This window comes from Aquarana catesbeiana, linkage group LG03 (assembly GCF_042186555.1).
Source record: "Aquarana catesbeiana isolate 2022-GZ linkage group LG03, ASM4218655v1, whole genome shotgun sequence".
In the NCBI taxonomy this organism is placed as follows: domain Eukaryota; kingdom Metazoa; phylum Chordata; class Amphibia; order Anura; family Ranidae; genus Aquarana; species Aquarana catesbeiana.
The window spans coordinates 689,829,708-689,901,796 of record NC_133326.1 but is presented as its reverse complement, the minus strand read 5'-3'; the positions used below and the strand labels follow the sequence as shown (position 1 = coordinate 689,901,796).

Genomic DNA, 72,089 nt, shown 5'->3' with positions numbered 1-72,089 from the left:
TAAACCCATTTACTGTCCAGAGAAGTCTGGTCAGAAGTGGTCTTCATGGAAGAATATGCGGCCGAAAAAAACATAATTCCAACTAGGAAACAAGGCTAAGTGACTCAACATAGGAACTGGGTTGCAGAAAAATGGCAGCAGGTGCTCTGGACTGATGAGTCAAAATGTAAAATATTTGGCTGTATACAGGAGGTTGCTTTTTTGCCAAAGGGCTGGAGAGTGGTACAATGATGAATGTAAGGGGTGTGTGATTAGCCCCAAATGTATTCTGCAGTAGGACAATGACCCCAAACATACAGCCAATGACATTAAGAACTATCTTCAGCATAAAAAAGAAGAAGGAGTCCTGGAAGTGATAGTTTGGCCCCACACAGCCCTGATCTCAACATTATCGAGTCTGTTTGGGATTATATAACGAGACAGAAGTGTTTGAGGCAGCCTACATCCACAGAAGATCTGAGGTTAGTTCTCCAAAATTTTTGGAAAAATCTACCTGCCGAGTTCCTTCAAAAACTGTGTGCAAGTGTACCTAAAAGAATTGATGCTGGTTTGAAAGCAAAGGTGGTCATACCAAATATTGATTTGATTTTGATTTCTCTTCTGTCCATTTATTTTCCATTCTGTGAATTGATAAAAAAAAACTATTAACACTTCTATTTTTGACAGTATTCTTAATTTAACAGTATTTTTTACACCTGCCTAAGACTTTAGCACAATAGTGTACTGTATAAAGGTATAGCCAGGTGTCATGATTCTGCAGTAATGTTTTCATGCCCTGTCTGTCTCTTACCTGGCCTGTGTATCAGTCTTAGGGCTTGCACTCTCACACCTGCATGATTGAGTAATGATTGAGTTGATGATGAGTAATCTTCCCTTAGTATGGCTCCACCCTAGCCTCAACAGGAAGCACTATTTAACACCGTGTTCTCCAAGCCTGCCTTGCCAAGCAATATTGTGTATTTGGTTTCCTTTTTCCTGCTTGTCATGTGCTCTACGTCTGTCTCTGTTACTGATCTTGGCTTGTTCTTGACTATCCCTGCCTGCTTGTGACCCTGACCTTTTGGCGTGTTCTCTTTCTATCCTTGTCTGCTAGTCGCCCCGACCTTTGGCTTATCTCCTAACTATCCCTTGTTGTCCTGGGCTGCTGCTTCCTCTCTATCCTCCTGTAGCCTTCCGTGAGCATGAGGTGGGAGACCCTGGGGGCTGTGACCTGAAGTCAGTTGCGGCGCAGTCCATCCTCACCACTAGAGTCTCTGGTGAACACCTGCTGGCTCTTAGACTCCACGCCCTGGGGAATCTTATGCTCTAGCTCCCAGTGGGATCTGTGTTGGTGCTCCAGTGGACCTGCCTTCCTGAACCACCCAGAGTTCCATACACAGCAGTCAGCGTAGGGTCCACTACCTTAGCGGTGCACTCCTGATTCCAATGGTGTGCATCTGACTCCTGGACTCGGGTGACCTGACACCAGGAGCTGGCTAAATTGCCTGCAGTGTCAGGGGGTACTTGACAACATCTGCCACATTGGAGCTGTTTCCCCTAGTGCTCGGCATAGACTCTGCTTTGTCACATCCTGAATGCAGAGTGGGTGAGAACTTACAGAAGAGTGAAGGGTCTTGGGACACGTAGTCCAAGAAGCCCAGATTTACACTGGGCACTAATCGTCATGGACTACAAGTTCCAGCCGGCTGGAGAGAGAGAACAAAATGCTGGAAGAGGTGATAAATAGCCTGTGTTGGGGAGGAGTGAGTCTCTTGAGACCAAGGCCTTCATCTGGAAGCAGTGAACTGGATGGTTGGGAAAGATCGAGCCGGTGCTGCGGCCTAGGCAGCCAGGGAGAGCCTCCAGGGGTCAAGAGAAGACATATCCACCACCTGCAGTTTCTGGACGGTCTGGTGACAGTTGGGAGGTAACCCTCATTGCCTGCATCACAGATCCAACTGAGCTATGGCGCTGAGGGGTGTGCGACTGAGCACCATTTCTTGTGCACAGCATCAGCAGAAGCCTGCTTCAGGATCTTTATGACATTCTTTTAAGCCTGGTATCGCCTGGATTGGTGAGTGGGTGTAAGTCTACATTCTTTACACACCAAAAGACACTGCATGCAGACACCTTTACTTTGCCCTTTCTCTCTAAAGTTCTATAAGGAGACATTTACGACCATCATTGCAATTGGGCCCCTTTGTTTGAGCGAGCTAAAGATACAGGACACCTGCAATAAGAGTTTTTTGAAAGCACATAACATTTCTGTTTATTCTATCCTAGCCATCTTCTCTACATTAGCAGGAGCTGTCTTTCTCTTGCTGATTTTTGCATCTGCCCCAGTAATAATGATGTGTCTGAATCTTAAGCCTGAATTTCAGTTACATTGGTCCAGCTTGAAGTAATATATGTAAGTTTGTGCCATATCTGTGGGATCCTCGTGGAAGCTGTAAATCAAAGTAGCAGGCACTGTTACTACTGTGATCTGCACTAGCTTCTGGGTCTCATGTCAAGCAGCTGCCCTACTGCTTGCTTAACACTGGAGGTCACCGTTTAGCATGGGCATCATTCAGAGGACACTTTGCATTTTCTCAATAAATGCAAAGTGTTCTCTGATTGGATGAGGTAGAGATTGTGGCATCACCACCCCACTTTTCCACCTCATCCAATTAGAGAGTGTGTGATTAAATTGAGAAAATTCAAAGTGTTCATTGAGTGGTATATGTGCTGAGCAAGCAGCCTCCTGTGTTCACAATGCAGCAGGTCAGCCCCTCAGCATGAGACTCAGAAGCTGGTGGAGATCACTAGAGTAGTAGTGCCTGCTACTATGATTAACAGGGAAACCACAGGTACTGTACATACATACTAATCCAAGCTGGACCAATGTTACTACATTGTATCTGTAGCCCTTTTCTGCAGGGGTTATGAGAAAAGACCGTCCCCAAACAGGATATTGTGCTAAACCTGTAGGTAAATAAGAGAACCAGAATCTTTGTGAAGTGGAAGAGTGTGATTGATAATAAAGTTGGCAGAGCCTCCACCCTGGATAGGGTTTCTGTGAGCATAGGGGTTCCCTTCCTAGGAAATTAACCAGTAATCTAATAGAAGTAATTGAGAGAGAAGGGGAACTACATTAATTACAATAACACTACCCATAAGCATATACAGTAGATACACACCAGTATGGAATAATACAAGCACACGCACAATCAAGCAATATTAACAAAGGTATATATAATTATTAGAAGAAATACTTCCAGATGAATGTTGCACCAAAGTCCAAGTTGCCCCTGAGGACCATCCTAATGTAGCATCTGTCTTGGTGTCAGAGACCCGAAGACAAGATCTGTGATGATGGGAAGATCCTCTAACCAGCCTAGATTACAGTTTCTCACCAGCAGAAACTGTGGTGTGATACTGGATCTCAAAGTCAGCCTGTCTACTCTACACCTTATGCCCTGTACACACGGTCGGACATTGATCGGACATTTTGACAACAAAATCCATGGATTTTTTCCGACTAATGTTGGCTCAAACTTGTCTTGCATACACACGGTCACACAAAGTTGTCGGAAAATCCGATCGTTCTGAACGCGGTGACGTAAAACACGTACGTCAGGACTATAAATGGGGCAGTAGCCAATAGCTTTCATCTCTTAATTTACTCTGAGCATGCGTGGCACTTTGTGCGTCGGATTTGTGTACACATGATCGGAATTTCCGACAACGGATTTTGTTGTCGGAAAATTTTATAGCAAGCTCTCAAACTTTGTGTGTCGGAAATTCCGATGGAAAATGTGTGATGGAGCCTACACATGGTCGGAATTTCCAACAAGGTCCTATCACACATTTTCTGTCGGAAAATCCGACCGTGTGTACAGGGCATTAGTCTTTTGTAACTTCTAATTAGCCAGACCTTTAATTACCTGTAGGCCATCAGATGCCTAACATTGTTCTAGCCTATGCTGGTTTCTGAGCCCTCAGGTAAAACTAGCTATAGATTTCCAGAACAGAATGGACAGGGTTACCTAGAATAACAGGAGCTTCATATAAATTCTATTGCAATAAACAGGTTTACCTACTAATATGCTGGAAGGTAACCTCTACACACATACTGTAGCACAAACTTAGTTATTTGGCATTGTGAATGTGAGATAATAACAATAGGACAGAGATACTTTTGTCACCAGTCTATATATACTGTATATGCACTATATTGTTAAAAGTATTAGGACACCTGCCTTTACACACACAGGAACTTTAATGGCATCCCAGTCTTAGTCCATAGGGTTCAATATTGAGTTGGCCCAGTTGAGTGGGGAAGACTGTCCACAAGGTTTAGGAGTATGTCTATAGGAATGTTTGACCATTCTTCCAGTCTCCGCTCTTATTCATCCCAAAGGTGTTCTATCGGGTTGAGGTTAGGACTCTGTGCAGGCCAGTCAAGTTCCTCAACAGCAAACTTGCTCATCCATGTCTTTATGGACCTTGTTTTGTGCACTGGTGTGCAGTCATGTTGGAACAGGAAGGAGCCATCCCCACACTGTTCCCACAAAGTTGGGAGCATGAAATTGCCCAAAATGTCTTGGTATGCTGATGCTGATGCCTTAAGAGTTCCCTTCACTGGAACTAAGGAGCTAAGCCCAACCCCTGAAAAACAACCCCAATCCATAACCCCCCCTCCACCAAAGGACCTGTGCACAAAGCAAGGTCCATAAAAACATGGATGAGCGAGTTTGAGGTGGAGGAACTTGACTGCCCTGACCTCAACCCGATAGCTCGTTGGGATGAATTAGAGTTGAGATTGTGAGCCAAGCCTTCTCGTCCAAGGTCAGTGCCTGACCTCACAAATACGCTTCTGGAAGAATGGTCAAACATTCTCATAGACACGCTCCTAAACCTTGTGGACAGCCTTACCAGAAGAGTTGAAGCTGTTATAGCTTCAAAGTGTGGGCCAACTCAATATTGAACCCTACGGACCAAGACTGGGATGTCATTAAAGTTCATGTGCGTGTAAAGGCAAGCATCCCAATATATGTATCCAATAAGTAAGATGAAGTGTGCAATTAATCATAGTGCAGAACAATCAAGCCTTCCCATAGGCAATATATAGAAAAGAAAAAACAAAGAATTTATCAAAATGTGCTCCATATCATGACAGTTTTTAGGCTAGGTTGTTAGCACTCTTCCTCAGCTGAAGGATCTAATGGTCATGTGTACCTGTTATGAAAGTAGAGGAACAGCATTGAGGTATGATGGGGTCTCAGAGGTCCACACCTCGTGCTGATTTTTGAAGGTCTACCTCTCACAGCAAGACATTTCCAGGCTCTTTTTTATGTCATTTGGTATTTCCTTGGGGATTTGTGTGAATATTATTATCCTCACCCCAAGAGCTGCAAAAATTGTCAGGTGAGTACTTTAGTTCTAATTAGCGTGCCGAGAACAAAATAAATAACAGACTGTGTTTGTAATGTCTGTGGGGACTACTTGGCCTACTTGAAATTAAATTGAATTATTTTATTTATCATAATCCAATCTCATGATTAAAGAATCTTTACATTTTAAATGTAGATGGGTGCCATTAAATTGTTTTAACCTCTGCTGTCTTGTTCAATATTTTTTTGATTTTAGCAAATTCTCTTGGACTCTTGGAATACAAAGAGCAATGTCAGTTTAATATATATTTGTAATACTCTGGTATTTTGGTGCAGTTTGGGATTTCTCTGTGGTCAGGAGTGATGTAAATGTAATATAATACAATCATTTTTATTAAAATGCCTACATGGTATGGCTTACCCTGAAGAAGTCAAGTGGGTAAGTGATGCAACGTGTCGGGAAGAACTGGGTGGCTTTACTTCTGGTCAAGAGCCAAAGCCAGAAGTTGAGTATATTGTAAAGCTACAGTAGGTGAGAGTCTGTGACTCTGTTTTATATATGAGTGTGGTTTTACGGAATTGAGGATTACATAAAAATTTTCTACACTATAGAAAGTTTTCTCTTTTTGATTAACATTTTCAGTTATGGTAAGCAGGATACCTTTCAGGGACCTGTCTCTTGTCTCAACCTTTAAATATATATAGGTCTACCGGTGAGGTGAGCGAGCATTTTGTGTGGTGGTTGAGAAGTGTTTTTTGCGTTGATCACTGGCAAAAGCACGCATGTATATGGAGTGAGCATGAAAATGATTGACATCCGCAGCACAGAATGTCTGGCAGCATGGAACTAGTTCACAAATATTTGGGACTTTATTAAACCACTTCAGCCACAGAAGGTTATACCCCCTTAATGACCAGGCCATTTTTTGCGATAAGGCACTGCGTTACGTTAACTGACAATTGCACGGTCGTGTGACATTGCACCCAAATAAAATGTATGACTTTTCCCCCACAAATAGAGCTTTCTTTTGGTGGTATTTGATCACGTCTGAGGTTTTACTTTTTTTGTGCTAGAAACAAAAAAAGAGCGAAAATTTTGAAAAAAAAAAAAATATATATTTTTTACTTTCTGCTATAAAACATCCAATAAATTTTTTTTTTTTTAATCAAGTGTATTCTGCTACATATTTTTGGTAAAAAAAAAAAAAATCCAAATCAGTTTATATTGATTAGTTTGCGCAAACGTTATAGCGTCTACAAACTGTGGGATATTTTTATTGTATTTTTATTTATTTTTTCTTTTACTTGTAATGGCGGCGATCAGCAATTGTTAGCGGAACTGCGACATTGCGGTGGACAAATGGGACACCTGAGTAAATACAGCTGGATGAAACAAAAACTGCGTCTGTCTTCATAAAATGTGATTATTTTAAAGTAGGGTGATTCTTTTTTCTTGTCAAATTTGTTTATTGAATTTTAACAATTAGCATACATAAGTACATATGGTGGCAGCAAAAGAAAAGATCACATATATGGTAATAATATTGAGTTGTAGTTCCAACATAAACTAAAAGTAGTTTAACTAAAACTATTTTAGCATGGATCTAACTATTCAAAAGATTACGTCATACATTGTATAAGAAAGGATAAAACAAACTTAGACCGGGTTAATATAAGATGACCTCAGATTAAAAAAAAAAGGTCTTAATTATTATCAAGAGTATAGTTTTTAACCACTTACGGACTGCCTGCTGTCGTTTTACGTCGCTACTTTGAAGAGGAATATCGTTATTATGGTAGCAGCTAGCTACCATAACACCCAGTATCCTCTTCTTCAGCAGGTGGTCCGCTTTCAGATAAAAGTGGTCTCTGCTGCAGATTCGCTGCGAGATCACTTTTATCGGCGGTGGGAGAGGGTCCCCCCTCCCGCCGCGCTCCGTGCCCTCCGCCGCTTGCCAGAGCCGTCTGTAGCGGCGAAGTCGATCGCATCCTCTTGCTGGCTTGGTATGGTTACAAGTGAGGGGAAGATGGCCCCCACCCCTCTCCATATAATTGCAGGGCGGAAGCGAAGTCAAAATGTCACTTCCACCCATAGCTCTTAAAGGGACTTTTTTTTTTTTTTCAAATGACATTTTAGTGCATTTTAGTGTAAATATGAGATATGAAGTCTTTTTGACCCCAGATCTCATATTTAAGAGGTCCTGTCATGCTTTTTTTCTATTACACGGGATGTTTACATTCCTTGTGATAGGAATAAATGTGGCACAATTTAGTGTAAAAATAAAAAATAAAAGGTAAAATAAATAAGAACATTTTTTTTTTTAAATGCGCCCCGTCACGCCGAGCTCGGGTGCAGGAGCGAATGCATCCATGAGTAGCACCCTCATATGAAAACGGTGTTCAAACCACACATGTGAGGTATCGTCATGATCGGTAGAACGAGAGCAATAATTCTTGCCCGAGACCTCCTCTGTAACTCAAAACATGCAACCTGTAGACTTTTTAAAAAGTTGCCAATGGAGATTTTTAAGGGTAAAAGTTTGTCGCCATTCCACGAGTGGGCGCAATTTTGAAGCGTGACATGTTGGGTATCAATTTAGTCAGCGTGACATTATATTTCACAATATTAAAAAAAAATTGGGCTAACTTTACTGTTGTCTTATTTTTTAATTAAAAAATGTGTGATTTAAAAAAAAAAGTGCGCTTGTAAGACCGCTGCCCAAATACGGTGTGACAGAAAGTATTGCAACGACCGCCATTTTATCCTCTAGGGTGTTAGAAAAAAATCTATATATAATGTTTGGGGATTCTAAGTAATTTTCTAGCAAACAAAACTGTTTTTAACTTGCAAATACCAAATCTCAGAAAGAGGCTCGGTCCTTAAGTGGTTGAATAAAAAAAAAATAAAAAAAAATTATTATAGAATCTAAAATCTTATACTACATATTGGAACTATGTACAATTGGTATAATAATAACCAAGGAAATAAAAGTTCTGCTACCAGAACTACTATATATGAAGAGTAAAATGAAAGAGGAGAGAGAGAATAGGGGGAAAAAGTAGAAGAGAGAAAGAAGATAAAAGAAAAAGTAATCTTAGGTAGGAGAAAAAATAGATAGGGAAGAAAGAAATGAGGTAGTAGGGGTCCCCGGGGGATTTTTTTTCCTATACCAACTGTATATAAAAATTATTGTGGTAGTATTGCAAATTTTGTATTGATCACTTGTGTATATGATTTATTGAATTATAATCGCAAAGGTTTCATTTGTAGTTTTTTTTTTATTAATACAAGATCTGTAGGTCACTTTGGCAAGATGGGTATTTGTGAGTAGCGTGGCACTATTTAGTAACTTTATTTAGTTTTTTATGAGGGAACACATGATTAGTGTTTGCAGCTGGTCTATTTTTTGTGTTTATTTTGTTTAGCTTTATTTTGTGGCAGGGCACAATGGTCTTTTGTTGTCTATAAAACATGGTGCTTCTACAGTTTGAGGTGGGTTTGGCACACATATCAGACATTCGGGTGCTGAATATGAACCCCGTTGAAGTCAATAGGAGCAGAATGTTAAATATTAGTTCTCTCCATTTTCTAGGCTAATAGACAGGAGATCATCAAACAAATTGCATGGGGTCTGGGCAATGAGTTGGGCTGGAAGCAGCAATTTTTAAAATGTTTAAAGTGAAACATTAAAAATAAAAAATGTATTGAAATACCATACATAGGGGATACCCTTAACCTGCATTTCTTCAATGTATACAACCTACTACACCAAAACTGACATTTACAAACAAAAAAATTGCCATTAAAATTGCAGACAATTCACTGCTTCAGCTGCTTTCCATCTATTTCTAGATAAGGGTCTGGTATAGATGTTAATTGGGGAGCACATGAAAAAAGGACTTGCCAGAAACAATGTTTTTACTTTTTTTTTTTCCTTTGATGAGTAGGGGTACTATGTCTATATCTGGGTACCGCCGTATTGTTAAAAGGGGCTTCCAGATTCCAATAATCCCCCTGCCTGAGACCCCACAACCAGCAGGTCAGGTTCATGGTGAAGAGGCCCTTGTCATTATCCACATGGAGACAGGGTGCTTTGCTAGGATGGAACCCCCAATGTTTAGAGCATTTTGCCTGGTATGGTTCAGGGGGCAAAATGGAGGAGGGGGACAACATGCTCATTCCCCCCTTTTCTGGTCTGCCAGGCTGCATGCTCAGATAAGGGTCTGCGGTGAATTTGTTTTGGGGGTGCTTTTTTTCTTGATTTTTGCATGAGGTTTCCCCTTAAAACCCATACAAGACCCAAGGGATTCGAATCTGGAAGCTCTCCCGTTCTTGGGGATATTATACATATCCTGTACACTTGCCCTAGGGCTAGTTTGAAGTTATTGTTCCCTGGTTGAGCTCAGCACAATAACCACGTAACCCATAGGAAACCATGTTTAACGGACTGTAGTGTGTTTCTGCATAACTGAAAACTAAAAATGCTTATCTGTGAACCAGGCCTCAGAGAGTGCTGAGGCCACCTGTCAATAATTGTTTTGTGTTGCACCATGCTGCACTACAGTGCCGTGCAATATGCAATATAAAAGGAAAAAGTCAGGTGGGAGTAGCACCTCCTGTGAGTCTGCACCTGTGATAAAAGGAGATCAGAGTGAGAGAAAATCTCCTACCCTGCTCCACCCATTATTCACCTTCCCTTCTCATGACTTCACTGTACTTTGAGCTCCTACTGTATATGATTGAGAAAGGGTGAGTTTAGAGAGGGAGGTTTGGGGTTCTGTAGGAGGGGGAGATGGAGGGTACCTATACTGGAGAAGGGGGCAGGGATTTCTGTACTGAGGAGTCTGTCCCCGAGGGGGGATGTCTGTCTTGAGGGGTTTTGTACTAGTTGAAGGGGGTGTCTGCACTGAGGGCTCTTACTGGGGGGGGAATGGGTGTAGGAATGTTAGGAGGGTCCGTCTGTGCTTGGGGGCTTTTTCTGTACTAGGGGGTTTGTACTAGGGGTGGGGGCCCATCTGTGTTGGGGGGGGTCAGTCTGTGTTGAAGGAGGGTTGATCTGTGCTGGGGATCCCATTTGAACCAAAGGGTTTGTGCTGAGAGTCGATCTGTGCTAAAGGGCCTCTGCTGGGAGGGGGTCAGCCTGTGCTGATAGGTCTGTGCTGGGGAGTCAGTCTGTGCTGGGGGTCTGTCTGTACTGAGGGGTTTGTGATGGGATGTCTATCTATACTGAGTGATCTGTGTTTGGGAGTTAGTCTGTGCTGGGGTGTCTGTATTGAGGGGTTTGTTATGGGGGTCTGTACTGAGGGGTTTGTACTGCGGGGGTCCATCTGTACTGAAGGATCTGGGCTAGGGAGGTTTGTTTGTACTGGGGGGAGTCTGTACTGAGGGGTTTGTGCTGGGAGGGCTGTACTATGTGGTTTGTGCTGGGGGGAGTTTGTACTGAGGGGTTGGTGCTGGGGGGTCTGTTCTAGGGGGTTCTTTGCTGGGGAGAAGGAAAGTCTTTATTGAGGGGTTTGTGCTGTGGGGTGAGTCTGTGCTTATGGGAGGGGTCAGTCTGTGTGTAATGAAGTTACCTGGCACAGTGGTTACCTAGGGGTTAACAATAGTACAGAGTAATTGCAGTGATTGGTGCCAGACTGCCCTATTTAAGTGCTGCAGCAGCACTGTGTGTTTGCTGTCTGATCTGCAACTTGTACCCTGTGAAACCTGTTCCTAAGTTCCTGATCTGATTCCTGTGTTTGACCCGGCTTGTTTTGATCCATACTATTCGTTATCCTGTACCGGCTTGCCTTATTGACTCTTTATACCTCTTACCTGCCTGATATCCTGTTGCCGAACTTTGCCTGTATCCTAACCATTTTCTGCCTGTTGTTTAAATCTGCACCTGATCATCTGTTACCAAACCCGGCTTGTCTGACTACGCATTAAGTGTCTCCTCAGCTCTGCACCTACCAGCCCGCTTCCTGTTTCTGTTTCCCGCTGCATCAGCTGAACTAACAACACCTGCCGTTTAAACCTGCTGGTTTATCCTGGTGACACATCTTCTGCACGGAAGACGATCCAGGCATCCATATACCGCCAGGCTCTTGCTGCCACTGTTGCAACATCGATTGCCCATGAACCAGGGTTGTACGAGGAAGCCTTTCCACTACACATCAGGCTCATCCCTCAGGTACGTGACACTGTGCTGGGGGGTGAGTCTGTGCTGAGGGGAGGGGTGAGTCTGTGCTGGGGGGTGAGTCTGTGCTGAGGGGAGGGGTCTATGCTGGGGCATGAGTCTTTGCTGAATGATCTGTGTTGGAGAAGAGTCTGTACTGAGGAGTTTGTGATGGGGTGGTCCGAGGGGGCAGGCTAGGAGGAGGATTTGGGTATGTTAGGGAAGATCTGTACTGTAGGGCTGGGTAGGGAAGATTTCCACTGGGAAGAGGGGCTAGTTTTAGCTTTAGATTCTAAGGGCTTGTTTACACTAGCAATAATATCCCATGGTTGAGCCTCTCTACTGAGGTATCCAGAGGGGGTCTCTCTGAGGAAGACCTCCTCCAAAGTGATTCTCCAAGAATTATTTAATATGTACTCAGGAACTGGATTCCCTAAGGAAATTCTGATGGACCAAGGCAGGGCAGACCTATGCAAGCTGAGATCAAACAATTGCTTACGTCTGTCTATCACCCACAGACAGATGGGCTGGTCAAAAGATTCAACAAAACCTTCAAATCCATTCTCAAGATGGAGGTTGGCTCAGGTGTGAGTCAGGAGTGTCCTTTGAGGTCTCTGCTATATGTGTGGGTGTAACTTGGGCACCCGTGTGGGGAGACAAGTGGAACTGCACTCGCTATTGCCTGAACCTCAGGCTGGGAGCTACAGTAATGTGACAGTTAACATTAAAGAGCAAGTAAACCCCAATGGGTTTCACTTCCTCTTTTGCTCCCCGCAAGGCCTGTAAATGAAAAGCATAATGGGCTAGTATGCATCGCATACTAGCCCATTATATGACATTTACCTGCAAATGAAGCCCACGCTGTCCCCTGAGCAGGCCGCGTCTTTTTGGGAACCTAGCCGCGTACAGGACCCCAAAAACAAAGCACCACCTTCAGGCTTTCTAAAGGCATAAAATTGGGATTTTACTCCTCACTACCTATCACAGTTACGGAGGCCCTGAAATGTCCAGTTAGCACAACCCCCCCCCACAAATGACCCAATTTTTTACACAACGTTGTCACTAAATGATATATTGTTCAAATGTGGCATGGTTATATGTGTAATTACACCTCAAAATACATTCTGCTGCTTCTCCTAAGTATGGGGATACCACATGTGTGGGACTTTTTGGCAGTCTAATGCCACGTACACACGAAAATGTGTGATAGGACCTTGTTGTGGGAAATTCCGACCGTGTGTAGGCTCCATCACACATTTTCCATCAGATTTTCCGACACACAAAGTTTGAGAGTGGGCTATAAAATTTTCCGACAACAAAACCCGTTGTCGGAATTTCCGATCGTGTGTACACAAATCCGACGCACAAAGTGCCACGCATGCTCAGAATAAATAAAGAGATGAAAGCTATTGGCTACTGCCCCGTTCATAGTCCCGACGTACGTGTTTTACGTCACCGCGTTCAGAACGATCGGATTTTCCGACAACTTTGTGTGACCGTGTGTATGCAAGACAAGTTTGAGCCAACATCCGTCTGAAAAAATCCTAGGATTTTGTTGTCGGAATGTCCGATCAATGTCCGACCGTGTGTACGGGGCATAACCACGTACAGGACACCGAAAACTAATCACTGTCTTCGGGCTTTCTAATGCCGCGTACACACGGTCAGACTTGCCAACGTGCTAAGCTCTGTCGGCATTTCCGACGGAAAGATTTAGAACGAGTTCTATATCTAAGTCCATCGGAAACGCCAACAGAAAAAGTCCGATGAGGCATACACACGGTTGGAATGTTTGATGAAAAGCTCCCATCTGCCAGAAAGTCCGACTGTGTGTACACGGCATTAGGGCGTACATTTTTGATTTCAGTCCTCAATGCCTATCACAGTTTTGGAGGTCATGAAATGCCAAGATAGCACAAACCCCTCCAAAGTAGACACCCTAAAGTATTTGCTAAGAGGCATGGTGAGTATTATGCAGATCTCATTTATTTTTGAAAATGAAGTAAGAAAAGAAAATTTTTTTTTTAAATTTTCAACATTTGTGACAAAAAGAGAAATCTGCAAAATACTCAACATGCCTCTCGACAAATAGCTTGGGGTGTCTACTTTCCAAAATGGGGTCATTTGGAGGGGTTTGTGCTATCTGGGCATTTCATGGCCTCCGAAACTGTGATAGGTAGTGAGGAGTGAAATCAAAAATGTACGCCCTTAGAAAGCCTGAAGGAGGTGATTGGTTTTCGGGGTCCTGTACGCGGATAGACTGCCAAAAAGTCCCACACATGTGGTATCCCCATACTCAGGAGAAGCAGCAAAATGTATTTCGGGGTGTAATTCCACATATAACCATGCCATGTTTGAACAATATATCATTTAGTGACAACTTTGTGTAAAAAAAATAAAAAAATAAAATAGTAATTTTCCCGCAACTTGTGGCAAAATATAAAATAATCCATGGACTCAACATGCCTCTCAGCAAATAGCTTGAAGTGTCTTCTTTCCAAAATGGGGTCATTTGGGGGGGGTTTCTGCTATCTTGTCATTTCATGGCCTTCGAAACTGTGATAGGTAGTGAGGAAGGGAAATCACCATTTTACACCCTTAGAAATCCTGAAGGCGGAATACATTTTGGCCTAAATGTATGACTAAAATTTAGTTTATTTAATTTTTTTATAACAAATAGTAGAAATTTTCATTTTTTTCAAAATTTTCGGTCTTTTTCCGTTTATATCACATAAAATAAAAATCGCAGAGACAATAAAATACCATCAAAAGAAAGCTCTATTTGTGGGACAAAAAGGACACAAATTTTATTTGGGTACAGCATTGCATGACCACGCACTTACCAGTTAAAGCAGTGCAGTGCCAAATTGTAAAAAGTGCTCTGGTCATTGAACAGCCAAATCCTCTGGGGCTGAAGTGGTTAAGTCTGTACTGGTGTCAGATGATGTTCCCATCAATCTATTGGGAGCTGATATTTTGTCGGAAATACAAGCGGTCATTGAGTACACTCCAACAGGTGTTGTGGTTAGCAGTACATTGTTGGATGAGCGCCTATGTGCAATAGTGGCTCTACCATACATGATGGAACCTGGTTGTTTTCTGGGGTTGGATGTGCTAGCAGAAGTGGATCCCAAACTTTGGGCGAATGACAAGTATGATGTGGGTCTTTTGCCGGGCCCATCAACCACAGTAAACATCAGACCAGGGAGCGTTTTGCACCAATTACCACAATACCCTTTGAGTGTGGCTCAGATGGATAGCCTTAAAATCCAAATAGACCGGTACCTGCTGATAAAAGTTCTTACGCCAACCAAATCCCCCTGTAACACTCCTTTGTTCCCAGTAGCTATGAAGTGTGTCAGAGGTCAGGAAGCAACGTTCCATTTAGTACATGATTTAAGGACTATCAATAAAATCATTATCAGCGATGCCCCTTTGGTATCCAACCCACACACCTTGTTGGCCTCTATACCACCTAACACAATTTTCTTCAGTGTCATTGATCTGACTGATGCATTTTTTTTGGTACCACTGGACCCCCAGTGCCAGTACCTTTTTGCTTTTTCATTGGACACGTGTCATTCATTGGACACGTCTCGTTCAGGGTCTGTGACTAGTCCCTCGGAGTACAGTTGCAAACTAAAAATAGTGTTGGATCAGTGGACCCCAACAAATCCAGAGGTGGTGGTGTTACAGTATGTTGATGACCTGTTGCTTTGTTGCCCCGCAAGGGATGTTTGTTATCAGCATACTGTCTCATTGCTTAATCATCTGGCGTCCACAGGGAATAAGGCTAGCAAGGATAAATTACAGTTTTGCAGGGAGAAAGTCACCTTTTGAGGACATTGTATATCTCAGGGTACTCGACACCTGACAACACAGAGAATCCACTGAAAGGCTTCCCGAAGCCCCAAAACACACGACAAACGAGAGCCATTCTCAGTCTCATCAACTACTGTAGAGACTGGGTCCCTAACATCTCATCCACAGTAGGACCCCTTTACGAAACCCCATCAGAAACACCATTTCAGCTGACTGATAACTGGTCAACCCTACAGGACTTGATCCAAGAACTCTCCAAAGAACCTGCTTTAGGTCTGTCCAACTATGACCTCCCCTTTTACCTTTTCTGCTATGAAAGCAAAGGCCACACCACTGGAGTACTGACCCGACTACATGGGTCCAGGTACCAACCCATCTTGTATCTATCGACTGCCCTAGATCCAATCATTCGAGGCTCACCAGGTTGTATATGAGCCGTAGCCGCCTGCGATGTATTATTACAGAAGGTAGGTGACATAGTCTTGGACTCCCCACTGACCCTCTATACTCCCCATTCAGTGCAGAAGATCCTAAATCAAGTTCAGACAAAACACCTCTCTGCTGCCAGATTGACCAAGTACGAAGTGGCTCTTCTAACTCCTACTAACCTGACTTTAAGACGATTGCACAATTTTGAACCCAGCATCTCTTCTTCCTGTTGAGGAAGAGAAGGGGGGAGATAATGGTGTGAAAAGTGACAACACTCAAACTTCCCAGACTAACAATGCTAACCTCTCTACCTCTAACCAACTTTTCAGTTTAGAAGAAAATGTTGATTATCACCATGATTGCTTTTCTTTGATGGAACTTGAAGGTGAAGGAGGCCCTCATCCCAGATGTTAAGAACCTTTTTGTTGATGGTTCCAGGTATTACACCCCAGAGGGTAAGCCACACACAGGTTATGCAGTGACTACAGTCAGTGAAATTGTGGAAAAGGGTTCATCGAGTTCCAACATGTCTGCACAGGAAGCCGTGGACACTGGCAAGAACTTGTGAGATCCAAGAGGGTCAAAGGATCAATATCTACACAGATTCCAGGTATGCTTTTGGGATAGCTCATGATTTCAGTCCTATCTGGAAAGCAATAGGGTTTGTGACTAGTTTGGGGAAGCCTGTGAAACATGCGCAGTTAATCAACAGGTTATTCATTGCTTTCAACCTGCCGCGTGAGATAGCCATTTCTAAAAGTTAAGGCCCACACGACTGATAGGCCTTTGCAGGCTGATGGGAATGCCTTGGTAGATAGAGCTGCTAAGGAAGGTGCTCTGAACCATCCTGGAGAAACCCTGATGCTAGCCATCCCCTCTGATGTGTCTCTGGTAGAATTTAAGAGAGGTCCAGATGACATCTGGGGTTTTGGCAATAAAAGATCGTATTTTCCAATGATGGTCCATTCGGCTCATTATCCAGGGCATCAGTCAAAGATGGTTATGTGTGCGCAGGTGGATGAGCATTGGATCGCCCCTGGATTTACTACCGCAGCTGCTAATTTTGCAGCAGCCTGCCTAGTTTGAACATTGCATAACCCAGGTTGGAGATGGTACCAGTACCCAAATGACATTCCCCCCGACCAGAATATCCATTTAAGAGCATCCAGATAGACTACATTACTTTGCCTAAAAGTGGGCTGTACAAACACATCTTGGTCTGTGTAGAAATGTTTTCAGGTTGGCCGGAGGCATGGCCGGTTCAGAAAGCCAAAGCCACCACCACAGTTAAGAAGATCCTGTCCGAAATGGTGTGTCACTGGGTCCTACCTGAAACTATCAAGTTGGATCGAGGCTCCCACTTCACTGGTAATATATTTGCAGAAGTGTGTAAAGCCTTCCATATCAATCAGGGATTACACACCCCTTATCCCAAAAGTAGTGGTAAGGTTGAAAGGTTAAATGGAATCCTTAAAAACAAAATCTCAAAAATAATAGCCGATACCGGGAAACCTTGGCCCGAATGTCTCCCCATAGCTCTACACCCCATCAGAAATGCGCCTAGACGACCTCACAGGTTATTTCCATATAGGATTTTGTTTGGAAGTCAACAGGCGGGGGGCAGTGTACATGCATCAAGTGGGTTAGACACGTGCATCTCCCCTTTACTGTTGTCATTTCCTATGTTGTCATTTCCTGTGATGTCATTTTACATGGAGGAAGCGATTGGCTGTTGGAGCAATGACTTCCTGTTTGTCAGTCCTTTTGTTGCCGATAAATAAAAACAAAGTGCCTGTGCTCGTGAGAACAGACACGTCAAGACTTCAGGTTGAAGCAGCATCTTTTCTGATTCTATATGGTGCTTCAATTTCCTTGCACTAAAGAGCTTGATACAAACGTACTTTTAAGCACGAAGGAATTGTTTTGTGCTTTGTGTGCATTTTGACGCTGGAAGTGCGCATTTTGGCACGGTGTGGATTTGCGTACAATGCACAAGGAAATTTCCATGACACCCCCTCCAAAGGGGGTGATCTCTCCAAAAGAGTAACATGCTACATTTTGGCAGAAATATCCCAGGAACAGTGCCAGGGGCTTGGAGGCAGCCCCTTTTATGTTGGTTGACCTGTAAGGGACAGTAACCTGGCTGATATTGGTGGAGAAAATGTTAATCCTTAAAGCCTGGTTACCCCTAGCTCTCAGGCCAACCTAAGGACACAGGAATCAGCAAAACATTGTAACATTTGGCACCTGGCTGGCACAGCTGATAGAAGGAAATTAGCTCAGCCAGAGGAAACCAGGGCATAACACAGAAAACAAGTTGACCCCTTGTAGGCATCTGCCTACACATATGTTCACAGCTGATCCCTTCATCAGAAGGTTAGAGAGCTGGATGTTTCGTGGAGTGCCTTTGGGCATTGTCGATGAGCCTAGGGTAGTGGCCTATGCTGACGATGTGTCTGTTTTCATCTCTGGGATGGGGGAGGCTGAGGAGGTGGTCTTGGTGATGAAACAGTATGCTGAGGTATCTGCAAGGCCAGGCCTCGGGGCGGCAGTAGTGCGGGGGCGGCGCCGCTCCTGCGGTGACTTCTCGGCCGCCTCTCCCCCCCCCCCACACTAACATAGCCCCTGCAAAGTTTCTTAGTCCTGGCAAGCAGGGGCGAGCAGGGGCGGGCTGGGCCGGGCTGGGCTGGGGGCGTGTGACTGTGTCATACTGCGTTGCACTCTGGGAGTTGTAGTCTGGCCTCACTGAATTTCCTGGCGGTGGGAGGAATTCAGCAGCGCAACAGACTACAACTCCCACCTCCCAGGAGCCTCAGAGGCAACCGGCACGTCACACGTGACCTGAGATGTTGTGAGCTGGGACCGGGCGCTGGCTTGAGGAGAGGCAGAGACAAGAAGTGACTGAGATTTTTCACTCCCTCTGAAGAGGCCCTGCAAGGAGAGTAAGTACCTAGCTGTAACACAGACCCTGACACACCCCCAGCTGACCCCCCACATTCCATGGGCACTGATCAGGCTGCACTGATGATGGGCACTGGTGAGGCAGGTGGCACTGATTAGGCTGCAATTATGGGCACTGTCTGCATGGGTGAGGCGGAACTGATCAGAAGGCACTGATGGGTATTGTCTGCACTGGGGAGGCGGCATGGATGGGCACTGATCAGGCTGCACTTATGAGCACTGTCTGCACTAGTGATGCTGCATTGATGGGCACTGATGATGGTGAGCCGATTCGGTGGTTTAACCACTTCAGTCCCGGAAGGATTTACCCCCTTCCTGACCAGGCCATTTTTTGCGATACGGCACTGCGTCGCTTTAACTGACAATTGCGCGGTCGTGTGATTTTGTACCCAAACAAAATTGACGTTTTTTTTCCCCACAAATGGAGCTCTCTTTTGGTGGTATTTGGTCACGGTTTTTGTTTTTTGCGCTACAAACAAAAAAAAGCGAAATTTTGAAAAAAAACAACCAATTCTTTTAACTTTTTGCTATAATAAATATCCCAAAAAATATATATATATATTTCTTCATCAGTCTAGGCCAATATGTATTTTTTTTTACATATTTTTGGTAAAAAAAAAAAAAAAAAGTTATAGCGTCTGCGTCTACAAAATAGGGAATAGATTAGACATTTGTATTATTTTAATTTTTTTCTAGTAATGGCAGTGATCAGCGATTTTTAGCGGGACTGCGACATTGCGGCAGACAGATCGGACACTTGACACTTTTTTTGGGACCACTGACATTTATACAGCGATCAGAGCTAAAAATAGCCACTGATTACTGTATAAATGTCACTGGCAGGAAACGGGTTAACACTAGGGGGCGATCAAGGGGTTAAATGTTCCATAGGAAGGTGTTTCTAACTTCATCAAAACTGACTGAGCTGTGTGACACAAGTCCAGAGCTCACTGCTGCCTCCATTTTCATGCATTTTTCTGCCATCATTTGCTGCTAATCGCCAGATCTAGGCTGCAGAATTTGGGCAGGAGAAGGGAGAGGGGGGAGCTGGGGGGTGCAGGAGTTTTTTATGTGTGTGTGTGTGTGTTGCAATTTATGTGTTGCTTTGCACCCTTTGAAATTCCTTCATGTGTTGCTTTTGGGTTTTGTGTTGCGTTCTATGCAACGTTGTGCAGTGTAGTTTGTAGGTGCATTGTGTTGGAGATTTTATTTTTTTACTTTTTGTTATTAGGCATTGTGATGTCATAGTGCTGTAGACTGTCAGCCCAGCTGTTTTGTGGAGTGTGACAATAGGGGCACAGATCAGGGCTGTCAGTGTGTTTGTGGCTTAGTGCAAAACAGCTGGACTGTCCTGCAATGCTGCCTGGGATCTGATCTCTATTATTATCATTATTATTTATCATAAAAAATGCAGTACTGGTTAGGATTTGCACTGTGCACTGTATTATTATTATTATAGACATTTTCTGCATTACAGAGTATTTTCAGTCTGTACAATTAAAGCCAGTTATTTTCAGTGTTCTCGTTTGTGGAGATATGTTTTTAATTGATCTATTATAGCAGTCATCGATAAAGGACGAAAATGGTTGTGTGTGTGTGTGTGTGTGTGGGGGGGGGGCGGCATTGAAGGACCCGGCCTTGGGGCGGCAAAGGGAGTAAATCCGGGCCTGGGCATCTGGCTCAAAAATCAATCAGGATAACAGAGAGAGTAATCTGATTAAAACTTACCTAATTCTGTATGTCAGCTTTGTCTGTGTTTTGCCAGTATCACTCTATGCATGGATCAGTTGTTTCTTTCAACTGTTATGGGGAAACAGACTAGACCTCACTAAGACTCAAGAGTAACACCTGAACACCTAAAGATGCTCCATGGGAGGGGCAAAACGCATTGGGTGGGGTTATCAGTTATGTCACATTCTGAGCTCACACCGTGGTGGCACTTTCGGGTTCAGGAGAGCATAATACACAGAGCGCTGGGTTCAGGAGAGCGCAATACACAGAACGCTGGGTTCAGGAGAGCATAAAACACAGAGCACTGGGTTCAGGAGAGCGTAAACACATAGCGATGAGTTCAGGAAAGAGCAATACAACGACCACTGGGTTCAGGAGAGCGTAATACACAAATCGCTTGGTTCAGAAGAACGTAATAAACAAAGCACTGGGTTCAGGAGAGCTTAATACACAGAGTGCCGGGTTCAGGAGAGCGTAATACACAGAGCAATGAGTTCAGGAGAGCGTAATACAGAGCGCTGGGTTCAGAACAGCATAATACACAGCTCATCAGTGCCCAGCCATTAGCGCAGCCTTACCTGTGCCCATAAATGCAGCCTGATCAGCTCAGCCTCTCCAGTGCCCATCAATGCAGCCTCAAGCCACCAGTGCCCATCAATGCAGCCTCAAGTCACCAATGTCCATCAATGCAGCCTCATCATCAGTGCCTATCAATACAGCCTCATCATCAGTGCAGCCTCACCAGTGCCCATCAATGCAGCCTCACCAATGTGGCATTGGTGAGGCTGCATTGATGAGCACTGGTGAGGCTGTATTGATGGGCACTGGTTAGGCTGAATTGATGGGCACTGCATTGCCCATCAATGCAACCTCACCAGTGCCCATCAATGCAGCCTCATCAGTACCCAGCCATCAGTGCCCATTAATACAGCCTCATTAGTGCCCAGCCATCAGTGCTCATCAATACAGTCTCATCATCAGTGCCTGGCCCCATCCCATCAGCCTTACCTGGCTTGGCTGGCTGTGGTGTGCCCAGACATCTGAAGAGGAGAGCCACTGCAGCCGGTTTACACAGAGCAGGCCGCGGTGTGGCCGAATGCCACATGAGGTCCCGCTTCCTGGACCAGGTAGGCTCCTATGATGGATGGCTCAGCCGGTCTGGGAGGCGGGACATCGTGTGTCACTCGGCCATGCTGGGTAAGTGGAAGATGGAAATCCCGCTCTGTAAAACGGCAATGCTTACCCCCCTCCTGATGCTACTGAGCAGCGCGCTGTCACTTGTAGCACAGAAGCCAGGCTTCTGTGTTTACAAGTGACAGAAAATAACAGTGACAGTGAGTTTGGCCAGCCAGGGCCTATTTTAAGGAAGGGGCCTGGTGCTGCAGCTCCAAAAGCCCCTATGTCAATCTGGACCTGTATATAGGTGCAGCTCTTTGAAAACTCATTACAATTCATCAGAGAAACACACCTTTGTTTAAAAATCTTTATTTCCTAACAAAATTCCTAAAGTCAGCTAAGGTTTTTTGCAGAGCTGCCTTGATGTCACGGTTTCTTAAGCTGTAAATGATTGGATTTATCAGTGGAGACACCATGACATACAACAAAGATCTATACTTATTCATGTAGCTTGAGCTTTCATCTGATGGTGTCATGTAAACTATGATCAATGCCCCATAGAAAGCCCCAACCAAGGTTACATGGGAACTACAAGTGGAAAAGGCTTTTCTACGCCCATGTACAGATGATATCTTTAAAATAGTGACAATGATGCAGATGTATGTAATTATAATAAAAGCAAATGGTAAACATATGCTGATAATTGAACTAATGAAATCTTGTAGCTTCAAAGCAGAAGTATCCGAGGTGGACAATTCAACCACTGGGAAAAAATCACAGAAAAAGTGGTCTATATAATTCAGTCCACAGTAATCAAACCTGTATATCATAATTAATTCACTTGATACTAAAATGATAACACAGAAACATAACCCAATGATCACCTGGAGGCAAACATGAGAATTGATAAGTGAGGGATATCGTAATGGATTGCAGATAGCCAAATACCGATCGTAGGACATGATGGCGATCAGAAAACATTGCAAGTAGTTACATATACCAATAAAATAAAGCTGAGTAATGCAAATATCCAGTGATAATCTTCCTTCATCTTTGAGGATGATATCAAGTGCCATGGGCACCACACTGGTGGTCAGTAGGACATCAGATGTAGCCAAGTACTTGAGAAAGAAGTACATTGGAAATTTAAGCTGATCAACAGTTGTCACTAAAAAGATTATTAAAATATTTCCACTTAGGATCATCATGTATGTTAGAAGGAACACAATAAACAGCAGAATCCTGAATTTATAAAGACCCTGAAATCCAAGTAGTTTTATTTGTGTGACCTGGGTCTGGTTGGGGTCACACATTCTTTAGTTGGAAAAATATTGGAAGACACCAATGATCTTTTTTCCTAAAAAATAAAATATGATCACGCATGATGACAGAACATACAGTTTTAACCAAAATTAAAATGAAAACAAGTTTTTTTTTTCACAAATGCACTAATCAATTTCTGTGCCTACACTAACCAGAAGCGTTGTTCTTTCTGTGTTTTGAAGGTCTTGGTTGCTAGTCAAGTACTAGACAAACATGTAAAAAAGGAGAAGGAAAGTAGGAAAGACTCATAGGGGTTGATTTAGTTAGTAAAACCGGAGGGTGCTAAATCTGGTGCAGCTGTGCATGGTAGCCAATCAGCTTCTAACTTCAGCTTGTTCAGTTAAGCTTTGACAAAAAAAAAAAACTGGAAGCTGATTGGTTTCTATGCAGATTTTGCACGCTCCAGCTAAACCAACCCCTTAATGTAATGATTGGTTCCAAAATATTGATATTCTTGGATGTGTATATGGAGAAGCGTACAAAAGTTAATTTCACTTGAAGGACTTTTTGAAAGATTTAAAGGGCAAGAGACCTTTCAGGGGAAAAAAAGTCTCCCCCTTTCTTCAGGGCTTGAGCAGTCAAATATAATAAAATCCCAAAAGAATGCACTAAGTGGCCTTTGTTAAAGTCTGATAAACACTAATGTCTCTTGATGCCAGCAAAATATGGATATTGATATGGAGTGATAAAAAAGACTTGTGCTTAATTACTTAAAGTGGTTGTAAACCCTTACATATACCCAGTAAAGTGACTGGCCTCAGGTGATGCACAGAGATGAGTAATGCAAATATCCAGTGATTTAGGTTCTAGCAGTTCTTTAAAGTGGTTGTAAACCTCAGACATAAAATATGAACAAAACATATCCCTCTATTGTGTTGTCTTGTCTCAATTAAGAGCACTAAGAGTCATTTCTATCTGCTGCTTCATTCCTCTGCTATCAGCATGAATCACTTTGTGCTGATAGCAGAGGAATGAAGCAGCAGATAGAAAATACCTATTTATCTGCAGGATTGTCTTCTCTACATCCATTCAAGGTCCAGAATTTATAAAGCTTGTCTGAGCCAACAGAAAGCAGGGGGAGGAGAGCAGGAATTACACATTGTAGAGCTCAGTGAGGAGAGCTCTGAGAGCTGATTGGAGGGAAGGGACACACCTCCCTCCACACAGCACACAGGAATAGAGCTGAGGCTGTCAGTCAGTTAGAGATCCCTCTCCTGTCACCATTTTTCTCTTGGTGTCAGGAAAACTTGTCAGAAGTGATTCATGCTGATAGCAGAGGAATAAAACAACAGATAGAAATTACTCTTAGTGCTCTTAATTGAGACAAGTACACATTATAGAGGGATATGCTTTGTTCATATTTTATGTCTGAGGTTTACAACCACTTTAAAGAACTGCTAGAACCTAAATTGGAATCTGCAATCAGATGGAATAATTGTGGAGGATATTACTGTCTCCATGTTGGTCATGTTCGATGCTGGTGTGGCTATTCCAGGGACCCTTTCATTCACAGCGACTTGGCACTTGTGCAAATTAGGAAAATGAGGAAAAAAGTCTCTCCAGGAGCATGTGGTACAGCAGATGTGCACAGCAAATATTCCATCCCAACAAGGGAGATTTAAATATGAAAATTGCAGAGTAAGTTGCAATGAAAACTTAGTTTATTAACTGACAATTTCAAAACGATTGTGTGTAAAGTTTACTGTTTGTAACAAATATTTTGTGGTTTTAAGTTCCTCACTTTCTTTGGAATTGTGAAAATGATGTCTGGTGAAAAAAATACATCACAAACAGAAGCCTATGAATACATTTTAGATGATAACAATTTCAGTTTGGATAGTAGATTGTAAAACATAGTTGAGAAGTACTATAACTGAACAGTAACAAATGTGAGACTAGCTATGGCAGAGTAGAAAAATCAGAGTATGGCTGTTTTTGTGGAAGTAAACTGGATTACCAGCTCAAACTCAGGCACATATAAAGAAATCACTGACTTTAAGCAACTGGGAGATAAAATTCCAGCACTGCTAAGCAAAAGTGCTTATTACCGAGCTGATAATATTCCCCCCTGCCCGTGCCCCCCTCCATGACTTTTCTATCAAGGTCAATAATGCAATCATCAATCCCTCCCCTCCCTCCAGGGTACTAGGTGTAATCCTAGACTCTGACCTGTCCTTTCAGCCCCAAATCCTATCGTTGTCAAAAGCTTGTAGTCTTTACCTCCATAACATCTCTAAAATTCCCCCCTTTTTAACAAATGAAACCACCAAGCTACTCATTAACTCCCCTTGTTATCTCTAGCCTCGACTATTGCAACTCCCTTCTCATTGGCCTACCGCTTCATAGGCTCCTCCCCTCTTCAGTCTATCATGAATGCTGCTGCCAGCCTCATCTACCTTACCAACTGCCACTGCTCTCCGCCAATCCATACACTGGCTTTCGATCGCCCAGCAAATTAAATTCAAAATACTAACAACAACATACAAAGCCATTCACTACGCTGCCCTGAGCTACATCACCAATGTTGTCTCCAAATATCGCCAAAACCATCCTCTCCGCTCCTCCCAGGACCTCCTTCTCTCAAGCTCCGTTGTCTCCCCCTCCCATGCTCATCTCCAGGACTTCTCCAGAGACTCTCCCATCCTCTGGAACTCTCTACCTCAATCTGTCCGGCTATATCCTACTCTAGCTGCCTCTAGGCGATCCCTGACAACTCATCTCTTCAGGGAAGCCTATCCCGCCTCCAACTAATCTTTTATAACTTCCATCAGCTCATCCCCACAGTTACAACCTTCTGTACCACTTGCCCCACCCTATTCGATTGTAAGGCCTCTTAACTCTCTATTTTATTGTATTGTAACTGTACTGTCTCCCTTTTATATTGTAAAGCGCTGCGTAACCTGTTGGCGCTATATAACAATAATAATAATAATAATAGTAATAATTACTTATCTGTCAATGAACATAAAAGTATGTTTACCAGGTAACTTGGTCCAAGAAAAAGACCACAGAGGAGGAAAATAAACACTTTAAAATTAATAAATCCAAAGGTTAAAACAAAATTATATTGCTTAAAGTAAAATAAACAATTAAACATCATTGTAATAAAAATGTTAAAAAAATCTTCAATTTAATACTTTCTAAGTCACTGACCAGGAGCATATACAACATACAGTATACAAATCAGTTTTGACTTGCATACTTATTAATAATGGTTCCTTTAATTGTACACGGTTATCATGCCAATAATACATTTTCTGGTCTAGGGCAGCAATGTTCACTCAGTGGGCTGTATCCATGGAAGAACAATGTTGTCACTTATAGTTGCTGCCGCTTGGTTTGAATTCTACAGAGTGTCTCTTCTTCTCCTTATCTACTTTATACAGGGAGAAGGTGATCCATAGATTACAGAAAATAACAGTAAAGGCCAATATCATTATTTTGAGATTTCAATTCAATACAAAGAAAGTTACAAAGACACTAAGGTTAGCCATACAAAGTATGTATTTTTTGAAATGTATTTGACCTTTTTTGTACGAAAAATTCTATGTATTTAGGAAAAATGTAAATAAAGTCAAATTTAAAAAAAAGGCTAGCCATACAAGGTTGGCCAATAACAGATCTTCATCCACACAAACAAGGCAACCGCCATTGTCAAAATATCCCGATCAGTGGCTGAGGTTGATGGTGATCGAAAAATATTATAAACATAAAATAATCAACTTCTGTTGAGCAGGGAAGCCAACACACTGATAGAAATTTGGATGGTCTCTGATGTACCAGACAAATTTCGATCAGTGTTAAGGCCAATCTTCCACATTATACAATTTTCTTGTACACGTTTCCTTTACATTTACCAAAACCATAAAACTCTTTCAAGATAAAATATGAGGTCAAACCTAAACACTTTCAAGTTGGATGCTATCAGGCAGGCCCTTGCACTACATAGTTGAAGGTAAATTTTAATTAAATTGAACAAGAAAATTGTAAAATCTGTTGCCAGCTTTAGTTTTTAGCAAGCATCTGTACTTTCAGAAAATGTTCTTAGTCTAAGAAAAAGCTAACTAAAGCAGCCACCACATCTAAGGGCTGCTACATTGAATTCTTGGGTGTAGTTATTTCTTACCTTCTAGTAATTTTTTAGGTCATACATAAAGTTCCCTTAGACGTACAATTAACATTTTAAAAAGCAGTAACAATTTTATAAGTGCAAGTCATTATTAAACAGTACATTTCTTAAAATAACAAATAACCGGAAATGTAAAATTGTGTGAAAAAAAATATCTGTGTAGCATGACCTTCGCTATAGCAGTTTTTTTCTTGAATTCAATGAGGAAATGATGGATATATCTGGATTTAGTATCACCAATAAATACCTGTGTTTGACAACAGTATCATTTGATGTCAGTAGTACTCTTACAGGTGTACAGGTGTGTTTTTCTCAGCATTAGCAGCTTTTTCTGTTTTTCTATGCAAGTTCTGATAATTGGCAGCTTTTGAGGAGACTTTATAATGTTCATGGTGGATGGGAGAATACCTGGGGAATACATTTATTGTATGTAAACCCCCTGAGCACACCAACTTTGCACCTGAGTTCTATAAAGTGGCTAATTAATATCATGGAACTGTGTAAGCACTGGGTGGCTCATTACTCATTTCTATAGTATATAATGATTCAAGTTGAGATTTAGTTTCGGATCTAAAATAGGTTTGAGGTGAACCCAACCCTTCCATGGCTAACTAATGTGGTATTTTGCCGCCAGAGCAGTTATCCAATCATAATTAGGGATGAGCCGAACACCCCCCGGTTCGGTTTATACAAGTACCTGCGAACGGACCGAATGTTCGTGCGCACTTTAGAACCCCATTAAAGTCTATGGGACTCGAACGTTCGAAAAAAATTGCAAATTTTAAAGGCTAAGCAAGTTATTGTCCTAAAAAGGGTTTGGGGACCCGGGGTCCTGCCCCAGGGGACATGTATCAATGCAAAAAAAAGTTTTAAAAACGGACGTTTTTTCGGGAGCAGTGATTTTAATGATGCTTAAAGTGAAAAAAAAGTGAAATATTCCTTTAAATATCATACCTGGGGGGTGTCTATAGTATGCCTGTAAAGAGGCACGTGTTTCCCGTGCTTAGAACAGTCCCTGCACAAAATGACATTTTTAAAGGAATAAAAGTCATTTAAAACTGCTTGCGGCTTTAATGTAATGTCGGGTCCCGGCAATATGGATGAAAATCATTGAGACAAACAGCATGGTTACCCCCCCAGTCCATTACCAGGCCCTTTGGGTATTGTATGGATATTAAGGGGAACCCCGCACCCAAATTAAAAAAAGGAAAGGCGTGGGGCCCCCAGGCCCTATATACTCTGAACAGCAGTATACAGGTGGTACAAACAAGACTGTAGGTTTGTTATTAAGTAGAATCTTTTTGTAATTTTGAACTGGTACTTTTTTAAAGTGTAGCTCCAGCCAAAAAATCTATTTTTAAGCTTTTGGAAAACATAGGGAAAGGTTATCACCCCTGTTATCACCCCTGTTTTGCTGTCTGTGCACCTCTTCAGAAGATTTCACCTCACTTTCTGTCCCAATGACAAATGTTTTTTGAAAATTTGGGGTTTTTAGTGAAACAAGGATGGTGATAAAGCATCAGTGAAGAGGAGACATGTTTTTCCCATATTAACTCTTACAGGAGAGAATTTCCCTTCCTAGGGGTAGATTTCATCTCACTTCCTGTTGTCTCCTTCCATTTGCAAGTAGGAGTCGTTTGTAAGTTGGATGTTTGAAAGTAGGGGCCTGCCCTATATACTCTGCAGAAATTGGGGCCTTAGGTGTTGGTGTTGCCACAACACTGTAAGCCCTCACAGTTACTCTTGGTGGGCGCAGGAACGGGCCCTTCTGTGAAATATTAGATCAAGAATTGTAATTACATCTCATTGTTGAACAGTGGTAGAAAAATTGGGCCTTTGGTGGTGGTGGTGCTGATGCCACAACACTGTAAGTCCTCACAGTTACTCTTGGTGGGCACTGGAACGGGCCCTGCTGTGAAATATTAGATCAAGAATTGTAATTACATGTGCCTGTTGAACAGGGGCAGAAAAGTTGGGCCTTTGGTGGTGGTGTTGCCACAACACTGTAAGCCCTCACAGTTACTCTTGGTGGGTACAGGAATGGGCCCTGCTGTGAAATAATAGATCAAGAATTGTATTTACATGTCCCTGTTGAACAGGGGCAGAAAAATTGGGCCTTAGGCACTGGTGCCACAACACTGCAACCCCTCAAAGATGCTATAGTTGGAGCGCAGGAATGAGCCCTGCTGCAAAGTACTGCATCAAAAATTGTAATTATACGCCCCTGTTAAACAGGGGCTGAAAATTTGGGCCTTGGCCACTGGTTGCGGTGCCCAGAACCAAAAATGTTCTTACAAGCTAAGAGCATGAAAATTGAGGAGGAAGAGGATTGTGACTCAGCATAACAGGATAGTCACTCAGCATCAGCATAGGCAGTCTTGAAGGGATCTCACATTAAAAAAAAAAATCAATCGGTTACATCAGCATCATTTTTATGAAGGTCAGCCGATCGACTGATTCGGTGGACAGGTGCACCCTGTGATAGGTTACAAAGCCTCCAGCAGCACTGAATGTGCGTTCCGAAAGAACGCTGGATGCAAGACAGGCCAGTAGCTCAATTGCATACTGTGCAAGCTCTGGCCAGTGATCCATCCTCAAGACCCAGTAACCCAGAGGATTTTCGGTGAGAAAGGTGGCCAAGTCTGATCTTGCCCCTAGGTAATCCTGCACCGTGTGAATCAGACGCTGGCGATGGTTGCTGGAACCGATCAGACCTTGGGGCTGCGGACTAAAAAATTGTCTGAACGCATCGGTCAGACGGCCACCTTCTCCACCGCTCCTTCTGTGACTGACCGAAGCCTCAGCAACACATTGTCCAGGAGGACCAGGAAATTGTAACCTTCCAGGCTCTGGAAACGCATTGCACAAACCTTTCTGCAAGGCCTCCCGAAGATGTTTCATCCTGTGCTCCCTCTGCAATGGCAAGATAAGGTCCGCAACCTTACCCTTGTAACGTGGATCAAGGAGGGTTGCCAGCCAGTAATCATCCCTCCCCTTTATACCACAAATACGAGGATCTTTCTGCAGGCTTTCAGGATCAGGGAGGCCATGCAGCGTAGGTTTGCTGAGGCATTCGATCCAGAGTCCTCTGGGTGACTAAGGACGACATGATCCGCAGCCACCTCCTCCCAGCCACGTACAAGTCCATGGGTTTCTTCGGACTGTAAATGATCCCTTGAAGACTGCTGCTGATGCTGAGTGCCAGGCTCGACCTCCATGCTGACACAATCCTCCTCCTCCTTGTCTTCTTCCTGTGTGATCGGCGGGCACGCAGAAACACTGTCTGGATAAAGGGGGCCTTGAGAGATAAGGAAGTCCTCCTCTTCCTCCCTCTGTTCTACCTCAAGAGCCCTGTCCATTATTCCATGCAGCGTGTGCTCCAACAGGTGGACAAGAGGGACAGTGTCACTGATGCATGCACTGTCACTGCTCACCATCCTCGTGGCCTCCTCAAGTGGTGACAGGACAGTGTATCCCTGATCATAGCCCACTGGCATGGGGAAAAAAAAAACAAGGTCCCCTGACCCTGTCCTTGTGCCATAGTCGCATAGGTACTCATTGATGGCCCTCTGCTGCATGTACAGCCGCTGCAGCATGGCCAACGTTGAGTTCCACCTGGTGGGCATGTCACAGATTAGGCGGTTCTTGGGCAGGTTAAATTCCTTTTGGAGGTCAGGCAGCCAAGCATTGGCATTATATGACCTGCGGAAATGCACACAGACTTTTCTGGCCAGCCTCAGGATATCCTGTAAGCCCGGGTACCTGCCCAAGAATCGCTGCACCACCAAGTTAAGGACGTGAGCCAAACAGGGCACATGGGTCAGTTGTCCCTGTCGGAGGGCGGAGAGGAGGTTGGTGCCATTGTCACAAACCACCATACCTTCCTTAAGCTGGCATGGCGTCAACCACCTCTGAACCTGCCCCTGCAGAGCTGACAGAATCTCTGCCCCAGTGTGGCTCCTGTCCCCCAAGCACACCAGCTCAAGCACCGCATGGCATCTTTTTGCCTGCGTGCTTGCGTAGCCCCTTGAACACCTACAGAGCACCGCTGATTCCGAGGACAAATCAGCACAGGAAAAGGCCATGGAGGAAGAAGAAGAGGAGGGGGTGGAGGAGAGGTGTGGCAGAATCACCACTAGTAGAATTTTGGAGGCGTGGTGGCGGAACAACCTCCAACACTACTGCACGCTGTCCTGCATCCTTCCCAGCTGCCAGAAGAGTCACCCAGTGCGCGTTGAAAGATAGGTAACGTCCCTGTCCATGCCTGCTGGACCATGAGTCAGCGGTAATATGCACCTTACCGCTGACCGCCCTGTCCGGTGAGGCCAAAACATTGCCTTCCACATGCTGGTAGAGAGCCGGAATCGCCTTCCGTGAAAAAAGTGGCGTTTTGGGAACCTGCCACTGAGGAACCGCACATTCCACAAACTCACGGAGGGAGGCAGAGTCTACCAACTGAAAAGGCAGCAGTTGAAGTGCTAGCAATTTAGCCAAGCTAGCATTCAACCACTGGGCATGTGGATGGCTGGGAGCAAACTTCTTTCGGTGGTGCAGCAGCTGGGGCATCTGCCGAAAAAAAGGACAAGCGTGTCCCACGGCCACGTGCTGATGAGGATGCACCGTCTCCATGACCAGTACTGTTGCCTCTAGTCACAGAGACTGCTTGCCCTCTTTTATTGGCTTGTGACTGTCTGCCTCTCCTTGTTGGTCTTCCAGACATACTAATGGCCTGCAGTGAGATGTAGCTGCGCAAAGCTGGGATGTATATATATACTGATACTGCAGCTAGCAGAATCAACTGCCTGCCTGTGGCACTAATAGGATCAGAAGAACACCACCAATTTTCTTCAGGTAGCTTTAGGTGCACACTGTGCAGAGGACACAGAACACCAACTGCAAATACTGTAGCTGCCTGTCTGTGGTATTAATAGGAGCAGAACAACAGCAATTGTCTTCAGGTAGCTTTAGGTGCACACCGTGCAGAGGACGCACTGCACTAACTGTAAATACTGCAGCTGCCTGCGGTACTAATAGGATCAGAAAAACACCACCAATTTTCTTTAGGTAGCTTTAGGTGCACACTGTGCAGAGGAGACAGTACACTAACTGTAAATACTGTAGCTGCCTGCCTGTGGTATTAATAGGAGCAGGAGGTGGTGATCACAGCCGAGTGGGTGGACCAAGATGGCTGACGGCCAAGGCCCGGGCCGCGGTGGGAGTGCTGTGGCCTTGGGGGAGTGTGGTGGTGGGGATGCTGGTGACCTGGGCTGGGGGTCCGCTGAGGCCGAGGTCCTAGTGGAGTTGCTGGGTGTCTGGCTGATCTCCGGGCGGCCGGCGGAGTGCTGTGGCCTCGGGAGGGAGGACCAAGAGCCACGGCTGTCCGGTTTTTACTGATGCCGGCCCGACTACAGGCCCGTCCGGATGGCGATGGGGGTTGGATCGCTCTGAGAGGAGGTAATCCTGGGGCCTGGTGGCCAGCCCGCCGATCCGGTTATGGGCAGAGAAGCGGCAGGACGGCCCTGATACTAGGCCGAAGCCGCGGAGTTTCCTACGGCGCTCGGCCGACCGCCGAGTGTCCTGTCGGAAGAGCCTGTACGGCTGCCGGTTGGGACTCGGGTTCCAGATGGAAAGGCGATGGGTACCCGATGTGTAGGTGGGGGGCCCCGCAGGTTCCCCTGGGGAGTCCGGGAATAATCCTGGGAATAGCTGCAGCTGGAAGGCTGGGGCTGCTGGATGGCTGGAGCTTGCTGACTCAACTTCTGCTCTCTCCTAACAACGCTGAGGGTGGTAAGCAGCCTCCATCACCTCCATCACCCTCCTTCAGAAACCTGCTTACATCACCATGTGTAATCTCAAGTACACCGCGGACGCACTCCACAGGCTAAGAAACATCGATTCAACTCTACCAACCACCACTCAAAGAAGACTAAAAAAAGAAAAATTACTGAGGACCAACCTACAAGCTACCATCAAATACAGAGAGACACCAATCCAACTACAACAACTAGCATGCGCCCTGATTAATATGAGATCTGCAGTAAAGCATAGACTAGAAATCCACGACTTCATCATCGAAAACAACATAGACTGCCTCTTCATTACAGAAAGTTGGCTAACATCAGACTGCAACACCATTCTAACTGAATTGGTACCAGAGAACTACAGCATCCTTACCGAGCACAGAACAGGAAAAAAAGGATGAGGCCTAGCAGTGATCTTCAAATCGCACCTTGCCGTCACCAAACCAACCTCACAGAACTCAGTGTATTTCATGGAGATACTCCCCCTGCAACTTCAAACTACACCCCAAAACACCATTCACATAATACTATGCTACAGACCACCAGGACCAAAGACTAATCTCCTCACACCATTTACGGAATTCATCTCAATGCACACCCTGAAAACTAAAAACCTTCTCGTACTTGGAGACTTCAACCTTTGGGCAAACTCCACCCAAGATCCTATTGCGACCACCTGCTTAAACCAACTGGAAGAGCTAGGTCTTCAGCAGTTGATAAAGACGCCCACGCATGGTTCAGGACATAGCCTAGACCTCATCTTTCAACAAAACATGGACATCAACATATCCGACAACACTCCACTACCATGGACGGACCACTACGCCATCAAATTCAATATCACCACCAACTCCATCTTCCAAAAACAGAAACATTCAACAACAATACACCGGAACAGATCCCAGAAGAAACTGCATTCTGAACTCTTCAAAACCACATTATCAAACAAAATACAATCGTTAAACAAAGACCTCTCAACGGAACAAACACTCAACTCCCTAAACAAGGCTTTACTACAAACAGCAGACTCAGTAGTGCCAAAACGCAGAACACTCATCCGCAAAAAAAACTCGAAATGGTTCAACGGCACCCTCACTCTACTCAAGCAAGAACGTAGAAGAGCGGAAAGAGCATGGAGAAGAAATCCCACCATGGAAAACCATACAAACTACAAAATACTCACTGTGAAATACCACAAAGCGATTTTCACAGCCAAAAAAGAACATTTCTCGAACACCATCTCAACCGCCATAAACCGGCCGCGGGAACTTTTCAAAATAGTCGCCAAATCGATGAACCCAACCTGCTTAGAGCCTCCAGCAAACGATACTCAAGTATATTGCAACAAGCTAGCTAATTTTTTCATTGACAAAATCGACAGGATTCAGGAATCAATTCAACAGAAAAAAGCACCCAACCAAAGCAAAAAGATGACATGGACGCGAACAGCACACAACCGCCAGACTTCTTCTTGAGCCCAATCACCACTGACATGACAAAAAACATTATGAGAAGCCTTCGAGACAGCACATCACCAAACGACATCATTCCCACGAAACTCCTGAAAGAATGCGCCGACATCCTGGCTCCAACTATAACACACCTCATAAACCAGTCATTCAAAGAAGGGATTGTACCAACTACCCTCAAGCAAGGCAGCGTCAAACCCCTGCTAAAGAAGCCCAATCTTGACCCTAAAGACCCCAACCACCGCCGACCGATAACAAGCCTCAACACCGTCTCCAAGATTATGGAGAAAGCGGTAGTACAACAGTTACAACGCCATCTTGACACGCATCAACTTCTGGACACTCTACAATCAGGTTTCCGCCCAGGCCATGGCAAGGAAACAGCACTTCTAAAAGTATGGGACGATGCACTCGAAGCAGCAGATGACGGAGAGTCGTGTCTCCTGGTACTGTTAGACCTCAGCGCAGCATTTGACACAGTGGACCACAATACTCTACTTGGCCGGCTCACAGAAGTAGCAGGAGCCAAAGAGTGTAGTCTAAAATGGTTCGCATCCTTATTAGAGAATCGCTCGCAGACAGTGAAACTAGGAGCATTTACCTCGGAAACCCGGGCAATCTCCTGTGGAGTCCCTCAGGGCTCCCCCTTGTCGCCAGTGCTATTCAACATTTACATCTGCCCTCTCCTCAATATCATCAGAAAATCAGATCTCTGCTTCCACTCATACACAGACGATACCCAAATCTACTTTCGGATCACCGGACAAAAAGACCACCATCAGCAACTAGAGAAATGCCTCACTTCAATAGATAACTGGATGACCATTAGTTCCCTCAAACTCAACGGGTCAAAAACAGAACTTCTCTACCTGCACGCAAACCAAAATCCCAAAACCAAGACTCCATGGACACCCCCCACCATCTTCGAACAGACCATTTCACCGAGCACCAAGGCAAAAAGTCTTGGAATTATCTTGGACTCAGAAATGACAATGGATGCACAAATAGGATCAGTAGTTAGTGGATCGCACCATCTCCTCCGCAAGTTACGCAGACTCATCCCCTTCATCCCAGAAGATGACAAAGCAGCAGTAGTTGGAACAATCATTAATTCCCGTCTCGATTACGCAAACTCACTCTACCTAGGATTACCCCAATATCAGCTTACGCGCCTACAGGCCATTCAAAACGCGGCGGCAAGACTAATAACAGGAAAAAACCCTGGGGGTCCATCTCCCCATCCCTGAGGAGCCTACACTGGCTAACAGTAAAGAATCGGATCACTTTCAAGACGCTATGCCTCACCCACAAATGCATACATGGAAACGCCCCTCAATACCTCCGAGAGAAAATAAAACATTACACACCGAATCACAATTTGCGATCATCTAGCCAAAACCTCCTCCTTGTTCCCAAATACCGCTACAAAGCAAGGGGAGAATGAAGATTTGCAGTCCAGGGACCTCGGCTATGGAACTCTCTGCCGACTCACATCCGCATGGAAGAAAACCATCTGGCTTTCAGGAAAAAACTCAAGACCTACCTCTTCTAGTGAAGCTTGACAACACAACGCATCAGCGACTTGAGGCGATTCAGTTCGCATTTGCAGCGCTCTACAAATCATTCATTCATTCATTCATTCAGAACAACAGCAATTGTCTTCAGATAGCTTTAGGTGCACACTGTGCAGCGGACGCAGTACACTAACTGTAAATACTGCAGCTGCCTGCCTGTGGTACTAATAGGATCAGAAGAACACCACCAATTTTCTTCAGGTAGCTTTAGGTGCACACTGTGCAGAGAACACAGTACACTAACTGTAAATACTGGAGCTGCCTGCCTGTGGTATTAATAGGAGCAGAAAAACAGCAATTGTCTTCAGGTAGCTTTAGGTGCACACTGTGCAGAGGACACAGTACAATAACTGTAAATGCTGCAGCTGCCTGCCTGTGGTATTAATAGGATCAGAACAACAGCAATTGTCTTCAGGTAGCTTTAGGTGCACACTGTGCAGAGGACACACTACACTAACTGTAAATACTGCAGCTGCCTGCGGTACTAATAGGATCAGAAGAACACCACCAATTTTCTTCAGGTAGCTTTAGGTGCATACTGTGCAGAGGACGCACTACACTAACTGTAAATACTGCAGCAGCCTGCGGTACTAATAGAATCAGAAGAACACCACCAATTTTTTTCAGGTGCTTTAGGTGCACACTGTGCAGAGGAAGCACTACACTAACTTGTAAATTCTGCAGCTGCCTGCGGTGCTAATAGGATCAGAAGAACATCACCAATTTTCTTCAGGTAGCTTTAGGTGCACACTGCAGAGGACGCACTACACTAACTGTAAATAGTGCAGCTCCCTGCATTACTAATAGGATCAGAAGAACACCACCAATTGTCTTCAGGTAGCTTTAGGTGCACACTGTGCAGAGGAAGCACTACACTAACTTGTAAATACTGCAGCTGCCTGCGGTGCTAATAGGATCAGAAGAACATCACCAATTTTCTTCAGGTAGCTTTAGGTGCACACTGCAGAGGACGCACTACACTAACTGTAAATAGTGCAGCTCCCTGCGGTACTAATAGGATCAGAAGAACACCACCAATTTTCTTCAGGTAGCTTTAGGTGCACACTGTGCAGAGGAAGCACTACACTAACTTGTAAATACTGCAGCTGCCTGCGGTACTAATAGGATCAGAAGAACACCACCAATTTTCTTTAGGTAGCTTTAGGTGCACACTGTGCAGAGGACGCACTACACTAACTTGTAAATACTGCAGCTGCCTGCTGTAGTAATAGGATCAGAAGAACACCACCAATTTTCTTCAGGTAGCTTTAGGTGCACACTGTGCAGAGGACGCACTACACTAACTGTAAACACTGTAGCTAATAGGACTAATAGGATCAGAAGAATACCAGCAATTTTCTTCAGGTAGCTGTAAATACTGTAAAACCACCTGCCTGCCTGTCAGTAGGAAGAGAATAACAGGAACGGATCTAGCTAAACTGAATACAGTATATATATATATATATATATATATATATATATATATATATAACACCTAGGATGCAAATATATACACAATACACTGTAAGTGCAGCTAACTGACTCGCCTGCCTGCTCTATCTAACTTAAATCAAATGGCACTGTCTCTCTGTCTATCTCTCCGCTGCCCCCACAACACACTACACAAGGCCGCCATGCAGGCGGCCTTATCTAGTGTGCGGCGTGTACTAAACCCCCTGAGCCATAATTGGCCAAAGCCACCATGGCTTTGGCCAATTATGGCTCTCCGTTCTTACCTTGCTGTGATTGGCCAAAGCATGCGGGTCATAGTGCATGCTTGGCCAATCATCAGCCAGCAATACACTACGATGCCGCAGTGAATTATGGGCCATGACGCGCCACTCTAATTTGACGCGAATAGACCATAACGTTCGAAATTAAACGAATGGTCAAACATGCAATGTTCGAGTCGAACATGAGTTTGACTCGAACTCGAAGCTCATCCCTAATCATAATGTACTTTCTGGTCTTTTAACTTAGATCTGTTGGATTAGAGTTGTGGTGCCCAGCCTACAGCCTGAGGGCCACATGCAGCCCTTTGGTAGATGATGAGCGGCCTTCAGACCTCAGCAATCTTTATTGGGAACATTGATTTGGTAATAGAGATGATTTCTGCTAGCATCACGCAACATGTTCCCAGTTTTGTATTGTCTTTTGCAGCACATCCCCAGCCACAAATGTAGCATTTCCACATTCTCAGACTCTTATTTTCTTTATTAGGTTTCAGTTTGCAGTGATCACAAGCATTACATATATTAAATATTATGCGCAGCCCTTTGGTGATGTCATAGAAACAGCAAATGCTAGCGCTCGGGACACTTATATGATAACTCACAAACAATTAAATTAAGACTATTGATAAAAAACTGAATCAATTATAAAACGTCCCCAGATCAATATAAAAAGTCCAATCAATTGTGAGAGGTGCTGAGTAGTGGATCTGGGGAACTGGATCAAGGTGATAAAATCTATAGGAACACAAGCTCTAAGGGCTGCTCTTCTCAGGAGTGAATCCAGCTCAGGATCAACATGAAAAAACAAAAACAGAAAAGTGCCTCTGAGTGCAATGTTTTAATCTGTAATACAACAAAACTATTCAACACTTACATCTCAGTAAGTATAGGTATATTCATGGGAGAAGGCGATATCCTGGTGAGCTGATCTCAGAAGCATATTTCCAAGAGGTACCAAGTCCAGGCTGTGTTAGCCGCAAGGAGCTGGATAGGAGACCGGCTTTGTCCTATGGGGGAAAGGTAACAAACTGCTAGTGGAAACAGCGTGTGACGTCAGCACGATCAGAGGGAACACAACGCATTTCAGAGCATGCGCAAAATCCGTAAGTCGCATGCACGCTCCTTTCTCAAGTGTAAAAGGGGAAAGGGAGAGACGGGATTTAAATGCTCCATCCATGAGCAGAAAACAGCTGACTAGATGTATAATAATTGTGCTACACAACAATAATAAAGGCTTATGGGGTAAATTAGTACATAAATACCTATAACATGATATAGATATAAAAAGTATGTATATATATATATATATATATATATATATATAAAAGACATTATATGAACTCATAAGGGAATAGATTGTTTATGTGCATATAGTTGTGTGTGCGAGCACAAGTGCACGGCTGCAGATACGTGCACACTCGCAGCCGCACACACACATACACACAGATGCGCAAGTAAATATCGCGCACAGTGGTAACAAGAGGACTATGAATAAAAATAAAAGTAACAATATATAAAATCAATTAAAAGTTACATAATAGGTATCTTAGACTCACATTAAAAATACAAGATGAATTAGATGACTAATATGCCAGAATGTATTAATATTATTATACAGGATTTATATGGTGCCAACAGTTTACGTAGCACTTTACAACTTGAGGGTAGACAGTACAAATACAATACACTTTAATACAGAAGGAATCAGAGGGCCCTGTTCCTTAGAGCTTACAATCTAAGAGGGACAATCAAGAGATACAAGAGGTAATAATTATGTGTGATGTGCTGATTGAGAAGATAAATGTACAGTTGTTAGGTGGGGGCCAGATAAGCTTCTCTGAAGAGATGAGTTTTTGTGGATCGTCTGAAAGTGGATAAAGTAGGAGAAAATCGGACAGATTGGGGTAGAGCATTCCAGAGGATGGGAGAGGCTCCGGAAGAGTCCTGAAGGCGAGCATGGGATGAGGTGACAAGGGAGTTTGAGAGCAGGAGGTCTTTTGAGGAGTGAAGAGAAGATTAGGTTGGTATTTTGAGACTAGGTTAGAGATGTAGCTGGGGCCAGGTTGTGGATGGCTTTGTAAGTTATAGTTAGTATCTTGAATTTAATTTGGTGACTGAGTGGCAGCCAATGGAGGGATTGGCAGAGGGTTATAGCAGACACTGAGCGGTTTGTGAGGTGGATGAGCCTGGCAGTAGCATTCATGATGGCCTGAAGTGGGGATAGCCTATTTAGAGGTAAGCCAATGAGGAGGGAATTGCAGTAGTCGAGGCGGGAGATGACCAGGGAGTGGATTAGAAGCTTTGTGGTGACATTGGTTAGGAAGGGAATCAGAACAATATCTAACAACAGAATAATCAAGGTATTTAAAAAAACTTCAAAAGGTGATGCCAGGGGTCGTGTAACTAATTAAATTAATCAGTAAATCAAAAAGACTATAAATGTAAATCATGATATAGGAATAAATAAAACCAACCAATTAATAGATTAACTGGTTGTTAGGTGGGACAGGAGAGATGGAATACAATTAGAAAGGAAGGGTGAATCCTCACTATTAGTTGGTTCAACTGCTGGTTCATATAATGATGACGTTGACAGTTGATAAACAAACAACAATAAGGAATTACAAAATAGTACTTACCTCAAGTTCCACATTAAGCCCATTGGGCGCAAGAGTATCCAAAGTAAATTTCCAAAACGTTTCACATTCGCATAATCTGGAAAAATGTTCTGCTTCAGACAGACCCCTGGCTATGGATTCTATCACCCACACCCAGAGGCCCGCTGTGGACTGGCCATGGTGCTCCAGAAAGTGTTGTGGCACACTGTGTTAGTTGCAACCAACCTCCACAAAATGGCGGTGTTTGCCGAACCGCTGTCTCAGTGGACTAATGGTGTGACCAACATACAACAGCTAGCAGGGGTATATAAGGCAATAGACGACATAGTCGCTGGAACAATTGTAGAAGTTATCAAGATGGTAAATCTTATCTTTGTGGGTAAAACTCTTTTGTCCATGTTTAACGAAATTACAAGTCTTGCATAAGGGTTTGTTACATCTATACATCCCTTTAAGAGGGATTAAGCATAAAGGGTCACTTTTCTTGATGCATTTTAATATACTTTTATTCACATAGGGTGGTGATAAGATGGGGATCCTGTTTTAGAATGTTCCAGTGCTTATAAATAATATGTTCCATCTTCTTATATTGCCCGTGAAACCCTGTGATGAAACGTACAACTGGTTCCTCTAAGGATTTAACAGCCTTAGGTTTTTTCCAGGAAGAAAATTATTGTATGCCTGGTCTACTAATTTAACTAGATAGCCCTCTTCAAAGAACTTTTGTTTGAGTTGTGAACTCTGATAGATATAGTCACAATCTCTAGTGCAATTCTGCCTGAGTCTACTGAACTGTCCTTTGGGTATGTTTTAACCCATTGAGGATGGTGGAAACTGTCAAAGTGAAGGTATGAATTACCCGCTGTGGGTTTTGTATAATTGCGGGCAAAAATTCTATTATGTGCATGGTTGCGTTCAAGGTGTAGTAATTTACCCCATAAGCCTTTATTATTGTTATGTAGCACAATTATTATATTATTATACATCTAGTCAGCTGTTTTCTGCTCATGGATGGAGCATTTAAATCCCGTTTCTCCCTTTCCCCTTTTACACTTGAGAAAGGAGCACGCATTCGCCTCACGGACTTTGCGCATGCTCTGAAACGCGTTGTGGTCCCTCTGATCGTGCTGACGTCACACGCTGTTTCCACAAGCAGTTCGTTACCTTTCCCCCATAGGACAAAGCTGGCCTCCTCTCTGGCTCCTTGTGGCTTACACAGCCTGGGCTTGGTACCTCTTGGAAATATGCTTCTGACATCAGCTACATCCCCAGGATATCGCCTTCTCCCATGAATATACCTGTACTTACTGAGATGTAAGTGTTGAATACTTTTGTTGTACTACAGATTAAATAATTACACTCAGAGGCGATTTCTGTTTTTGTTCTTTCTTTGGTGATGTCATGGGCCACATTTGAGGCCACCTTTAGCTCATAAATTGAAAACCTCTGGCTTAGGCTGTCCAGTAATGGGGTTTTAGTTATGTACCGGTCCTCTCACTATAAAAAAGGGGGGGTTCCCAGCAGCCATTTGTCAGTGTGTGTTAAAAATAGTTTAGGGTGAGCAAATAGTTTGATAGTCTGTGTGTAGGGAGAGTTTGTTGTTGCTATACTGTGCAGTGCTGTGCTACATTGTGCTATATTTCTGAAGAATAAAGTGTGGTGGCCTGCATATTCTTGGGTACCTTTTATTTGTTTGTTTTATTCAGGCTTTTATTTCTCAAATGTACACCTGAGATGACTCTGTCAGAGCCACCCTTTCTTTGCAGAAGTGTGTCTGTGTGTGAATGAAAGTCTCCAGGCACTGTTTGTCCCCGCAAGAGTATGGAGGGTGTATCTGCTACATACTGTGTCCTACTCCTATCATCCATGTCTGCCCATACTAGTCCAGTCCCCAATGTGCATTGTCTTATCACCTCCATCCACCCCTGGCGGCAACCCCCAGTATGCAATCACCTATGAAAAGGGTTGTGTTTGGATGTGGGCAGAAGCGTTGAAACAGAGCAAACAGCTCTAAATTCTAACTGCTTAATGCCACTGACCAAGCCTCAAGAAGAATAGTCTGGGCCCTGGGGTCATCATTGGTGAGAGAGCAAGCATTCGGAACACCTACTTCCCCCATCACCTTACCTCTCACCCTTCTTTTTTCCCCCTCCCTTCTCTCTCCCCTTCTCACACCACCATCCCCTCCTTCTCTTGCCCTATTTCTCCCTCCACTCCCCTCTCCCCCCTGTTCTCTGCACATCCCCTTCCCTCTACCCCCTCTCTCCCTCCCCTCTCTTTCTGCCCCCCTCTCTCTTCCCCTCATTCTCTCTGTTTCTCCCCTCGTCTCTTTCCCCATTCTTTTTCTTGATTTTTCTCCCCTTATCTCTCTCTCCCTACTTCTCTCTTTTCCAGCTTCTCCCTCTCTCCCCTTCTTTCTCTATCCCTCTATTTATCTCTTTCTCTATCCCCCCAACCCCCTTTTTCTCTCCTTCTGCCCTTCTCTCTCCCCCCTTCTCTCACGCTATCTCTCCCTATCTATTTTTATCCCTCTCTCTCTATTTCTCTCTCTCCCTTTCTCTCTTTATCTCTCTCCCTCACTCCCCCATTTCCTCTTTCCCCCTTATTCACCCCCTTTTCCCCTCTCCCACACCCTCTCACCTTCCTCTTTCTCCCTTATTTACCCCCCTTTCCCACCCCCTTTCACCTCTCTGCCCCCACCTCCCCTTCCCTCTCCAACCATTTTTCTCTTTCCTTTCTCTCCCTCTCCCCTCACTGCCCCCTCCTTCACTTTCTTCCCCTTATTTCTCTCCTCCCTGCCCTCTCACCCCCTACTCCACCTCTCTCCCCATCTTTCCTCCTCCCCTCACCTCCTCTTATCCCACATCCTCTCTCTTCTCTCTCTCTCCCACTTCTTTCTCCCCCATGTTTTCCCTCTTCTCCACTTTCTTTCTCTCTCACTCTCTCTGCTCTTTCGCTCTCTCTGTCTCTCTCTCTCTTTCCCTTCTCCCTCTCTCTCCCTTACTGTCTTTATCTCTATTTTTCTCCCTCCCGTTCTCCCTCCCCTTTCTCTTTTGCTCCTTCACTCTCGCTCCCCATTTTCCACTCTCTCCCCCTACTCTCTCTATCTCTCCTCACTTCTCTTTCTCTTACCCTTCTGTCAATCTCCCTACACTTCTCTCTGCCTTGTTCTCACTCCTTCCTTTCTCTCTCCCTTTCCCATCTGTCTCTCAATCTCTGTCTGTCCCTTCCCTCTCTCTCTCTGTTCCCATTTTCTCTCCTCCTTCTCTCTCTCCCCCCCTTCTCTTTCTCATCCTTCTAATTAAAGCTCAAATTCAAATTCAAATAAGCCTTATTGGTAGGACCAAATACATTTTAGCATTCAGAATAGAAAGAACTCGCTGCTCCAGGTGAAGTGGATATGCCTGATGGAACCTCCTTATGATTGCCAGCCCCGGCCCGCCTCCGTGGGTAATATCAAAATAAGAAGGAATGGCTGCACATCGGGTGGTTCCAAATGCTATTTATTGAATACAGTGTGGTCACACCAGGGGACATCAAGACACAGTCTCAGTAGACACATTTCACACAGTACAATTGTGTTTGATCAAGCTGTTTTGTCAATTGGCTCCTCTTCTCCCAGTAGAATTTGGAATTTCTTATTCTCTTCTATAGAATTGAAGTCTGAAATTAGAGCAGAGAGTCTCCGGGATGAGAGAACTTCTCTGGAACTGAGTGTCCCTCACTGATGAGTACTTGGGGCATTGTAGCAGGAAGTAGACCTAATCCTCCATGACCCCCTGGTCACATTGCTGGCACAGTCTATTTTCATTGGACTTGTAGGTCTGTCTGTGTTGTGCTGAATCGAGTACCAGACTGTGGGGGCTCAATCTGTACAAGCTCAGGATCTGTTTGTCTTTGGGCTTTTGTAGCACCTCCAGGTTTGATGCCAGTTTGTAGACTCTCTATAGTGACTGGTAAGTAGTTAGTTTCTTGGAGTTTTGTTTCATTTCTATATTCTTTGACAAATTTTTCTTTGTAATCTCATTATTAGAAGCTGGCTGTTCTAAGGAATGAAATAGAACAACGTGGATTGGCTAGATTCACCCCCCTAAGTGGACTATAGGAGGATAAGGAGTGGAGAATATACAGCACCAAAGCATATATTAACCTGAGTCTTTGCTGGAGGTGTATGTATTGAGGGGTTTGTGATGGGGGGTCTGTACTGAGGGGTTTGTACTGCGGGGTCCATCTGTACTGAATGATCTGTGCTAGGGAGGTTTGTTTGTGCCGGGGGAGTCTGTACTGAGGGGTTTGTGCTGGGAGGGCTCTACTAGGGGTTTGTGCTGGGGGGGAATCTGTACTGAGGGGTTTGTGCTGGGTGGAGTTTGTACTGAGGGGTTTGTGCTGGGAGGGCTGTACTAGGGGGTTTGTGCTGGGGGAGTCTGTACTGAGGGGTTTGTGCTGGGAGGGTTGTACTAGAGGGTTTGTGCTGGGAGGGCTGTACGAGGGGGTTTGTGCTGGGGGGAGTCTGTACTGACGGGTTTGTCTTTTGGGAGGGCTGTACTAGGGGGTTTGTGCTGGGGGGAGTCTGTACTGAGTTGTTGGTGCTGGGGGGTACGCCTGACTAAGGGGTCTGTTCTAGGGGGGTCTTTGCTGGAGAGAAGGAGAGTCTTTATTGAGGGGTTTGTGCTGGGGGGTGAGTTTGTGCTTAGGGGAGGGATCAGTCTGTGTGTAATGGAGTTACCTAGGGGTTAACAGTCTGTGCTGGAGGGGTCTGTATTGAGGGGTTTGTGATGGGGGGTCTGTACTGAGGGGTTTGTACTGCGGGGGTCCATCTGTACTGAAGGATCTGTGCTAGGGAGGTTTGTTTGTGCTGGGTGGAGTCTGTATTGAGGGGTTTGTGCTGGGAGGGCTGTACTAGGGGGTTTGTGCTGGGGAGAGTCTGTACTGAGGGGTTTGTGCTGGGGGGAGTCTGTACTAGGGGTTTGTGCTAGGAGGGCTGTACTAGGGGGTTTGTGCTGGGGGGAGTCTGTACTGAGTGGTTTGTGCTGGGGGGAGTCTGTACTGAGGGGGTCGTGCTGGGGGGAGTCTGTACTGAGGGGTTTGTGCTAGGAGGGCTGTACTAGGGGGTTTGTACTGGGGGGAGTCTGTACTGAGTGGTTTGTGCTGGGGGGAGTCTGTACTGAGGGGGTTGTGCTGGGGGGAGTCTGTACTGAGGAGTTTGTGCTAGGAGGGCTGTACTAGAGGGTTTGTGCTAGGGTGAGTCTGTACTGACGGGTTTGTGCTGGGAGGGCTGTACTAGGGGGTTTGTGCTGGGGGGAGTCTGTACTGAGTTGTTGGTGTTGGGGGGTACGCCTGACTAAGGGGTCTGTTCTAGGGGGGTCTTTGCTGGGGAGAAGAGAGTCTTTATTGAGGGGTTTGTGCTGGGGGTTGAGTTTGTGCTTAGGGGAGGGGTCAGTCTGTGTGTAATGGAGTTACCTAGGGGTTAACAATAGTACAGAGTAATTGCAGTGATTGGCACCAGACTGCCTTATTTAAGTGCTGCAGCAGCACTGTGTGTTTGCTGTCTGATCTGCGACTTGCACCCTGTGAAACCTGTTCCTGAGATCCTGATCTGATTCCTGTTTTTGACCCGGTTTGTTCTGATCCATAATATTCGTTATCCTGACCCGGCTTGCCTTATTGACTCTGCATACCTCTTACCTGCCTGATATCCTGTTGCCAAACTTTGCCTGTATCCTAACCATTTTCTGCCTGTCGTTTAAATCTGCATCTGATCATCTGTTACCAAACCTGGCTTGTCTGACTACGCATTAAGTGTCTCCTCAGCTCTGCACCTACCAGCCCGCTTCCTGTTTCTGTTTCCTGCTGCATCAGCTGAACTGACAACACCTGCCATTTAAACCTGCTGGTTTATCCTGGTGAAACATCCTCTGCACGGAAGACGATCCACGCACCCATACACCGCCAGGCTCTTGTGGCCACTGCTGCAACATTGGTGGCCCTTGAACTGGGGTTGTACAAGAAAGCCTTTCCACTACACGTCAGGCTCATCCCTCAGGACGTGACACTGTGCTGGGGGTGAGTCTGTGCTGGGGGGGTGAGTCTGTGCTGAGGGGAGGGGTCAGTTTGTGCTGAGGGTTGAGTCTGTGCTGAGGGGAGGAGTCAGTCTGTGCTGGGGGATGAGTCTTTGCTGAGTGATCTATGTTGGAGAAGAATCTGTACTGAGGAGTTTGAGTTGGGGTGGTCCGAGGGGGCAGGCTAGGAGGAGGATTTAGGCATGTTAAGGGAGATCTGTACTGTAGGGCTGAGTAAAGAAGATTTCTACTGGGAAGAGGGGCTAATTTTTAGCTTTGGATTCTAAGGGCTTGTTTACACTAACGGTTGAGGGGAGGTAATACCCCATGGTTGAGCCTCTCTACTGAGGTATCCAGAGGGGGTCTCTCTGAGGAAGACCTCCTCCAAAATGATTCTCCAAGAATTATTTAATATGTACTCAGGAACTGGATTCCCTAAGGAAATTCTGATGAAGACAAGACAAGGATTCCCCAAGGGGGTTTTTTAGGCAGCAATACATTGAATGTTATTATAATAATAAAGTAAGTCAAGTTCATAACGTATATAAAATGTGTAACAAGTTTATTTAAAAGTACAAAATACAGACTCTGGTTGACATGTACCAAAAATCGACATATAACATCATCCATGGTTAAAAAACGTGTCATCAATAATGTCCATATGAATATCCCAATGCATTTCGACCCATTGGTCTTCTTCAGGGGGGTTTTATATTCTAGGAAAATATGTCACAGTTAGAGTTTAAACTTATAACCTTAGTCAATATGTAAAACATTTACACAGCATTTAGCATTGATAAATAACTGTATTACATTGTATCTATGGAGGTATATTTACCATTGAGTGGATGATATGGTGAAGATGCACCAACCAAACCAGATTGTTTAAAAGCATGAAGGCCTAGAGATCCCAGAGACCGCACATATCCCTCCGTGCCTCACAGGCACATCCGCAATCCATTGGACTTGCAAGGGGTCGCACATTTGGACAGGGGAAATGACGGGGGCAGAACACCTGCCATTGTATATAGAAAAGACTTGGTTAGGAACCTTAGTAGTATTGTTCTCAAAATATCTAGTGCCGTAGGGCAATAGCTAATTAGCCCTCAATGGAGTGATTGCTTGTATATATGTATATTACTGTTAATCAAACCTATTACTTGGAAGTATGTATTTAATTGATAGTATAATAATTAAAGGATACAAATAATAAAAGATGTGCATGAATGACGCATGATGGGTGATAGAAGGATGTTGAGAATAATAAATCCAATTAGAGCATGGATGGAGAAAGTGAATGTGCTGGTAGTGCCATGGTGATGATGATGGATGTGAAGTGATCGTGTGGGAATGCACTGTGAGAAATAGTGTAAAAAGAAAAAAACTAACTAAATCAAACCAAACTGTGATAAAAACTAAAAATGTGTATGGGTGCCAGTGAACAGATCAAGCCAATTGTTAGGAGTGTATGGGGTGAATGTAGAGGTTGGAATGGTGAACATGTGTATGGATAGTGATGGCTAGAGGTGAAAAGACAATTATACTAAGTGAGTGTATCCAAAGAATAGTTAGTTAGTGATGGTATTATTGATGATGTTAGAATCGATATCAGCTATAGTGGGTAAACTAAACATAGCACTTACCTAGTGCTGGATGCTTCTCAGTATAGTGGCAGCTTTACAAGGATATAACTACAGAGCATCCAAGAACTGCCAATTATATAATCACAGGGGGCTAACCTACGACTTGCAGGTGAGAAACTCCTCCCCAACGTGCCAATCCTCATATGTCCATGGCGCCGATTGACGGCGTCTGTGCGGCCCCCTCGGCGTTCCGGAAGGCGGAAGCCCCGGCAGCCGCCGTCACCTCCGACGCAATTGCGTGACGTCACGACGCCACGCGCATGCACAAAGGAACCCGCACGCACCCGACGTCACTGATGGTCCGGAGGTGATCGCGGGACGCCGCCGGCACGGGGGAAGCTCCCCACGACTGCCCTTAGGCAAGAGTCTTGTCGTGGAGACCATAAGGGGGAGAATCGCAAAAGCATAATGCGCCCCCCCCCCGTGCCGGGAAGTCAAATGGAGATGGGAATGCCACCCTGGGATACACAGCGGACACAGCAGTCCATGGGCAGTGAGCCTTACATGCCAAAACAAAGTGGTGTGGTCATATAAATGTTGTAGTTCATAGATTTGAAAGTAGTAATGTATATCTAATGTGTCGAGATGTTAAACAATACATTAAAAAGGCCAGGAACATATATAAAAAACCAACAAACCAAAAAAGTCAGAAGATGGGGAGGGAAAAAAATGTTTTCCTTCATCTCAGGAGCAATGTTCTCCCATGCCTACATGGTAGATATGTTCTACACCGGGCAACATTCTCAAACCATTGGAACAAGGAGCCAATTGGAGCGAGGATGGGGAGGGGGAAAAGTAATTGTTTACCCCCATCCCAGGAGTAATATTCTCCTATGCCAATAACTGGTGAGTGCAATCGTACCGGGCAACATCTTCAAACCGTTGGGATATGCCCTGGCTCGTATAGGGTCTCTCATGTGCTGGAAGGGGAAACGGGTGTTTAACCACCCAAATAAAAGAAAAACAATGGAAAAACACATATGCGAGAGCACCCAGGCTGCACAACCCAAATGTATACAGAGAAGACAAGACAAGGATTCCCCAAGGGGGTTTTTTAGGCAGCAATACATTGAATGTTATTATAATAATAAAGTAAGTCAAGTTCATAACGTATATAAAATGTGTAACAAGTTTATTTAAAAGTACAAAATACAGACTCTGGTTGACATGTACCAAAAATCGACATATAACATCATCCATGGTTAAAAAACGTGTCATCAATAATGTCCATATGAATATCCCAATGCATTTCGACCCATTGGACTTCTTCAGGGGGGTTTTATATTCTAGGAAAATATGTCACAGTTAGAGTTTAAACTTATAACCTTAGTCAATATGTAAAACATTTACACAGCATTTAGCATTGATAAATAACTGTATTACATTGTATCTATGGAGGTATATTTACCATTGAGTGGATGATATGGTGAAGATGCACCAACCAAACCAGATTGTTTAAAAGCATGAAGGCCTAGAGATCCCAGAGACCGCACATATCCCTCCGTGCCTCACAGGCACATCCGCAATCCATTGGACTTGCAAGGGGTCGCACATTTGGACAGGGGAAATGACGGGGGCAGAGCACCTGCCATTGTATATAGAAAAGACTTGGTTAGGAACCTTAGTAGTATTGTTCTCAAAATATCTAGTGCCGTAGGGCAATAGCTAATTAGCCCTCAATGGAGTGATTGCTTGTATATATGTATATTACTGTTAATCAAACCTATTACTTGGAAGTATGTATTTAATTGATAGTATAATAATTAAAGGATACAAATAATAGAAGATGTGCATGAATGACGCATGATGGGTGATAGAAGGATGTTGAGAATAATAAATCCAATTAGAGCATGGATGGAGAAAGTGAATGTGCTGGTAGTGCCATGGTGATGATGATGGATGTGAAGTGATCGTGTGGGAATGCACTGTGAGAAATAGTGTAAAAAGAAAAAAACTAACTAAATCAAACCAAACTGTGATAAAAACTAAAAATGTGTATGGGTGCCAGTGAACAGATCAAGCCAATTGTTAGGAGTGTATGGGGTGAATGTAGAGGTTGGAATGGTGAACATGTGTATGGATAGTGATGGCTAGAGGTGAAAAGACAATTATACTAAGTGAGTGTATCCAAAGAATAGTTAGTTAGTGATGGTATTATTGATGATGTTAGAATCGATATCAGCTATAGTGGGTAAACTAAACATAGCACTTACCTAGTGCTGGATGCTTCTCAGTATAGTGGCAGCTTTACAAGGATATAACTACAGAGCATCCAAGAACTGCCAATTAAATTCTGATGGACCAAGGCAGGGCAGACCTATGCAAGCTGAGATCAAACAATTGCTTACGTCTGTCTATCACTGACAGACAGATGGGCTGGTCAAAAGATTCAATAAAACCTTCAAATCCATTCTCAAGATGGAGGTTGGCTCAAGTGTGCATCAGGAGTGTCCCTTGAGGTCTCTGCTATACGTATGGGCATAACTTGGGCGAGTTGCAATGATACTGTTAACTTCTTGTTTTCTTTGCTGACTCTGTTACCTGATGACACTTTACTTCAGACACGTTTTGAGGACACTACTCCAAGGTGTGTGATATTTTCAGGCCAGTATCCCTGAACCTATACAGAAATCCACCAATCTAGCAGTTTAGACACCTTTTCCCCAGTGACAGATCCCATGGTTGCTATGGGATACTGGAAATGCTCTATCTTTCTTCAACCTCCGTGCTTGCCCTCTTCTCCCAGATCCCCTCTACATACTTTCTTCTGTGACACCAGGCTAGCTCCCTAGGTGCTCTGTGCTGCAGAGTGGGGAACTGGCTGCTAATGGGGATGCCAAGCACTTAACCCCCTCCATTACAAGAGTAATTGTCACCTTTGCCAGTCACCCATCTCCTGGCTGATTGGTTGTCTAAAGCAATGGCACTATACAGTACTCTGTGTGTTAGGGCTAATTTACAGTTGCTTAAGATGCTAACACACCTTTAGCGTTAATGCACGTTAAAAGGGGGAAGTTGATAAGCATTTAGTGAGCAATAAAAATGCTCCCCCAAATGCACTATGCACATTTGCGGTGCGGTTGACAATCACTTTTGGCTTGTTAAAACCTCACCACAAATGCCTACAATAGCTGGTTGCTAAGGAGCGGGCCAGGAAGCCGGATGCAGCATCCATAACAACCGATGAGTCATCAGCTGACAGCTGAATGTAAAAAACAAGCATTGCCGGCAATAAAAAATCTACGAAAAAACGAGCATGCAGCCCGGCAGGTCAGGAAAGGGAGGTGACCTGCCCCAAAGCACCCCTCCCTTGTTAAGGGTATGTGGCCTTGTATGGTTCAGAAAGAGGGTGGGACGCTCGCTCTTAATCTAACCAATGAAACCCCCGGCCTTTTTAATATTACTAATATACCAGATTACATATGTTGGAAGGAAGGGTGTGACGTTCAGACCGAGGGAGTAATCCCCCAGTCTATTCTGCTACTACTCAATGCACTTGACCGTCAGAGTGATTCCCCCTGTGCTACTCTGACTGGCCCCTACTACTTATGCGGTACTTCAGCTTCTAAAGGGATTCCCCTAATGCCAGAGGTTAATGCCTCCTGGTGAAACTCGTCCCAGCATCTTATATCGCATATGAGCGTGAGAGAAGGTAAGAACGTCAGGAAGAGTTAGAAGGGAATTGTTCACCAACTCCGACCGGGCCTGGGCATGGTTTCCTACTTGGACAGGGTGGGGGATTGAACTTATGAAACGATTGAACAACTTCTCATCCATTGTGGATGGGACGTTCAATGAAACCATTGGAGCTGTAAGGGAAATCTCACAGGAACAACGACAGATCAAGACCCTTCTATTACAGGAGAAGATGGCCCTTGATTATCTGTTGGCATCCAAGGGGGGTTTCTGTGAATTCATAGGAAAAGATTGTTGTACCTGGATCGAGGATACTAGTGACAAAGTTCAGGCCCATATAGATAAGGTTAGATCCCTGCAAGGCAAAGCCAGAGCTATAGTTAGTAAAGTTTGGAATCCTTTTAAGGGTTTGGGCAACTTTGGCAATTTTTTTTATTTTCCATCGGATCATTGAAGGGACAACAAACTCACCGCTGTTCATGACCTCTTGGTCACTAATTCCTTTAATCTACTTGCTCTCACCGAAACCTGGCTCCACGAATCTGACACGCCTTCTCCTGCTTCCCTCTCCCAGGGTGGCCTTCACTGGACTCACTCCCCTAGGCCTAATGGACTCAAGGGAGGTGGAGTGGGATTCCTCCTATCCCTCCAATGCACCTTCCAGGTTATTCACTCCCCTCCCTCTCTTTCCCTCTCATCATTTGAAGCCTACTGTATACGTCTATTCTCTCCTACTTCCCTAACAATTGCTGTAATCTAGTGACCCCCTGGACCACTATCGACTTTCCTTGATGAGTTCTCTGCCTGGCTACCCTACTTTCTCTCTTCGGAAATTCCTACTATCCTCAGTGATTTCAACATCCCTGCTAAAACAAACACTCCTGCTACTTCTAAACTTCTTAGTCTAACCTCGTCATTTGACCTGAAGCAATGGGTACAGGCTTCTACTCACTCTGATGGCAACACCCTTGACCTTGTAATCTCCTACCTATGCACTCCATGCAACTTCTCAAACAATCCTTTTCCTCTCTCCGACCATCACCTTATTAGTTTCTCTCTCCTCCTGTCTTCTACCACCTTTCCCTCCAATCGCGTAACCATCACCCATAGAAACTTTTGCAACTTCAACTCCTCTCTCCTCTATTCTGCTACTGACTACCTCTATGACAAAATCTCTCCCCTGTCCTGCCCCAACCAAGCCACGTCCATCTACAATAAATCCCTGGCCTCCACCCTGGACAAGCTCGCTCCCCTCACTACACGCAGAATCAGACCCCGACCCCTACAACCCTGGCAAACAGATGACACTTAAATTTGCAAAAAACGTAGTTGCGCTCTTGAGCGTCTGTGGCACAAGACTAAGTCTCTCAAAGACTTCAACCAATACAAATCTGCCCTCCAAAAATACTATTCTTTCCTCCACACTGCCAAGCAAACCTATTTTACAACTCTTATTAACACCTTCTCATCCAGTCCCCGTAAACTCTTCTCCACCTTCAACTCTCTACTTCGTCCTCCACCCACTGACTCACTCACTGCCTAGGAGATCGCTATTCACTTCAAAAACAAGATTGATACAATCCGTGATGAAATCTCCACTCTACAGGTATCTCCCCCAGCTAAGACCCCATGCCAACAGGTACAACCGACACTCCCCTTTTTCAAATCTGCTAATACAGACAAAGTTGCTAAACTCCTTTCTATCACCCATCTAACCACCTGTCCCCTGGACCCTATTCCCTTTAAAATGCTCCGGTTGCCCTCTGACTCCATCCTACACTCTCTAACCCACATCTTCAATCTTTCCCTCACCTCTGGCACCTTCCCCAATGCTCTAAAACATGCACTGGTCACCCCCATACTTAAAAAGCCGTCCTTGGACCCTACCAATCTTAACAACCTACGCCCTATCTCCTTGCTCCCCTTTTTCTCTAAACTCCTTGAACGCCCGGTTTACAACCAACTGAGTGACCACCTTATTAAGAACAACCTTCTTGATCCCCTTCAATCTGGATTTCGCCCTCAACACTCCACAGAAACTGCTCTTCTAAAACTCACAAACGACCTACTAACTGCAAAAACCAACGGACACTATTCTGTACTCCTACTACTGGACCTTTCAGCTGCCTTTGACACGGTTGACCACCCCCTCCTCCTCAAAAAACTTTACTCCCTCGGTCTTCGTGACTGTGCTCTTCAGTGGCTCTCATCCTACCAATCCCAACGCACCTTCAGTGTCACTTACAATTCTACTTCCTCCACTCCTCTTCCCTTTTCCGTCAGGGTCCCCCAAGGTTCTGTTCTTGGACCTCTTTTATTTTCAATCTACACCTCTTCCCTGGGTCAGCTGATAGGTCATTTCCCTGTGTCATTTCTACGCTGACGACACACAAATCTATCTCTCCACCCCTCAACTCACCCCATTAGTCTCCTTATGCATCACTAACTTACTAACCGATATATCTGTATGGATGTCACACCACTTCCTCAAACTCAACTTGTCCAAAACCGAGCTTATAATATTTCCTCCCCCACGTGCCTCTTCCCCTGACTTGTCTGTCAAGAGCAATGGCACAACCATCCACCCGTCCCCACATGTCAGGGTGCTAGGTGTTATCCTGGATTCTGAACTCTCCTTTCGGCCCCACATCCAATCACTTTCCAAAGCTTGCTGCCTCAACCTCCGCAACATCTCTAAACTACGTCCCTTTCTAACCAATGAAACCACAAAGCTCCTGATTCACACTCTGGTTATCTCTCGCCTCGACTACTGCAACTCCCTTCTCACTGGCTTACCTTTAAATAGACTATCCCCCCTTTAGTCCATCATGAATGCTGCTGCCAGACTCATCCACCTTACAAACCGCTCAGTGACTGCTACCCCTCTATGCCAATCCCTCCATTGGCTGCCACTCGCCCAACGAATTAAATTCAAAATACTAACAATAAGTTAAAAAGCCATCTACAACTGTGCGCCCCCTGTTACATCACTAGCCTAGTCTCAAAATACCAACCTAATCGCCGTCTCCGTTCCTCCCAAGACCTCCTGCTCTCTAGCTCCCTCATCACCTCCTCCCATATCTGCCTCCAGGACTTCTCCTGAGCCTCGCCCATACTCTGGAAGTCCCTACCCCAATCTGTCAGACTGTCTCCAAACTTATCCACATTTAGGCGATCCCTGAAAACTTTCCTCTTCAGAGAAACCTATCCTGCCTCCATCTAACAACTGCACTGTTTTCTCCATTAGCTCATCCCTCACAGCTGTTACCCTCTTGTATAACTTGACCCTCCCTCCTAGATTGTAAGCTCTAACGAGCAGGGCCCTCTAATTCCTCCTGTATTGAATTGTATTGTAATTGTACTGTCTGCCCTCATGTTGTAAAGTGCTGCGTAAACTGTCGGCGCTATATAAATCCTGTATAATAATAATAATAATAATCCCTGTAAGGCAAAGCCAGAGCTATAGTTAGTGAAGGTTGGAATCCTTTTAAGGGTTTGGGCAACTTTGGCAATTTTTTATTTTCCATCGGATCATGGTTGAAGGAAGTAGGGATATATATACTCATGTTGTTTTGTTTCTATTCCTTCTATATGTCATGATGAGGTGCTCCTGTTGCCTGATTGGACGAGTGAACAGAGCCCGAGCAGATGACCACATCTTCCTCTCTGAGATGAGACGCCCTGAAGCCCAGCCCGCGTATCAGACACAGAGGATCCCAAACTGACCGGCGATCACTACAGCTTACCATGTCATGTCCTCTCTATAAGTCGTCCCTCCTGAAGAACAGAGTCTACAAGTCAAGATGGACCGTAAAGATAAACTCATTTCCAGGTGTAAGAAGAAGATCAAGATTCATCGAGGGATACCGAGGAGCATATGACAAAGAGGACTGACTGTTGTGGAAATTTTTATTATATGGACTCCTGTGGACTTTTTATTCTAGGATGTGTGTTTTATATATTGTCATATGTCTCCCTGTGTCTGATTTAACTGAGGAGCGCTCTAGCAGAGTGCACTTGGGTTGAATCGGGACCAGCGGTAAAACCATAAGTATGAAAACCTTCTCATGGGCTTGGAGATGTGTTCTCTATGTGTGTGTGGGCGTTTGCCAGTTTGTAAGTATCAAGCGCAATGTGCTGGGCTTCTTGCCTTCAATTGTCTATGCACATTAGAGAAGCAAATATCTCTGTTGTGGCTACGCTATCCCTTTTGGATACATATTTGCTTTTATAAGAGGACATTGATATCTGCCTTGTTGGTATACTCGTACCGTATATTGACAACAGCAGTAGCAATGTCCCCGCAGAACTTCTCAAGCCTGTAAGAACAAGTAGAATGATCTTGCTAGATACTGGTTACTCTGAGCAGTATTGAATAGGCTTCATGCTGGCCAAGATGGTGGATGTGAATGCATATGGCTGGGCGGGGGGCAGTGTACATGCCTTAAGTGGGTGAGACATGTGCATCTCCCCTTTACTGTTGTCATTTCCTGTGTTGTAATTTTCTATGCTGTCATTTCCTGTGATGTCATTTTGCATGGTGGAAGTGATTGGCTGTTGGGGCCATGACTTCCTGTTTGTAATTCCTTTTGTTGCCGATAAATAAAAATGGAGTTCCTGTGCTCGTGAGGACAGACATGTCAAGACTCCAGTTTGAAGCAGCATCTTTTCTGATTCTATCTGGTGCTACTGAAGTACTTCAACTTCTTTGTACCAAAGAGCCTGATACAAACGTGCTTAAGCACGAAGGAATTGTTTTGTGTTTTGCGTGCATTTTGACGTTGGAAGTGCACATTTTGGCGCTGTGTGAATTTGCGTACAAAGCCCAAGGAAATTTCCATTATACCCCCTCCAAAGGGGGTGATCTCTCCAAAAGAGTAAGACGCTACATTTTGGCCGAAATTCCCCATGAACAGTGCCAGTGGCTTGGAGGCAGCCCCTTTTATGTTGGTTGACCTTTTAAGGGACAGTAACCTGGCTGAAAATGGTGGAGAAAATGTTAATCTTTAAAGCCTGTTTACCCCTAGCTCTTAGGCCAACCTAAGGACCAAGGACCTCGCAGTCCAAGGACCTCGACTATGGAATGCTCTTCCAACGAACATCCACATGGAAGCAAACCACCAGGCCTTCAGGGAAAAACGAAAGACCTTCCTTTTCTGAGAAGCTGACAACAGAGAATGCATCCAGCGCCTTGAGGCAATTCAGTTCGCATTTGCAGCGCTTTACAAATCATTCATTCATTCATTCATTCAAGGACACAGGAATCAGCAAAACATTGTAACATTTGGCACCTGGCTGGCACAGCTGATAGAAGGAAATTAGCTCAGCCAGACATACACATAAGTTCACAACTGATCCCTTCATCAGGAGGTTAGAGAGCTGGATGTTTTGTGGAGTTCCTTTGGGCACTGTCGATGAGCCTATGGTAGTGGCCTATGCTGACAATGTGTCTGTTTTAATCTCTGGGATGGAGGGGGCTAAGGAGGTGGTCTTGGTGATGAAACAGTATGCTGAGGCATCTGGCTCAAAAATCAATCAGGATAACAGTGAGAGTAATCTGATTAAAGCTTACCTAATCCTGTATTTTTGTATGTCAGCTTTGTCTGTGTTTTGCCAGTATCACTCTATGCATGGATCAGTTGTTCCTTTCAACTGTTATGGGGAAACAGACTAGACCTCACAAATGCCTCGTACACACAAGCGGACTTTTCGACTGGACTGGTCCGACGGTCTATCCGACAGACTTTCGGCGGACTTCCGACGGACTTTCCCGACGAACAGACTTGCCTACACACGATTACACCAAAATCCGACGGGTTCGTACGTGATGACGTACGACCAGACTAAGATAAGGAAGTTGCTAGCCAGTAGCCAATAGCTGCCGTAGCGTCGGTTTTCGTCCGGCGGACTAGCATACAGAGGATCGGACTTTTCGACCAGACTCGAGTCCGTCGGAAAGATTTGAAACATGTTCCAAATCTAAAGTCCGTCAGATTTTCGACAGAAAAAGTCCGCTGCAGGTCTGATTAAGCCCACACACGGTCGAATTGTCCACCGGACTCGATCCGTCGGACCAGTCCGGTCGGAAAGTCCGCTCGTTTGTACGCGGCATAAGACTCAAGAGTAACACCTGAACATCTGAAGATGATCCAAGGGAGGGGCAAAATGCATTGGGTGGGGTTATCAGTGATGTCACATCCTGAGCTCACACCGTGGTGGAACTTCCGGGTTCAGCGATTCTTAGCTTTCTTGCATATATCTACAAAGTGAGTATTATTTTATGTGTGTTTGAAAAATAAAGTGGAGTTACACTAGGGAAGGCCTTCTCTGCTTTATCCTCTCTGCATTGTGAGAGTACCATTCCATGAAGATTAATATTGAACATAATATGCTGCATTTGGAGGAGAGGGGAGTGATGAAAAGGAGAGAGGATCTTAAAGTGAGACCACATATCTACATAACCTGCAAACAAGCGCTTATGACTCTTAAAGCTACGGCATAGAGTCCACAAGTTCTGGTGACCGTGGTACCAATTGAAGAGAGTTTGGTGCATGCAGTGTATTGGAGTGGTTTGCACAGGAGCACAGCACTTTGAAGATTACACAAGATTTTTATTTGAGCACCTGCACTTTATAAAGAGATTATGCAAATAAGGACACTGGGCACATTCTTAGTATATGAGCTATTTCTTGTGATTATGCATATTAAATCTTTATTGTGAATATGTGAAGTGAATTTATGTATACTTCACTCAGAAATTTGATGTATAGGACAGGGCTGTGAGTTTTCATATAGTTAGTAGTCAAGGTTGTAATACCTGTGTGGCAGCAGCAGTCCTTTGCACAGCATTTATTTATTTATTCACTTATTTTGTTATATCCTAGAGAGGGTAGTTATTGATTTTGTTATACTCAAAATTAGATTTAGGTATGTGGACATAAAGTTATGGCTGAGCAGTATATATAATACTGTATAATAATAAGATGTGAAAAAATAAGACCAGGCCTTTTTCTGACACTTGTTTAAATTAGTATTTTTTGCTAGAAAATTACTTAGGACAACCAAACATTATATATATATTTTTAGCAAAGACCCTAGAGAATAAAATGGCAGCCGTTGCAATATATTATGTCACACTGTATTTGCGCAGCGGTCTTTCAAACACAATTTTTTTGGAAAAAATACACTTTCATGAATTAAAAAAAAAACAAAAAAAAAACCCAGTAGCGTTGGCCACATTTTTTGGATAATGTGAAAAATGACGCTACGCCAAGTAAAAAGATACCTAACATGTCATGCTTCCAAATTGCACGCGCTCGTGGAATGGCGACAAACTACGGTATTTAAAAATCTACATAGGGGAAGCTTTAAAATTTTTACAGGTTACCTGTTTAGCGTTACAGAGGAGGTCTAGTGCTAGAATTATTGCTCTTACTCTAGCGATTGCGGCGATAGCTCACATGTGTGGTTTGAACACCGTTTACATTTGTGGTCGTGACTTACATATATACGAACATTTATTTATTTATTTATTTATTTATTTATTATTTATTTTACTTTAAAAAAGAAAAAAATGTTTGATCACTTTTATTCCTATTAGAAAGAATGTAAACATCCCTTGTAATAGAAATAAGCCTGACATGTCCTCTTTATTGTGAGATTTGGGGTCAAAATGATCTCAAATTTACACTTAAAAGCAAAAAAAAAAAAATTTAATTTTACATTTACTAAAAAAAATAAAAAATTGCCCATCTCACCCTCACTCGACTTCCTGCTCATTGCTCCAGGGGATTGGATCTTTTCCCTTTTACCGATGGCTCCGGTAAGCGACGCTGGGCCACTTTTATTAGACGTCGAATCACCTGCTGTGAGCTAGCTGCTGCCATAACAATGGTATATAACGCCAAAGTAATGACATATATATATATATATACAGTGGGTGGTTCGGAAGAGGTTAAGAACATTAAGAAATAAAAGTGTTAATAGTTTATTTTTAACAATTAATAAAATGGAAAGTAAAAGAACAGAAGAGAAATCCAAATCATAGCAATATTTGGTGTGACCTCCCTTTGCCTTTAAACCAGCATCATATCTTCTAGGTACACTTGCACACAGTTTTTGAAGGAACTCAGCAGGTAGGTTGTTCCAAACATCTTGGAGAACTAAGCACATATCTTCTGTGGATGTAGGCTGCCTCAAATCCTTCTGTCTCTTTATGTAAGACAGAACTCCGTGATGTTGGGATCAGGGCTCTGTGGGGGCCTAACCATCAGTTCTAGGACTCTTTGGTCTTCTTTAGGCCCCTTTCACACAGGGTTTCCGATCAGGTCCGCCTATCAGTTTTTTAGGTGGACTTGATCGGAGTCTTCATTCACTCCTATGGAGTGGCTGATGTCAGCAGTGACATGTCCGCTGACATCCGCCACTATCCGCTCCAATCCTGTCCATGAAATATAGATGAATGGAGACCCTATTTTCCATCCGTCTGATAGGATGGGATGAAAACAGACAGGCGGTCTGTTTTCATCCAATCTTTCCATAGGGGAGATCGGGACTCTGATATGTCCATCTCAGCACATTGAGCACAGACAGACCTGTCATCTACCTGGTCAGCGAGGATCAGCGGAGTCCGGCGGGCAGATCGCCCATGTGAAAGGGGCCTTACACTGAAGATAGTACTTAATGACATTGGCTGCACGTTTGGGGTTGTTGTCTTGCTGCAGAATAAATTAAGGGACAATCGCACGCTTCCCTGATGGTATGGCATGATGGATAAGTATCTGCCTGTATTTCTCAGCATTGAGGAGACCATTGATCCTTACTAAATCTCCAACTCCATTTGCAGAAATGCAGCCCCAAACTTGCAAGGAACCTCCACCATCTGTTGCGTCACTGTTGCTTGCATGGCGACCGAGCTCTAAGAGGGACGCTTAAGCTAGGAACTCTGCTCGGCCGCCAGAGAGAATCCACAACCATCCGATCCCACTGGCTCTATTCTTGACACACACGTCATCACAAACCTGCTGAACCCTCCAGGCATGAGGAGGCGCAGGAAGAACCCGCCGTAGCCTCAGAAAATGTCACATTTCTTCACTGCAGCTTTGCGTGGGCTACAACAAAATGGTGGCGGCGCCCGAGCACAGCAGCCAGTCCACAAGGCCAGGGCGTCTCACAGCGGCTATGAGGGGCCTCAAAAATCACACACCAAGGTTGCACGGCAAAGCGGATCATCATCTGGGACTTTTAGTCCCTCTACCAGAAGCCCAATGAAGCAAAAGCAACGCATCAACTCCCCAGCCAGGCCGGAAACAGACCCAGACATGGAGGTAAGCGGGCCTAACAGCACAAGCAATGCTGCACAGTCCCATTGCTGCATTTCCCACCTCAGATAAACCAATATCAGACACTATGCTAAAAGAAATGCTACTCTAAGAGCCTCCCTGCAATCTGACATAATGGCAGGGATTAACAAATGCCAAATAAAGGTCCAAACCATAGGAAATAGGGTGGATCATGTTGAACAAAATATGGAAGAATACACCTCTTCCTTTAACACATTAGTCAATGCTCATACTGCTCAAGGCGAGGAACTGACTTGGTTGAAAGACAAAGTGGCAGACCTGGAAGACAGATCCAGAAGGAACAACATCAAGATAGGAGGTGTTCCAGAAGTCATACCAGCTACCCAGATACTACAGTACACACAGATCCTGTTCTCCACACTGGTACCGATCCTGACAGAACAAGATCTCATAGTGGACAGAATCCACAGGATCCCCAAATCGTCCTTACTCCCTGCAGAAACCTCAAGAGATGTGCTGTTAAGGGTACACTTCTACCATGTCAAGGAACAGATTCTGATTGCATCTTGCAGTCCTGAAAACATCCATCCCCAATACGCAACCTTAGAACTCCTTCCAAACCTGTTCAGACACACCTTACAGCGACGCTGCAACCTGGCGACAGTCACTAAAGCTCTACGGAACCACAAGGTCTCCCATAAATGGAAAAACCCAGCAAAGCTATCTATCACCCACAATGGGACCACAACCTTAATTTCAAAACTGGAGGAAGGAATTGATGCCTTTATGTCAATGGGGCACCCTCCCTGATCAAGCTCTGCACACATCTATCTTGCAGCCACAGCCACTTCAAAATGAATGACAGATGGTATCACGCAAGCGTTCAAATAAAAAATATGGCGATGAAAACTCGTGAACAAGATGCATATAATCCTCCATAACTCTCTCGGGATACAGGAGTTCACAGATTAACTCCCTGTTTTTCCCCTCAGAATATCTAAAGCAGTTACACCTGCACGCAGATCAGTTGTAAGATCCTTTTCTTATGGTTTTAAATATGTTCTTTACACTAACTTTATTTTTTCCTTATTATTGTTCTTTGAGCACCATCATTGAAACAAATGGAAATGTTCCAAAAAAAGGTACACAAGTGGATGTAAGGCTTCTTCTGACATCATTAGAAAGTGGCAATCCAACCAAGAATCTTTGGATGCAGTGAGTACTTACACTACACCAGTGCACACCAATTCCCAATCCACTATCAATGACCATTACGTGCTTATCTGTTAACGCCAGGGGCCTAAACCACCCTGCAAAAAGATTTTCCATGTGGAATGAGGCTAGTAAACACAGAGCTGACACCCTGTGCATACAAGAAACCCAGTTCCAGATGAATAAATCCCCGCTATGCTCACATAGAGACTACCCTCATGTAGTTTTGGCATGCAGACACAAAAAGGGAGGTATACTACTAGCACTCAAAAACTCACTGTCCTTCCAACCAAGGGAAACCGTTCTGGACGAAGGAGGCAGGTACATAATCATAACAGGTGACATCAACTCAAAGCCATACAAGCTGGTGACGGTTTATGCTCTAAACTCAAATCAGCTCTGATTTTTAAGGAAACTGCTAAAAAAAATCCACTCTGTGCAGTATGGCAATCACCTTATAGGTGGAGACTTTAATTTGATTGTTGATCCAAAGATGGATACTTCTACCCATAAACCAAACAATACGGCATACCTGCGCAATCTACTTCACAATGAGGAACTGTTCGATCCATGCCAATTAAAGGATTTATACCTTCTTTGCCCACAGGCATTGCTCATACTAATGCATTGGCATGTTTTTAACAGACAAGTGGACACTACAGAAAGTAGACTCCACACAGATTTATGACATCACTTGGTTTGACCACGCTGTGATCTCACTGTCTGGTAACGAACAAGGTGTCTCCCTTTCCTTACCTACCTGCGCTGCAATGTTAGGCTATTACAAGAACCCCAAAATTCCCCCATAATCTCTCAGCATCTCCAAATTTTCTTTCAAAACAAAGACACATCTTTAGAAGATCCCTATACCCTATGGAACGCCCACAAGGCATACATAAGAGGTACAGTGGCTTGCGAAAGTATTCGGCCCCCTTGAACTTTTCAACCTTTTGCCAAATTTCAGGCTTCAAACATAAAGATATAAAATTTTATTTTTTTGTGAAGAATCACCAACAAGTGGGACACAATTGTGAAGTGGAACGAAATCTATTGGATATTTTAAACTTTTTTAGCAATTAAAAAACTGAAAAGTGGTGCGTGCAAAATTATTCGGCCCCTTTACTTTCAGTGCAGCAAACTCACTCCAGAAGTTCAGTGAGGATCTCTGAATGATCCAATGTTGTCCTAAATGACTGATGGTGATAAATAGAATCCACCTGTGTGTCAAGTCTCTGTATAAATGCACCTGCTCTGTGATAGTCTCAGGGTTCTGTTGAAAGCGCAGAGAGCATCATGAAGACCAAGGAACACACCAGGCAGGTCCGTAATACTGTTGTGGAGAAGTTTAAAGCAGGATTTGGATACAAAAAGATTTCCCAAGCTTTACACATCCCAAGGAGCACTGTGCAAGCGATCATTTTGAAATGGAAGGAGTATCAGACCACTGCAAATCTACCAAGACCTGGCTGTCCCTCTAAACTTTCAGCTCAGACAAGGAGAAGACTGATCAGAGATGCAGCCAAGAGGCCCATGATCACTCTGGATGAACTGCAGAGAACTACAGCTGAGGTGGGAGAGTCTGTCCATAGGACAACAATCAGTCGTACACTGCACAAATCTGGCCTTTATGGAAGAGTGGCAAGAAGAAAGCCATTTCTCAAAGATATCCATAAAAAGTCTTGTGTAAAGTTTGCCACAAGCCACCTGGGAGACACACCAAACATGTGGAAGAAGGTGCTCTGGTCCGATGAAACCAAAATCGAACTTTTTGGCCACAATGCAAAACGATATGTTTGGCGTAAAAGCAACACAGCTCATCACACTCAACACACCATCCCCACTGTCAAACATGGTGGTGGCAGCATCATGGTTTGGGCCTGCTTTTCTTCAGCAGGGACAGGGAAGATGGTTAAAATTGAGGGGAAGATGGATGCAGCCAAATACAGGACCATTCTGGATGAAAACCTGTTGGAGTCTGCAAAAGACCTGAAACTGGGACGGAGATTTATCTTCCAACAAGACAATGATCCCAAACATACAGCAAAATCTACAAAAGAATGGTTCACAAATAAACGTATCCAGGTGTTAGAATGGCCAAGTCAAAGTCCAGACCTGAATCCAATCGAGAATCTGTGGAAAGAGCTGAAAACTGCTGTTCACAAACGCTCTCCATCCAACCTCACTGAGCTCGAGCTGTTTTGCAAGGAAGAATGGGCAAGAATTTCAGTCTCTTGATGTGCAAAACTGATAGAGACATACCCCAAGCGACTTGCAGCTGTAATCGCAGCAAAAGGTGGCTCTACAAAGTATTAACGCAAGGGGGCCGAATAATTTTGCACGCCCCACTTTTCATTTTTTTATTATTTAAAAAAGTTTCAAAAATCCAAAAGATTTCGTTCCACTTCACAATTGTGTCCCACTTGTTGGTGATTCTTCACAATAAAATAAAAATTTTATATCTTTATGTTTGAAGCCTGAAATATGGCAAAAGGTTGAAAAGTTCAAGGGGGCCGAATACTTTCGCAAGCCACTGTATACTCATACAAATAGGGACAATAGAAAACAAAATGATACAACCAACCCAAATGGTGCCGGGCCGACAGCCACATCAGCAGGTTAGAGAGCATCACATGTTCGTGGCCCCACCCAATGCGTTTCACGTCACAGTGCGTCCTTAGGGGAACAGGAGCATATTCATGCTATGTGCAGCCTATGTTCCTTTTGCTCTATGACGGCTGTCTGAGTTGGATCCAAAGTTGTGGCATTGGTATTGAGGAATATCATATGTTGAAACCCAGTGGACCATATTGATCCCATCTAGAGACACCGGGAGGGGACCATTATTTGTCATGTGTGTTTAATCTGTAATTGAGGATTACAACCATCTGGTAAGAGGCTTGAATACGGTGAAGGGCACGTGTGTATGGTGAAATTCCTTAACAATTCAGGTGGTTTGCCACCCAGTGGGATAATCACTATCTTGAGGAGAATTAGATACACTTTCATTCCACTATATGCTTTCATTGCTATTGTGACATGAACCATTTCCATAATGAACTTTATGGACTATTCAATTCACTGTTTGATTGTATATTGATATATTCATTTTTTTGCACAGAAACAAGAAGCGCACTATCATTTATATATATATATTTATTATTTCCTAACAAAATTCCTAAAGTCAGCTAAGGTTTTTTGTAGAGCTGCCTTGATCTCACGGTTTCTTAAGCTGTAAATGATTGGATTTATCAGTGGAGACACCATGACATACAACAAAGATCTATACTTATTCATGTAGCTTGAGCTTTCATCTGATGGTGTCATGTAGACAATGATTAATGCCCCATAGAAAGCCCCAACCAAGGTTACATGGGAACTACAAGTGGAAAAGGCTTTTCTACGCCCATGTACAGATGATATCTTTAAAATAGTGACAATGATGCAGATGTATGTAGATATAATAAAAGCAAATGGTAAACATATGGTGATGATTGAAATAATAAAATCTTGTAGCTTCAAAGCAGAAGTATCCGAGGTGGACAATTCAACCACTGGGAAAAAATCACAGAAAAAGTGGTCTATATAATTCAGTCCACAGTAATCAAACCTGTATATCAAAATCAATTCACTTGATACTAAAATGATAACACAGAAACATAACCCAATGATCACCTGGAGGCAAACATGAGAATTGATAAGTGAGGGATATCGTAATGGATTGCAGATAGCCAAATACCGATCGTAGGACATGATGGCGATCAGAAAACATTGCAAGTAGCTACATATACCAACAAAATAAAGCTGAGTAATGCAAATATCCAGTGATAATCTTCCTTCATCTTTGAGGATGATATCAAGTGCCATGGGCACCACACTGGTGGTCAGTAGGACATCAGATGTAGCCAAGTACTTGAGAAAGAAGTACATTGGAAATTTAAGCTGATCAACAGTTGTCACTAAAAAGATTATTAAAATATTTCCACTTAGGATCATCATGTATGTTAGAAGGAACACAATAAACAGCAGAATCCTGAATTTATAAAGACCTTGAAATCCAAGTAGTTTTATTTGTGTGACCTGGGTCTGGTTGGGGTCACACATTCTTTAGTTGGAAAAATATTGGAAGACACCAATGATCTTTTTTCCTAAAAAATAAAATATGATCACGCATGATGACAGAACATACAGTTTTAACTAAAATTAAAATGTAAACAAGTTTTTTTTTCCACAAATGCACTAATCAATTTCTGTGTCTACATTAACCAGAAGCGTTGTTCTTTCTGTGTTTTGAAGGTCTTGGTTGCTAGTCAAGTACTAAACAAACATGTAAAAAAAGAGAAGGAGAGTAGGAAAGAGACTCATAGGGGTTGATTTAGTTAGTAAAACCGGAGGGTGCTAAATCTGGTGCAGCTGTGCACAGTAGCCAATCAGCTTCTAACTTCAGCTTGTTCAGTTAAGCTTTGACAAAAAAAAAAACTGGAAGCTGATTGGTTTCTATGCAGAGCTGCACCAGATTTTGCACGCTCCAGCTAATCCAACCCCTTAATGTAATGATTGGTTCCAAAATATTGATATTCTTGGATGTGTATATGGAGAAGCGTACAAAAGTTAATTTCACTTGAAGGAATTTTTGAAAGATTTAAAGGGCAAGAGACCTTTCAGGGGAAAAAAAGTCTCCCCCTTTCTTCAGGGCTTGAGCAGTCAATTATAATAAAATCCCAAAAGAATGCACTTAAGTGGCCTTTGTTAAAGCCTGATAAACACTAATGTCTCTTGATGCCAGCAAAATATGGATATTGATATGGAGTGATAAAAAAGACTTGTGCTTAATTACTTAAAGTGGTTGTAAACCCTTACATATACCCAGTAAAGTGACTGGCCTCAGGTGATGCGCAGAGATGAGTAATGCAAATATCCAGTGATTTAGGTTCTAGCAGTTCTTTAAAGTGGTTGTAAACCTCAGACATAAAATATGAACAAAGCATATCCCTCTATAGTGTGTACTTGTCTCAATTAAGAGCACTAAGAGTAATTTCTATCTGCTGCTTCATTCTCTGCTATCAAGACGAATCACTTTGTGCTGATAGCAGAGGAATGAAGCAGCAGATAGAAAATACCTATTTATCTGCAGGCTTGTCTTCTCTACATCCATTCAAGGTCCATAATTTATAAAGCTTGTCTGAGCCAACAGAAAGCAGGGGGAGGAGAGCAGGAATTACACACTGTAGAGCTCAGTGAGGAGAGCTCTGAGAGCTGATTGGAAGGAAGGGACACACCTCCCTCCACACAGCACACAGGAATAGAGCTGGGGGTGTCAGTCAGTTGGAGATCCCTCTCCTGTCACCATTTTTCTCTTGGTGTCAGGAAAACTTGTCAGAAGTGATTCATGCTGATAGCAGAGGAATGAAGCAACAGATAGAAATGACTCGTAGGGCTCTTAATTGAGACAAGTACACACTATAGAGGGATATGCTTTGTTCATATTTTATGTCTGTAATTTACAACCACTTTAAAGGACTGCTAGAACCTAACTTGGAATCTGCAATCAGATGGAATAATTGTGGAGGATATTACTGTCTCCAGGTAGGTCACTCTCAATGCCGGTGTGGCTATTTCAGGGACCCTTTAATTCACAGCGACTTGGTACTTGTGCAAATTAGGAAAACGAGGATAAAAGTCTCTCCAGGAGCATGTGGTACAGCAGATGTGCACAGAAAATATTCCATCCCAACAAGGGAGATTTAAATATGAAAATTGCAGAGTAAGTTGCAATGAAAACTTAGTTTATTAACTGACAATTTCAAAACGATTGTGTGTAAAGTTTACTGTTTGTAACAAATATTTTGTGGTTTTAAGTTCCTCACTTTCTTTGGAATTGTGAAAATGATGTCTGGTGAAAAAAATACATCACAAACAGAAGCCTATGAATACATTTTAGATGATAACAATTTCAGTTTGGATAGTAGATTGTAAAACATAGTTGAGAAGTACTATAACTGAACAGTAACAAATGTGAGACTAGCTATGGCTATGGCAGAGTAGAAAAATCAGAGTATGGCTGTTTTTGTGGAAGTAAACTGGATTACCAGCTCAAACACAGGCACATATAAAGAAATCACTGACTTTAAGCAACTGGGAGATAAAATTCCAGCACTGCTAAGCAAAAGTGCTTATTACCGAGCTGATAATATTCCCCCCTGCCCGTGCCCCCCTCCATGACTTTTCTATCAAGGTCAATAATGCAATCATCAATCCCTCCCCTCCCTCCAGGGTACTAGGTGTAATCCTAGACTCTGACCTGTCCTTTCAGCCCCAAATACTATCGTTGTCAAAAGCTTGTAGTCTTTACCTCCATAACATCTCTAAAATTCCCCCCTTTTTAACAAATGAAACCACCAAGCTACTCATTAACTCCCCTTGTTATCTCTAGCCTCGACTATTGCAACTCCCTTCTCATTGGCCTACCGCTTCATAGGCTCCTCCCCTCTTCAGTCTATCATGAATGCTGCTGCCAGCCTCATCTACCTTACCAACCGCCACTGCTCTCCGCCAATCCATACACTGGCTTTCGATCGCCCAGCAAATTAAATTCAAAATACTAACAACAACATACAAAGCCATTCACTACGCTGCCCTGAGCTACATCACCAATGTTGTCTCCAAATATCGCCAAAACCATCCTCTCCGCTCCTCCCAGGACCTCCTTCTCTCAAGCTCCGTTGTCTCCCCCTCCCATGCTCATCTCCAGGACTTCTCCAGAGACTCTCCCATCCTCTGGAACTCTCTACCTCAATCTGTCCGGCTATATCCTACTCTAGCTGCCTCTAGGCGATCCCTGACAACTCATCTCTTCAGGGAAGCCTATCCCGCCTCCAACTAATCTTTTATAATTTCCATCAGCTCATCCCCACAGTTACAACCTTCTGTACCACTTGCCCCACCCTATTCGATTGTAAGGCCTCTTAACTCTCTATTTTATTGTATTGTAACTGTACTGTCTCCCTTTTATATTGTAAAGCGCTGCGTAACCTGTTGGCGCTATATAACAATAATAATAATAATAATAATAGTAATAATTACTTATCTGTCAATGAACATAAAAGTATGTTTACCAGGTAACTTGGTCCAAGAAAAAGACCATAGAGGAGGAAAATAAACACTTTAAAATTAATAAATCCAAAGGTTAAAACAAAATTATATTGCTTAAAGTAAAATAAACAATTAAACATCATTGTAATAAAAATGTTAAAAAAATCTTCAATTTGATACTTTCTAAGTCACTGACCAGGAGCATATACAACATACAGTATACAAATCAGTTTTGACTTGCATACTTATTAATAATGGTTCCTTTAATTGTACACGGTTATCATGCCAATAATACATTTTCTGGTCTAGGGCAGCAATGTTCACTCAGTGGGCTGTATCCATGGAAGAACAATGTTGTCACTTATAGTTGCTGCCGCTTGGTTTGAATTCTACAGAGTGTCTCTTCTTCTCCTTATCTACTTTATACAGGGAGAAGGTGATCCATAGATTACAGAAAATAACAGTAAAGGCCAATATCATTATTTTGAGATTTCAATTCAATACAAAGAAAGTTACAAAGACACTAAGGTTAGCCATACAAAGTATGTATTTTTTGAAATGTATTTGACCTTTTTTGTACGAAAAATTCTATGTATTAGGAAAAATGTAAATAAAGTCAAATTTAAAAAAAAGGCTAGCCATACAAGGTTGGCCAATAACAGATCTTCATCCACACAAACAAGGCACCCGCCATTGTCAAAATATCCCGATCAGTGGCTGAGGTTGATGGTGATCAAAAAATATTATAACAATAAAATAATCAACTTCTGTTGAGCAGGGAAGCCAACACACTGATAGAAATTTGGATGGTCTCTGATGTACCAGAAATATTTCGATCAGTGTTAAGGCCAATCTTCCACATTATACAATTTTCTTGTACACGTTTCCTTTACATTTACCAAAACCATAAAACTGTTTCAAGATAAAATATGAGGTCAAACCTAAACACTTTCAAGTTGGATGCTATCAGGCAGGCCCTTGCACTACATAGTTGAAGGTAAATTTTAATTAAATTGAACAAGAAAATTGTAAAATCTGTTGCCAGCTTTAGTTTTTAGCAAGCATCTGTACTTTCAGAAAATGTTCTTAGTCTAAGAAAAAGCTAACTAAAGCAGCCACCACATCTAAGGGCTGCTACATTGAATTCTTGGGTGTAGTTATTTCTTACCTTCTAGTAATTTTTTAGGTCATACATAAAGTTCCCTTAGACGTACAATTAACATTTTAAAAAGCAGTAACAATTTTATAAGTGCAAGTCATTATTAAACAGTACATTTCTTAAAATAACAAATAACCGGAAATGTAAAATTGTGTGAAAAAAAATATCTGTGTAGCATGACCTTCGCTATAGCAGTTTTTTTCTTGAATTCAATGAGGAAATGATGGATATATCTGGATTTAGTATCACCAATAAATACCTGTGTTTGACAACAGTATCATTTGATGTCAGTAGTACTCTTACAGGTGTACAGGTGTGTTTTTCTCAGAATTAGCAGCTTTTTCTGTTTTTCTATGCAAGTTCTGATAATTGGCAGCTTTTGAGGAGACTTTATAATGTTCATGGTGGATGGGAGAATACCTGGGGAATACATTTATTGTATGTAAACCCCCTGAGCACACCAACTTTGCACCTGAGTTCTATAAAGTGGCTAATTAATATCATGGAACTGTGTAAGCACTGGGTGGCTCATTACTCATTTCTATAGTATATAATGATTCAAGTTGAGATTTAGTTTCGGATCTAAAATAGGTTTGAGGTGAACCCAACCCTTCCATGGCTAACTAATGTGGTATTTTGCCGCCAGAGCAGTTATCCAATCATAATTAGGGATGAGCCGAACACCCCCCGGTTCGGTTTATACAAGTACCTGCGAACGGACCGAATGTTCGTGCGCACTTTAGAACCCCATTAAAGTCTATGGGACTCGAACGTTCGAAAAAAATTGCAAATTTTAAAGGCTAAGCAAGTTATTGTCCTAAAAAGGGTTTGGGGACCCGGGGTCCTGCCCCAGGGGACATGTATCAATGCAAAAAAAAGTTTTAAAAACGGACGTTTTTTCGGGAGCAGTGATTTTAATGATGCTTAAAGTGAAAAAAAAGTGAAATATTCCTTTAAATATCATACCTGGGGGGTGTCTATAGTATGCCTGTAAAGAGGCACGTGTTTCCCGTGCTTAGAACAGTCCCTGCACAAAATGACATTTTTAAAGGAATAAAAGTCATTTAAAACTGCTTGCGGCTTTAATGTAATGTCGGGTCCCGGCAATATGGATGAAAATCATTGAGACAAACAGCATGGTTACCCCCCCAGTCCATTACCAGGCCCTTTGGGTATTGTATGGATATTAAGGGGAACCCCACACCCAAATTAAAAAAAGGAAAGGCGTGGGGCCCCCAGGCCCTATATACTCTGAACAGCAGTATACAGGTGGTACAAACAAGACTGTAGGTTTGTTATTAAGTAGAATCTTTTTGTAATTTTGAACTGGTACTTTTTTAAAGTGTAGCTCCAGCCAAAAAATCTATTTTTAAGCTTTTGGAAAACATAGGGAAAGGTTATCACCCCTGTTATCACCCCTGTTTTGCTGTCTGTGCACCTCTTCAGAAGATTTCACCTCACTTTCTGTCCCAATGACAAATGTTTTTTGAAAATTTGGGGTTTTTAGTGAAACAAGGATGGTGATAAAGCATCAGTGAAGAGGAGACATGTTTTTCCCATATTAACTCTTACAGGAGAGAATTTCCCTTCCTAGGGGTAGATTTCATCTCACTTCCTGTTGTCTCCTTCCATTTGCAAGTAGGAGTCGTTTGTAAGTTGGATGTTTGAAAGTAGGGGCCTGCCCTATATACTCTGCAGAAATTGGGGCCTTAGGTGTTGGTGTTGCCACAACACTGTAAGCCCTCACAGTTACTCTTGGTGGGCGCAGGAA

The 72,089-nt window shown here is 43.5% G+C and overlaps 2 protein-coding genes across 2 annotated transcripts; both read right to left on the bottom strand.

The window, feature by feature from the left end:
- Positions 1-21,939: 21,939 nt before the first annotated feature.
- LOC141134767 (olfactory receptor 5P81-like) lies at positions 21,940-22,884 on the bottom strand. The gene has a single exon (XM_073624205.1). It carries the CDS (start codon positions 22,882-22,884, stop codon positions 21,940-21,942), a length of 945 nt encoding a protein of 314 aa, XP_073480306.1.
- Positions 22,885-65,226: 42,342 nt separating this feature from the next.
- On the bottom strand, positions 65,227-66,171 carry LOC141134766 (olfactory receptor 5P81-like). Its single transcript, XM_073624204.1, has one exon. The coding sequence runs from the start codon at positions 66,169-66,171 to the stop codon at positions 65,227-65,229; it is 945 nt and encodes a 314-aa protein (XP_073480305.1).
- Between the last annotated feature and the right edge of the window lie 5,918 nt (positions 66,172-72,089).

Coding starts and splice junctions, on each gene's coding strand:
- LOC141134767 (XM_073624205.1), bottom strand. CDS start 22,884: ATGTGTGACCCCAACCAGACCCAGGTCACACAAATAAAACTACTTGGA.
- LOC141134766 (XM_073624204.1), bottom strand. CDS start 66,171: ATGTGTGACCCCAACCAGACCCAGGTCACACAAATAAAACTACTTGGA.